We start from the raw sequence: 72,089 nt of genomic DNA, 5'->3' as shown, positions 1-72,089 counted from the left end.
GGAGTGACTAGCAGATGCACTTGGCATAGAAGAACCCTGAATTGATGAAGCACGAGGCGAACTCTAAGCTGGAAGGGCACTAAGTGATGACTGGCCCTGGTGAGAACTGTGAGAACCATGAACCGATGATGCCCCACGATAACCTGGGCGAGCTGGTTGAGCATGCCTGAATGGACAGCCTCTGCCGTGCTGAAACTGACCTCTCAAAGGAGTACCACTGTAACTACCAGATCCTCGAGGCATCTTGGCCTCCCTCTCCTCTCGCTCATGGCGATAAATAGACTCAAGCTCATGGGCAATATCCACAACCTCCTCGAAAGTAGCACCAATCACCCTCTCCCTGGTAACGAGAATACGAAGTTGATAAATAAGGCCATCAACAAACCTCCTAATCCTCTTTCTATCTGTCGGAACCATCCAAATAGTATGACGAGCTACCTCGGAGAACCTCAGCTTATACTGCATTACAGTCATCTCTCCCTGACGCAACCACTCAAACTCCCTACACAGCTCCTCTCTGCGGAACTACGGCACATACTTCTCTGGAAAGAGAACGGAGAACTGCTGCCAGGTAAGGGGTGCTACACCAACAGGACTACGCCTCTCAAAAGCCTCCCACCAAGTAAAGGCAGCTCCAGAAAACTGATAGTTAGTGAAAGCAACCCTACTGGTCTCCAGAATACCCATCATACGAAGCATCCTCTGACACTTGTCCAAAAAGCCCCAGGCATCCTCGCCCTCTGCACCACTGAAGGTCGGAGGCTGCAGTCTGCCAAACCTCTCCAACCTATGCTGCTCATCCTCCGGCATGGTAGGAACTACATAGTCCTGAGAAGTTGCAATCGGCTGGGCTGGATGTGCCCCTAATGTCTGAAGTCCCTGCACGACCTGCTTAGGTGTGCGAGCGGCGGGAGTCTAATTGCCTCCCCGGGTCTGAGAAGTAGCTACGACTGTAATGGCTGAAACCGCCTGAGCTAGGCTAGTGCAAACAGATAAGATCTGAGCCAAGGCCTCCTGAAGACCCGGAATCACAATGGGCACAACTGGTGCTATTGGAGTGTCTATAGCTGGGACCTGATCCTGAACTGGGGCAGCTGGTGGATCTGCGGGTGATGCCCTAGCTGCTCTACCCCTACCACGACCACGGCTGCGTCCTCGGCCTCTGGTGGCCATGGCTGGTAGTACCGGTGGTCGTCCATCCTGACCGGTAGCGCGTGTCCTCACCATCTGTGAGAGAATAGAACAACAGAAGTTTAGTACTCGAATCAACAAATTCGCACGACAAGAATTTCAAGAATATGAAGTTTTTCCTAAAGGTTCTGCAGCCTCTCGAGGACAAATATAGACGTCTCCGTAGTGATACGCGAGACTCTACTAAACCTGCTCATGATTCGTGAGACCTATGTAACTTAGGCTCTGATACCAACTTGTCACGACCCTATACCCGGACCCGGTCGTGATGGCGCCTCTCGTGAAGACAAGGCCAGCCGACACTTCCCATTTCCAATTATTAACAATTAAACATTTAGAAACAGTCCGAACATGAATAAATAAACCAAAATTTAAGCAGTTAATAGCATAAATTGCGGAATACAGCCCAACGCATCCCGATACCGGGGTGTCACTAGTCATGAACATCTATAAAACCTAATACAAGTCTGAAAAGTCTACAAACTATTACAAATGTCTAATAAGAGATAGAAATGATAAAGAGGGAGAAACACGGGACTGCATACGTCAAGCAACTACCTCGTGGACTCTGATATCTGTCGGGAGCTCTCAACTCGTACTGGCAGGATCTGCAACGCCTGAATCTGCACATGGGGTGCATGGAGTAAAATGAGTACTCCAACTCAGTGAGTAACGAATGTAAATAAAGACTGAAAGCAAGAAACTACGTAAAGCACAAAGCATTCTATAATGAAGCAGTAAAACCATTTAAAAATCAGTGAATCAGTAAAAGATAGGCAAAATCCTTTATATCAAATGTAATTTCATGAAAAGCCTTTTTCAATAATTAAGCAGGAAATGGACAGTTAATTAAGAAAATAAACACATAAAGGTTCGCCCTCGGGCACAGTATCAATAAAACCGCCCCCCATGCAATATCTCAGAACAGTACCAGCCCCTCGGACAATCACATAGAACAATACCAGCCTCTCGGGCTTAATCTCACATCACAATGGGTACCCGCGCTCACTGAGGGTATACAGAATCCTAGAGGGGCCTTTTACGTCCCAAGCGCAATATCAAGCCACCTCGTAGCATCATCACTAGGCCCTCTGCCTCATATCAATAAAGCTACCTCGTGGCGTACATATCTCAGGCCCCCGACCTCATAATCAGTATCAAATGTTTCCTTACAACATAGGCTCTCGGCCTTACTCAGTTAAAATCCCCACAAGCCACTCGGGCAATAGCAAAATATGATTTTTCAGCCCAAAAATATCAATTAAAAGATCATTTATGTATTAAAAACTGAGTAAACATGGCTGAGCATGAAAACAGTGGACAATAACATGACTGAGTTCAAGTTTAAAGTCAAAACAGTGAGGAAATACCAGTAAAAATCCTCGAAGGGTTCAAATAGTTGGTACGAGGCCCAAATATGGCATTCATCCCAAATAATGATGATAGCAAATAGATTTCAATCAAATACGCGATTAAATCATTAGTAAGGACGGACCAAGTCACAATCCCCAATAGTGCATGACCCCACGCTCATCATCAAGCGTGTGCCTTACCTCACTATAGCACTACGATGTGCAATCCGGGGTTTCAAACCCTCAAAACATCATTTACAATCATTACTCACCTCGAATCAGTCAAATCTCTAGCTCGTGACGCCTTTGCCCCTCAAATCGGCCTCCATTCACAGAATCTATCCAAAATCAGAACGAGGACGTCAAAATATGCCAAGGGAATGAAGTCCAAGCGAAAATAATCAAAATACGACACAAATCCCAAAATTACCAAAACCCGACCCCCGAGCCCACGTCTCAGAATTCGATAATTTTTACATTAATAGATCCCTTATTTCCCCACGAGTCCATACATATCAAATGTTCTGAAATCCGACCTCAAATGGTCCTTCAAATCCTCAAGCAAAGGTCTAAGCTCCCAAGCCCTAGTTTCCCCAATTTTCAACCTTAATTCCCAAAATTTCTAGCTTTAATCCGTGAAATAATAGCATAGGAACAAGTTTTAGGTCCAAATTCCTTACCTCAATAAAGTTCACTTGAAATCCCTCTCTCAAATCACTCAAAAAGCTCCAAAGCCGAAGTCACAAATGGTGAAATAGCTCAAATTCGCGAAGGCCACAATTGATACCTTCTGCCCAGACCTTTTTGCATCTACGGTCCAATACCCGCTTCTGCGGTACCGCATATGCAGTTCTTCCTCCGCTTCTGTAGAAATCACTTAACGGACCAAAATCGCACCTGCGCTCAACATTCTGCACCTGCGGCTCCGCAGGTGCGGTCCCACTACCGCATCTGCGGTTCCTGGCAACTCCTCAATAATCTGTTTCTGTGGCTCCCCTTCTGCATGTGCGGCGTCTCACCTGCGGTCCCCAAATCCACAGGTGCAGAAATACCAGAAGCAGCAAAAGTTAAGTAGCTGCAAACATTCCTCAAACTCCCCATCAACCATCCGAAATCACCCCGAGGCCCCCGGGACCTCAACCAAAAGTGCAAACATATCCTAATACCTTATTCAAACTTATTCCATTCTTCAAAGCACCTCAAACAACATCAAATCTACCAAAACACATCGGATTCAAACCAAACTTTCCAAAATTTTCTGAATTTCGCTTTTGATCAAAAACCCAACCAAACCACGTCCAAATGACCTGAAATTTTGCACATATGTCCCAAATGACACCACTGAACTACTGCAACTCTCGAAATTCCATTTCGACCCCTATATCAAAATCTCGCCTACCAATCGGAAATCGCCAAAATATCAACTTCGCCAATTCAATCCTAAATCTACTCCGAACCTCCGAAACTCACTCCGATCACACTCCTAAGTCCCAAATCACCTCCCGAAGCTAACCGAACCACCGGAACTCACATTCGAGCCCTCTAACACATAAGTCAACATCCAGTTGACCTTTCCAACTTAAACTTCCTCAAAAGAGACTAAGTGTCCCAAACCTTACCAAAATTATTTCGGATTCGATCCGGCTAATCCGATACCACAAACACAGATAATAAAGCATAAAGAAGCAAAAATGGGGGAAACAGAGCGGTAACTCATGAGACGACTGGTCGGGTCGTCACAGATTTCAATTCCTAAATCCTTAACCTAGACACAACCCCTAATTCTAGAGCTTCGGCCGCATAACCTAAAGCAAGAACACCAAGCTTCAGCTGCTGGGAACCAGAACTCCACAATCGTCCGCACCAACAAGACCAGCCACCTCTTTGCGTTTTCCAATCTCTATCACTTGAGAGAAAAATACCACCACGTACAGAGGATAACATGAATAGCAGTTGAGTACAATAGTATATATAAAGAGCAAGACAAGCGTTCCATCTCAAGGCATTGATGTTTATATATGACTAAATAGGAATTATGTTTTAACACAATTAGGAGGAATGGAAATCAGTGGCTAAAGACATTGCTGGACGAAGTGAAAAATTCTTGGTCGGCTTCATTAATGCTCTTATAGTCCGGTAAACAATTCTGCTTCTTCTTCTGATTTTCCATTTGAAACCATAGAATCCGATGGAGTTTGATTGATGTTGTTTTGGTTTCGAGCTTTTCGGTGTCAATTCTAGTTTCCGTCCGCGGTCCATTATATTTTTGAGTTCAAAGCAGTGAAACAATAAATTGCTATAAATGTCCAATTCTTCAATCTTTTACTCTTTATTATTCTGACTTAACGTTAATTGTTGGTTTGGTAATTTGATTTTGTGATCTGTTTAGTTATTATGTATGGTTTTGAATGTGTTTGCTTATATGTTTACTTGATCTATTTAGTTATTATGTATGGTTTTGAATGTGTTTGCTTATATGTTTGTTTGAAACCATGGAATCCGTTTTCTCTTGCTCTCTACGAATTGATGGCACTTGTTGCTTTTGTCTACGCTAATGGAAACAAAAATTATGAAAAATAGTCTTTTCAGTTGATTCTGCTAAAGCAAGAAATAACCGACCTCTCAATATTAGATTCTACTAAACATAAACAAGAAGAGGACCAAAATATACTTTATTTATTTCATCTCTGTATACTAGTTTGATTTGAGAGCATGATATTTGAATATAAACTATTAATTAATCTTGTGATTCTGAAGTAATAGTATGTATTAAAAATAAAATTGGACCTAAAAGTTATGGAATGAGATAAAACATAAGTTGTTAGTGTTCTGAGTTTCTCATTTTACGTAGATCTATTTACTGATTTATCAGTAGGAGCATTCTTAGGTCGATCATATTTGGGTAGGCAAACTTGTAGGCACGTAAATGAATCATCGTGACTATGGGTACGGTTCACGTGATGTAGTTGTGATACATAATTTCCAAATCTGGGGGTACATTTATATGACCCGGCCACAACAACTAATAATGTTAATAAATTAAACAAGTTGTAGATCGTGGTTACGGTTCCCATGACGTGATTCGCAATGTGTACCAAAATGACAAGTGTACGACAATCGTAACTTGTTCCAGAATAATTCCATAAATAATTACAAGCGGTTAAAAGCTAAAAATACACAATAGGTTTAAAATATGTAATTAATCATATAATTAGGCCAATAATAATAATTGAGAGACCGTGCTAAAACCACGGAACCCGGGAATGCCTAACACCTTCTCCTGGGTTAATAGAATTCCTTACCCGGATTTCTGTGTTCGCAGACCATAAATAAGAGTCAAATTTTCTCGATTCGGGATTTAAAACCGGTGACTTGGGACACCATAAATTATCCCAAGTGGCGACTCTGAACAATAAATAAATAATCTCGTCTCTATTGTCACTTTAATTAGAAAAATTCCCTTATATCTCTTTCGGGTGTAAAAAGGAGGTGTGACAGCGCGCACCGCCACCACTATGCCAATTCAACCATGGCCGACCAATCTAACTTCCTCCAATTCATCCTTAACTTGCCTTCAAGATAATATTTGCTCCATTCCTTACACCACCAACCTAAATCCGCACTCATCTTGAGTGACCCTATTCCATGAGACCACATTGTCTCCAAACCCTTGAACCGCTTCATACCCTCCTTGCACGCACATTCGCATCTTCAACTGATGCACCCCTTATGAAAATCCTTCTATGAATCCGAAGTCTTTTTCCCTTTTTCCTCGTGATGCTACACTGCAAGTCGAAAGCATCATAGATCATTCCGAGCCTCTTATCATAATCTGCTATAAAAGCTCGATTCTTAACCATACTGCGGGCTTGAATCCTTAGGCATCGTATTTTTAAATCCTTTGAATTCACTAGGACCGTTGTTGAGAGCCACCCGCTCTGACTTGGTCCCGAATATAATCAACTCCATGAATCTTCTAGCACATGAACACCCTCTCGATGAAACACATGGCCGAATCACTTTCCTTGAAACTTGCATCTACACAAGACATAGACTTGTACCTTTTTCCCCAAGTCTGAACATGAGTCAGTAAGGCCAACTGTAGCACACCTTTAACAATTCCTTTGCTCAAATTACCTCTTATGTTCTTTTCCCTTAGCTGAACTAACCCATCCATATGGTAATAACCTGAAATCTCACAAATAACGACCATGCAATCAACCGTAGGAGGTGGGACTCTCCCGCTTAGCTTGAAGCCACTATTACACAACTTTGGAACCCACCAAGATTCTTTATGTCTTATTGACATGACCTTGCACAATTAAACTACTAAATTCCTTGAAATGCTTCCGTTAGCACTTCATGAACACTCTAAATCTCCATCAATAACCACATATTTGACCTTTTATTGGATGGCCAGTAAAATCCTTCGCAGAAGCTTCGCCAACCACACGATCGCTAACCTGCTCACAGGGAATAACCCACCTATGGAAATTACCTACTACAACATCAATAACCCATCCTAAGCCCGTGCTCATTCACCAGTTACACAAGTCCATTCACTCTTCGTGGACATTAATTAAATGTGCGACAATATCCTTCCATCCCAAGTCATGTTGCATCCTCCTTCATATCAAGCAACTCCCTTCTATCATATCCAACCACCTGTCGCATAATAGCCAATATTTCAAATTAAATCAGTAGACCCAATCATTGCCCATTAACATTCCCAAATCATTCCGAACTTTCCTTAAGGGTGCGTAGTCATCCTACCACAAAACCCATATGCAACTCTGCCACTCTCCCACTTTGGCGAAACTCACTCCTTTAATCAGCTACTCGACCCTTGCTTCTTATACCTGGCCTTCTAGAAATTTAACCACCGCCTGACACTCCCCACATGTCCTTCCTCATCCTTTGCTGATTAGTTGTTGCTCTAATTCTGTCTCTATCTCTAAAACATTTGAACCAACAAATTGTCACTAACTTTAACTTTTTGAAGATGGTCTTTCTCGAGCCGTCAACATTAAAAATACCGATTCAATCCTGCACCACTGCACCTTGCTATCTCTGATAGTCGCCTCTCCCATACCATTTTACAATACCCTACCCCAAAGGCGAATTGAAGAGAACCATACACCGATGAACTTATCATATTCAATCACGGACGACGATACTGCGACACATATGAAAATCCCATCACACTTGAAATCACCAAGTCTTGTTATTCTATCACTCCAAATTTGGACATTCCTAGGCCAACCATTTTTCCTTCCGCCAAAATGAGATATCGAATCTCTGAATCGTGCACTGAGTAGACCTCCATTCAAGTCATTCACTGTCCCAATGCATAGGAAAGTATCCTACCATCACGTCTATACCGTGCGATAACCAATCACGAGCAATCATAGAAATCTGCGTATAGCCTCAAAGCTCGCAGGAGTGCAGCTACCGAGCTGAAATGATAGAATATCCTTCCGCAAAGTGACGACAATAGCTCAACCAACTGTGACGAGAGAAACATCACGCACCACATCTGTAGTACCATTAAAATTCTACAATTCTTGATTTATAATAAGCACTTTGCGTCGCATAAGATTGAATAGGAAGGAAATAAAGGCATAAGCCTCAAAAGAATCAAATCGCACGATGAGGAATCAAGAAGGGAACTACTCCTAACAGCCATGTAGCCTCTCGAAGATAAGTACAGACGTCTCTGTATCGATCTGCAAGACTCTACTAGACTCGCTTATGACTCGTGAGACCTAAGGGATCCTAGTACTCTGATACCTTGTTGTCACGACCCAAAATTCACTAAGGGCCGTGATGACGCCGGATACCGCTGTCAGGCAAGAGAATCATATATACTTAATTAAATTCTCATTTAACTAATTGTGAAAAATATGATTTTCCTTCAATTTGGTTAGTAAAAGATAATCTTTACAAAATAAATAAAATAATGTTTAGAAGTTAATACATAATACCCCATAATCATCCCAAAACCCGATGTCACAAGTTCATGAGCAATATCTTGGAAATAATGTAATACAACAACTGTCCGGAATACAATTGGACAGAAAAGAAAATATAGTACAATACTCTAAAAGAGACTCTGCTGGCTGCGGATCATCTTGAGAGGTGCAGCTCGCCTAAGTCCCAGTATCAACCATGCCGCTGCACCAAACTAGGCCACTAGACTTACATTTTCCTGTGCAATAAAAATGCACAACAAGTGTAGTATGAGTACTAAAACAATGTGTACCCAGTAAGAATCCCGTCTAACCTCGAAGAAGTAGATATGAGAGGTCAACTTCGACACTTACTAGTGGTCCAATACTAATATATTAATAATGCGAATAATCATGGATTTATTAAAACGACAGTAAATTCAAGTAGGTCAAGAATCAAGTAAACATTCCTTTTTATATTAAGAAGTCTCCAAATTCGTAATCTATTATTTATCAATTTATCTCAGACCAGGGAGGCAAATCAGTTTATAAATCTCAAGAAAGCATTACAAGCATCCACAAAACATGCCAAGGTCGTACGGCCCGATCCAACATGTATTTAAACTGTGTACTGCCAGAGGGTCGAATGGCGCAAACCATAGATGCATCTATTTAATTTATTGAGGCGTTCAGCCAGTTCCAAAATTAAACACACACAAACAGTATCAAAAAGTCATCAGGGAACAATTATCTAGGAAAATGGAAATTTTTCTTTTACCCGTTAAGAAAATGAGGTTAAACCTTTTAAAAATTCAGTTACTAATTCGATATGATTTAAGCAATTTAGATTGTCAATAAGATTACAAATATTTCAGGTATAGCATGCTTTTGGGTCCTAGACTACCCGGACTTAAACACAATAGTAGCTACGCACGGACTCTCGTCACCTCGTGCGTATGTAGCCCCCCACAAATCGAAGCACAAATCCAATTAATTCACCTATGAGGACAATTCCCTCTTACAAGGTTAGAAAGGAGACTCACCTTGCTTTGAAGTTCCATCACCGACATTCCACGCCCTTCCGAAAACTCAAATTGATGCACGACGCTCCAAAACTAGCCAATAATTATGTAAACCCATTAATATATGTTCAATTACTCATTATAATCTAATTTATAACAATTCCTACCCCAATCGAAAAGTTGACAAAATCGCCCTTGGGCCCACGTGCCCGGATTCTGAAAATTTTTGAAGATAAAGTTTACCCATAACCTCACAGACTCAAATATGTAATTTACTCTTAATTTCATACCCAAAATCATGGTCAAAATCCAAAAATACCAATTTACTAGGTTTTCCCTCAAACCCCAAGTTTTCCACAAATTTCCATACTTTAATCCGTAATAATATCATGTATTTAACTCACAAGGGGTGGAAGTAACTTACCTCGTGCTTGGTGACAAAATCCCCCTCTTCAAAGGGTCCAAAATCGCCCAACCAAGAAGAAAAATGAAGGATAATTGCCAAATCCCGATTTTTAAAGAACTCACTACCTCCAGCATTTTCGCATCTGCGGTCACTTGACCGCTTCTGCGATCCCGCAGGTGCGTCCCCCACTACCACTTCTGCGATCACCTTCCGCTTCTGCGGTCAGCTCCCTTGCTTCTGCGCTTGCGCAGATGCGGCCAATACCCTGCATCTGCAGTCCTTCCCTTGGATGCCCAATTCCGCTCCTGTGACTCCCAGGCCGCTTTTGCGGCTCCACACCTGTGACCACAACCTCACAGATGCGGTTACACTAGATATCAGTTGCCTCAGTTTTTCTTCAAGTTCAAAGTTCGATCCGTTAACCACCCGGGGCCCCCAGAACCCCGTCCAATCACACCACCCAGTCTTATAACACCTTACGAACTTGCTCGAGGCCTCAAATCACACCAAATAATGCTAGAATCACGAATCACACCCCATTTCAAACTTGATGAACTTTAGAACTTCGTACTTCTTCATTCGATGCAGAAACCTATCAAATCACATCCGATTGACCTCAAATTTTGCACACAAGTCATATTCGACATTATAGAACTACTCCAACTTCTGGAATTGAAATCCTACCCCGATATCAAAAAGTCCACTTCCGGTCAAACTTCTCAAAAACCTTCAAGTTTCCAACTTTAGCCAAATAACCCCACAAACATTTGAATTCACTTCCCGATCGCGCTCTTAACACTAGAATTACCATACAGATCTATTCCCAGACTCGGAATCCCAAACAGACATCAATAACACTGAAATGCACTACAACCCAAACTTATGAAATTCTTTCAAAACTACTAACTTCCACAATAGGTGCCCAAACATTCCCGGGTCTTCCAAAATCCGATCCGGACATACGCCCAAGTCCGAAATCATCATACGAACCTGCTGGAACCTTCGAATCCCAATTCCATAGTCGTTTACTCAAAAATCCAATCTTAGTCAATTCTTTCAACTTAAAGCTTCCGAAATGAGAATTCTCTTTCCAAATCAACTCCGAACTTCCCGAAATTCGGTTCCGAACATTCTTACAAGTCATAATACCTGAAGTGAAGCTACTCAGTGCCTCAAACCGTTGAACGACGCGCTAGAGCTCAAAACGACCGGTCGGGTCATTATAATTATCCAGCCTAGTATGCCCACATATCCATCTCAACATCCTCATCTCTGCCACTTTCATCTTATAGGTATGAGAATTCTTGGTTACCCAACATTCATCCCCATACAGCATGGCTGGTCTAACCACCGCTCTATAAAACTTGCCTTTAAGTTTCAATGGCACTTTTTTGTCACACATGACTCTAGATGCTAACCTCAATTTCATCTACCCTACTCTTATACGGTGTGTGACATCCTCGTCACTCTCCTCATCCCCCTGGATAATTTACCCAAGGTACTTGAAACTTCATCTCTTGGGGATGACTTGTAAGTCAAGCCTCACGTCCATGTCCGCTTCCCTTGATGCATCGCTGAACTTACACTCCAGATATTCTGTCTTAATCTTACTCAACTTGAAACCTTTAGACTCTAGTTTCTGTCTCCAAACCTCCAGCCTCTCATTAACGCCGCCTCGCGTTTCATCAATCAAAATTATATCATTAGCGAACAACATACACAATGGCACCTCCCTTTGAATATGTTGTGTTAGTGCATCCATCGTCAGCACAAATAGGAATGGGATGAGCACAGACCTTTGGTGCAACCCTATAACAATCGAAAAGTGCTCCGAGTCAACTTTCACAGTCCTAACCCGAGTCTTAGCTCCCTCGATATGTCTTTTATCACCCTAATGTAGGCTACCGATACACCTTTCACCTCCCGGCATCTCCAAAGAACCTCCCTAGGAACCTTGTCATACGCTTTCTCAAGGTCAATAAACACCATATGCAAATCCTTCTTCCTATCCAGGTACTGTTTCACCAACCTCCTGATAAGTTAGATAACTTTCATAGTAGAACGACCCGGCATGTGTTACATCCCGTACCTTAACGTTAGGATTCGTCGAAGTAATAACATATGATTTGGAAGGGATTAAGGTTATACATGAAGATATGGATGTAAGACCCTGTAAGTTTGAAGAATTTCGGAACTACTATATATTGGCTTGATATGTATTTTCTTTGAAGAAAATCTATTTATCTTTTTAATTGTTCATTGTGAACTTATGTATTATAAAGTACCCATATTAGATGCAGTCATTAAGATTTATTTAAAGGCAGATTATTTGTTTGCTTGAACCATGCGCGTATGCATTGCAACAGAGAATAATTGCAATGGCTTCTCTTAGTTCTTTCACAACCTTGGAGATCCTATTTTATTAACTTTTTGGTGTTTCATGTAGATTATATACATTTATTTGTTTATTTTTCTTGAGGATGTAGAAGCATGTTAAAATAGCCTCTCTAGATGGAACAAGACCCTTTTTTTGTCATAGACCATTCATTAGATTATAAAGGATTTGTAATAAGACCCCATAAGTTAACAACCTTGATACCGTTAGATATATTTTGATATGGTATTTATATTGAGGGGAACATTTTTGTAAAAAGTTTTTAAAAATATATATATAGTTATTAATATTACTACTTTCGAATATATTTTAAATTATACACATAATATGAGGAAGTTTATGAGATTTTTTTTATTGTAAAGATAGATATTATTTTCTTACAAGAAAAGAAAGTTATCTTTTTACCATTTTAAGAGTTAAGCATACGAGAATTTTTACTCTTTAGATGAGATTAGAAAAATTATAAGTTGAGAAAATATATGTATTTTTACATAGATGTTTTAATAAAATAATAATGTATGAATTTATTTTACATGGTACCACATGACCGTAATAGTACGATGTATAAAGTGTATTAAAAATAAATAGAATTTTAAGTAATTTAAAATAATTCTTAATTATACGAGTAATTGGTTAATTACCAGACAACGGAACATTACCTAATTACCTAATAAGTGGATAAATATTAAACGTTCCCCACCCGCCCCACGTGGCAGCAAACCACTAAACCAAACAAATGACCCATACTCCCTTTTAATTAGATGGCCAACGAAGTATTGCATGTAAGTCCTAATAATTGTCTACTTCTTTAGTTCTTCTGAAAACCTTAAAGGCTTTTAGGCTCATCTTCATCAATCTTCTATTATTTAATTTTAGCTCACATTGGATTTGAACATGAATTTACTGTTCAAGTTAAATACAACCTGCTATCTAGCAAGTTCATGTTTGATTCAAAGGCTTAACAAATTGATAAAACCCTCCACGTGACTCAACATGAGCAAAGCACTAACTATGAGCAGTTGATTTTAATGGACAAGGAAAATTTGAGTGAAGACTGAAGATCACTATACCAAGATAGCCTTGCTCTCAACACAGTCTAAAAAATTAACTTCCATTTGACAGCCATAATCAGACACATTAAAGTTGATCCATGTCATATCTATGTTTCTTGTCAGTACCTCTTTCTTGGATTATAAATCTCAGTGTTTCTTAAAAAAGATGGTGTATCTTGCTTAAATTTCGAAATTTACCCCTCAAAAAAACACTGAAGGTGTGGCTAATTATAGACGGATTGTCAAGAGAATCGGCTCAGGTATGTTAAGGTCATCCCTTCTTTCTTTTTGGCATGATCCAAATTATACAGAAGAAACAAGCAAACGCACGATTTTCATAAATTACTCTATTCATAGAAATACTAGGGGTGTCTATATTCTTGATTCCCCATATGTCATATTGTTATATCTTCTATTCATGGGTCCAAGAAAAATATGTATTTGATAATGTTTATCCGAAAACCATATGGATTTTATGGCATTCAGAGAAAACTTTATTAACGCATTTCTTATGCATTTCATTAATCTATACATGTACATTGACCCATGACCAGATGACGTTATATACGCGTATATATGTATATTATATTTATATGGGTACGGGAAAAAGGTTACGGCGTTATATACGCACCACCACCTGATCAGCTGGTATTCGTTGATGATTTGCCCACAGGGGCCGAGATAATATGATGGGATGCCCTCAGAGGCGTGATAATGTTATGGCGCTATATACACGTATATATATGTATATGGGATATGGGAAAGGTTATGGCGTTATATACGCACCACCACCTGATCAGCTAGTATACGTTGATGATTTGCCCACAGTGGCCGAGGTGTGATGGGATGCCCCCAGAGGCATGATGATGTTATGATTACATGTACCCATGCACGACATGACATTCATACGCATATGCATAACACTATAAGTATTTCATGATTTACAGAGTCATCCAGACTTACAGGTTGAGTCATTTACTCTATATTTCTTCCATGTCTTTAATTAATGTTGACTTATTGTTATGCTTCAGTTCTGCCTTACATACTCAATACATTGTTCGTACTGACATCATTTTGTTGGGGACACTGCATTCATGCCTGTAGGTATAGACAATCAGTTTGACGAGCCCTTATAGTAAACGACGTTAGCATTCAGCAAAGGATCGGTAAGACTCCACCTCATTCGGAGTGCAGCCAAGTCTATGAGTCATTGTGTCAGAGTTTTGCTACAGACTTATGGGTAAGCCGGTACCCTGTCTCATTTGATATCGAATAATTTTAGTGGCTTTGTAGACAGAGGTTCAGTTTGTACAGTATGTTAGAGGCCTTGACGACCTATAAGTATTCATGTTTTAAGAACGATAGTTTATTGATACAGTGTTGCCCACTTACAGTTGTACATTTTGAGTCGTGGCCATGTTGGCCCATGATAGTTATAAAAGGAATGAATGAGTTACAGAGTGGTTCGCTCGGGCCGCTACGGCACCGGGTGCCAGTCATGCCTCCCTATGTTCGGGGCGTGACAAAGTGGTATCAGAGCGGGTCGTGTCCTAGGGAGTCTACAAAGCGTGCCTAGTAGAGTCTCACTTATGGGTGTGTTGTGCGCCACATTTATAGTTGAGAAGTTATAGGGAATTTAGAAAATGTTACCCTTCTTTTGTTTCCAGATCGTGCCATGGAGCTAAGTCGTAATAATTCAATATAAAGTTTCCACCGAATTTTGTATGCACTAGAGGTGCTATCACAATAGAGCTTTAAGGCGTAGATGTAATTTCTACTTATGTGGAAGGAGAGTTAAGGAAGAAACAGAAGATACGATGCAAGATTGAAAGGTAAGTAAGATAAATGTGAAGAAGATACGAGATACCCAAGTACAAAAAGTTGTGAATAGTCGAGACTTCAAAAATAATTTGGGTTTTAAGTTTAATTTACAGAGGAGATCCTAGTGAAAATTTTGTAAATCTCTAAGAGTTAACATTTGAGGACGAATGTTCTAAAGAGGGGAAGGATGTTACATCCCGAACCTTAAAGTTAGGATTCATCGAAATAATAACATATGAGTTGGAAGGGATTAAGGTTATACATAAAGATATGGATGTAAGACCCTGTAAGTTTGAAAATTTTCGGAACTACTATATATTGGCTTGATATGTACTTTCTTTGAAGAAAATCCATTTATCTCTTTAATTGTTCATTGTGCACTTATGTATTATAAAGTACACATATTGGATGCAGTCACTAAGATTTAGGGGCAGATTATTTGTTTGCTTGAACCATGCGCGTATGCATTGCAGCAGAGAATAATTGCAATGGCTTCTCTTAGTTCTTTCACTGCCTTGGAGATCCTATTTTATTAACTTTTTGGTGTTTTATGTAGATGATATACATTTAGTTGTTTATGTTTCTTGAGGATGTAGAAGCATGTTGTAATAGCCTCTCCAGATGGAACAAAACCCCTTTTTAGTCATAGACTATTCATTAGATTATAGAGGATTTGTAATAAGACCCCGTAAGTTAACAACCTTGATATCGTTAGATATATTTTGATATGATATTTATATCGAGTGGAACATTTTTGTAAAAAGTTTGAAAAAATATATAGTTTTATATAGTTATTAATATTACTGCTTTCGAATATATTTTAAATTATACACATAATATGAGAAAGTTAATGAGATTTTCTTTATTGTAAAGATAGAAATTATTTTCTTACAAGAAAAGAAGGTTATCTTTTTACCATTTTAAGAGTTAAGCATACGAGAATTTTTACTCTTTATATGAGATTAGAAAACTTATAAGTTGAGAAAATATATGTATTTTTACATAGATGTTTTAATGAAATAATAGTGTATGAATTTATTTTATATGGTTCCACATGACCATAATAGTATGGTGTATAAAGTATATTAAAAATAAGTAGAATTTTAAGTAATTTGAAATAATTTTTAATTATACGGGTAATTGGTTCATTACCAGGTAACGAAACATTACCTAATTACCTAATAAGTGGATAAATATTAAACTTTCTCCACCCCACGTGGCAGCAAGCCACTAAACCAAACAAATGACCCATACTTCCTTTTAATTAGATGGCCAACGAAGTATTGCATGTAAGTCCTAATAATTGTCTACTTCTTTAGTTCTTCTGAAAACCTTAAAGGCTTTTAGGCTCAGCTTCATCAATCTTCTATTATTTAATTTTAGCTCACATTGGATTTGAACATGAATTTACTGTTCAAGTTAAATACAACCTGCTATCTAGCAAGTTCATGTTTGATTCAAAGGCTTAACAAGTTGATAAAACCCTCCACGTGACTCAACATGAGCAAAGCACTAATTACGAGCAGTTGATTTTAATGGACAAGGAAACTTTGAGTGAAGACTGAAGATCACTATACCAAGACAACCCTGCTCTCAACACAGTCTAAAAAATTAATTTCCATTTGACAGCCATAATCAGACACATTAAAGTTGATCCATGTCATATCTATGTTTCTTGTCAGTACCTCTTTCTTGGATTATAAATCTCAGTGTTTCCTCAAAAAGATGGTGTATCTTGCTTAAATTTCGAAATTTACCCCTCAAAAACAACATTGAAGGTGTGGCTAATTTTAGAAGGATTATCGAGAGAATCGGCTCAGGTATGTTAAGGTCATCCCTTCTTTATTTTTGGCATGATCCAAATTATACAGAAGAAACAAGAAAACACATGATTTTCATAAATCACTCTATTCATAGAAATACTAGGGGTGTCTATATTCTTGATTCCCCATGTGTCATATTGTTATATCTTCTGTTCATGAGTCCAAGAAAAATACGTATTTGATAATGTTTATCCGAAAGGCATATTGATTTTATGGCATTCCGAGAAAATTTTATTAAGGCATTTCTTATGTATTTCATGCATTTATATATGTACATTAACCTATGACCAGATGACGTTATATACGCGTATATATGTATATTGTCATGACCCTAAACCCAGACACGGTCGTGATGACGCCTCTCGTGAAGACAAGGCCAGCCAACTATTCCCAATTCGATGTTAAACAACAATAAAACAGTCTAAAACATGATTTAATAATACTAAGTAGCAGATAATATCATAAATGTGCGGAAGGACAACCCAACACAATCCTAAACCAGGGTGTCACTAGTCATGAACATCTATAAAACCTAATACAAGTCTGAAAAAGTCTACAACTATTACAAATGTTTGATAAGAGATAAAAATGGTAAAGAGGGAGAAACACGGGACTACGGACGTCAAGCAGCTACCTCGTGGACTCCGATATCTGCCGGGAGCTCTCAACTCACACTAGCAGGATCCGCAACGCCTGAATCTACAAACAGAGGTGCAGGGAATAAAGTGAGTACTCCAACTCAGTGAGTAACAAATGTAAATAAAGACTGAAAACAAGAAATCACGTAAGGCACAAAGCATTCTATAATGAAGCAGTAAAATAATTAAAATAGTAAACCAGTGAAAGATAGGTAAAATTCTTTAACTCAAACGTAGTTTCATGAAAAGCCTTTTTCAATAATTAAGCAGGTAATTGACAGTCAATTATGAAAAGTGAACACATAAAGGCTCGCCCCTCGGGCATAGTATCAACAAATCCACCTCTCGGGCAATATCTCAGAACAGTACCAGCCCCTCGGGCAATCACATAAAACAATACCAGCCCCTCGGGCTCAATTTCACGTCTCAATGGGTACCCGCGCTCACTGGGATCTACAGACTCCTGGAGGGGCCCTTTACGGCCCAAGCGCAATATCAAGCCACTTCGTGGCATCATCACTAGGTCCTCGGCCTCATAATCAGTATCAAATATTTCCTCACAACATAGGCCCTCGGCCTTACTCAGTCAAAATTCTCACAAGCCACTCGGGCAATAGTAAAATATGTTTCTCAGCCCAAAATGTCATTTAAAAGATCATGTAAGTGTTAAAACAGAGTAAACATGGCTGAGTACGAAAAACAATGAAATATAACATGACTAAGTTCAAGTATAAAGTCAAAACAGTGAGGAATTACCAGTAAAGAAATCCCCGAAGGGTTCAAATAGTTGGCACGAAGCTCAAATATGGCATTCAGCCCAAATAATGATGATAGCAAATAGATTTCAGTCAAATACGCGGTAAAATCATCAATCGGGACGGACCAAGTCACAATCCCCAATAGTGCATGACCCCACGCTCGTCATCAAACGTGTGCCTCACCTCAATATAGCACTACGATGTGCAAATCTGGGGTTTCCAACCCTCAGAACATCATTTACAATCATTACTCACCTCGAACCGGTCAAATCTCTAGCTCACGATGCCTTTGCCCCTCAAATCAGCCTCCACTCGCGTCGAATCTATCCAAAATCAGAACGAGGACGTCAAAATATGCTAAGGAAACGAAACCCAAGCAAAAATAATCAAAATATAACACAAATCCCGAAATTACCAAAACTTGAACCCTGGACCCACACATCGGAATTCGATAATTTTTACATCAATAGATTCCTTATCTCCCCACGAGTTCATACATATCAAAAGTTCTGAAATCCGACCTCAAATGGTTTTTCAAATCCCTAAGCAAAGGTCTAAGTTCCCAAGCCCTAGTTTCCCCAATTTTCACCCTTAATTTCCATGATTTCTAGCTCTAATCCGTGTAATAATAGAATAGGAACGAGTTTTAGGTCCAAATTCCTTACCTCAATGAAGTTCCCTAGAAATCCCTCTTTCAAATCGTCCAAAAAGCTCTAAGGCCGAAGTCAAAAAATGGTGAAATAGCTCAAATTTCGCGAAGACCACAATTTATACTTTCTGCAGAGTCATTTCCGCATCTACGGCCAAATTACCGCTTCTGCGGTACTCTGCATATGCGGCCAACTATCCGCTTCTACGGTTCCTCACTTAACGGCTAAAACCGTTTCTACGATTAACCTTCCGCACCTGCGGCTTTGCAGGTGTGGTCCCACAACTGCATCTGCGGTCCCTGACAATCCCTCGTGATTCTGCTTTTGCGGCCACTCTTCTGCTTATGCGGCGCCGGACTTGCGGTCCCCAATCCGCAGGTGCGAAAATACCAGAAGCAGCAAATTCAGCAGCTGCAACAAAGTCCAAACTTCTCCGTCAACCATCCGAAATCACCCCGAGGCCCCCGGGACCTCAACCAAAAGCACAAACATATCCTAATACCTTATTCAAACTTGTTCCAATCATCAAAATACTCAAACAACATCAAATCACCCAAAACACATCAGATTCAAGCCAAACTTTCTGAAATCTTCCGAATTCCACTTTTGATAAAAAACCCAACCAAACCACGTTTGAATGACCTGGAATTTTGCACACACATCCCAAATGACAAAACAGAACTACTACAACTCTTGGAATTCCATTTTGACCCTATATCAAAATCTCTCATATCAACCGGAAATCGCCAAAATAACAACTTCGTCAATTCAAGCCTAAATCTACTCCGAACCTTTAAAACACATTTCGATCACACTCCTAAGTCACAAATCACCTCCCGAAACTAACCGAACCATCGGAACTCACATCCGAGTCCTCTAACATAGAAGTTAACATCCGGTTAACTTTTCCAACTTGAACTCACTCTAAAGAGACTAAGTGTCTCAAACCTTACCAAATCCTTTCCAAACTCGATCCGACCAATCCGATACCACATAATACGGATAAACAAAGCATAAAAAAGCAAAAATAGGAAAAACGTAGTGGTAATTCATGAGACGACTGGCCGGGTCATCACATGTATTATATTTATATGGGATACGGAAAAAAGGTTACGACGTTATATATGCACCACCACCTGATCAGCTGGTATATGTTGATGATTTGCCCACAGTGGCCGAGATGATATGATGGGATGCCCTCAGAGGCGTGATGATGTTATGGCATTATATACGCGTATATATGTATGTATGTATATATGTATATCGGATATGGGAAAGGTTATGACATTATATACGCACCACCACCTGATCAACTGGTATACATTGATGATTTGCCCACAGTGGCCGAGATGATGTGATGGGATGCCCCCATAGGCATGATGATGTTATGATTACATGTACCCATACACGACATGACATTCATACGCATATGCATAACTCTATAAGTATTTCATGATTTACAGAGTCATCCATACTTACAGGTTGAGTCATTTACTCTATATTTCTTCCATGTCTTTAATTATTGTTGACTTATTGTTATGTTTCAGTTCTGCCTTACATACTCAGTACATTATTCGTACTGATGTCATTTTGTTGGGGATGTTGTATTCATATCTGCAAGTATAGACAATTGGTTTGACGAGCCCTTATAGTAGATGAGGTTAGCATTCAACGAAGGATCGGTAAGACTCCACCTCATTCGGAGTGCAGCCGAGTCTATGAGTCATTGTGTTAGAATTTTGCTACAAACTTATGGGTAGGCCCGTAGCCTGTCCTATTTGATGTCGAATAATCTTAGAGGCTTTGTAGATAGAGGTTCAGTTTGTACAGTATGTTAGAGGCCTTGACGACCCATATGTATTCATGTTTTAAGAATGATAGTTTATTGATACAATGTTGCCCACTTACAGTTGTACATTATGAGTCATGGCCTTGTAGGCCTATGATAGTTATAAAAAGAATGAATGAGTTACATAGTGGTTTGCTCGGGCCGCTACGACACCGGGTGCTAGCCACGCCTCCTTAGGTTCGGGGCGTGACAACATGAACCCGAATTGGTTGTCGGATATAGACACTGCCCTCCTCACCCTCCCTTCCACCACCCTCTCCCAAACTTTCATGGTATGACTTAGTAACTTGATGCCCCTTTAGTTATTACACTTCTGAATATCACCCTTGTTCTTGTATAGCGGTATCATCGTACTCCACCTCCATTCATCTAGCATCCTCTTTGACCTAAAGATAACATTAAATAGCACTGTCAACCATTTCAAGCCTGCTCTACCCACATACCTCCACAATTTCACTAGAACTTCGTCCGGCCCGATCACTCGGCCCCTATTCATCTTGCGCATAGCTCCCACGACCTCCTCAGCCTTAGTACGCCTACAATATCTAAAGTCTTGGTGACTCCCAGAATGCCCCAATTCCCCTAGCACAATGCCTTTGTCCCCTTAATCCTTCCACCGCTTGATTTGGGCATCCTCCATCAATACGCTACCTTCCTCGATCTTGATGCACCTCACTTGATACAGGTCACGAGCCTTCATCTCTCTCGCCTGGCCATCCAAAATAACTTCTTCTTCCCTCCTTTGTCCCCCAGTTCCTCGTATAGACGAGAAAATTCTATAATCTTAGCCTTCGTGACCACTAACTTCGCCTCCTTCCTATGAATGTTAAAACTAAATACTTTTAATTACGTAAGGTTACTATTTTTGTTATGTTAAAGGGTAAAACATATATGGATGGAGAAGGGGTTGGAGGAAAGCTGACCTTTGTGATGGTAAAAATTTATTAGTAATCGGGTGTTTATACTAAGTTATGGGAAATATATATCTTGCATAAATATATTTTAACACTTAATCATGATTAAGTAATATGCGTTTTTATTTTGATTTGTTGATTCGTAAAGTTGCTTATTTAATAAGATGTAAACACTACCTAATATTTTCCTTCTTTTTAAAAAGATATAGTGTTTTCAATCAAACACTAGAAAGGTGGTTTATGTGGTAGGGCTCATATTGAGACTGTTTTACAGCGTGTTTGGATGGTTGTTATGTATCGTTTCATAATGTATCGTATAATATTGTATCGTATTGTACTGTATCGTTTTGATGTATATCATGTTTGAATAAATTGTATTATTTTCCGTTGTTTCATGGTATCATACACTAACAATATGGAGAATAAACTTGCAATATATAAAGAAAAAGTAAGGTACGAAGTAGAATTATTATATAAAATGTAGGGTAAAAAATAAAATATGATTGTTTAATAATATGAAAGGGTAAGAGGAGAGAAACAATAAGGAAACAATGCGACCACACCAAATCGATGGTTCTATAAACTGACACTTTTTATCGTTACGTAACGACGAATTTAACAATACAATACAATAAAATTTAAGAAACAACAAGCAAATATTGTATTTAAAGTAACAATATGATAAAATACAACACATAATAAACCGTCAAACAAGCTGTTAGTGCACTTCCAAACTGTTTTTTTTTTTTAATTTTTTTTGGTAATACTCTTGGACGATTTTTTTTTTTGGCCCCTTTTCTCAGACTCAGACTAGCAAGTAGCACAACTCATTATTATGTGTTTAAAGTTTAAACCCTGCACTTCCCAGCATCTTAAACCTCGTATTGGAACCCAATTGAACATCCGACCGTCTCTGTAAGCAAAGCATGGAGAAGCTGAAATCAGCAGTTCCAGAGGCCCTTAAGCAGGAAATATGGAAGAGCACACCCACTGAGCTTCCATCAACATGCTCTTCCCTCCTTGATTTCTTCCATCACTTGCCACAATTTCACCAAGTTCTTTCCTCCTCCTTTTCCTATTTCTCTCCTCTTGTGCTTTTCATTTTATAAAATATTGGACTAACCCAAACTTGTTTGGGAGTGAGGTGCAGTAGTAGTAGTAGTAGTTTTTTGTTGTGTCTCTTTGTTTTGTTTCCTTGAATTTCGATAAGAATTTTCTTTCTCCTGGTGCTACTGTGCATTCCATAATTTCGACAAAGAGTGCCTGTTTTTGTTCTTGGTAATGCTCCAATGCTAATGCTTGAACATTTACATTTTAAATTTTTGGCTTTCTTGTTAATTCCAGATGGTTAAGGACTTGACGGACCCTGCTATGGCTCTATGTTGCAAGGACCAAAGTGCTGCTTTGGAAGCAAAGCTTAAGGGAAATGAATGCTTCTCCAAAGGAGATTATCCTAATGCATTGCTATCCTATTCCCAGGTCAGGACCATTTTGGTTTTCTCCAAATTATATTTAATTCATTTAGAAAGCACAAACTTTTCCCAGAATTGTTATCAACTTGATTCTATGATTTCATAACCAGACACGATCTTATAGTATTAATATCTATCCTCCAGGAGTTTTTGGCATTTATGGAACTCATAAGTGAAAATATAGTAATGGCACCCAAGGGTATGGTCTAGTGAGCAGTGAAGTGGGTTGAAACCCTAAGGTCTCAGTTCAAATACTAGCGGAGACAAAAAATACTAGGTGATATTTTTCCATCTATCGAAGCCTTGGTGGATACAGTTATATCTGTTACTTGTGGGAGGCAGTAGGTATCCCTTAAAATTAGTTGAGGTGCACGCAAGACCCAATATCACAGTTATAAAAAAAAGAAAGAAAAATGAAAGCTTACAAACTAAATAAAGTGACAGATAAAAGAAAGATGGAAGATTTATATTGGTCTCAAACTAACTAGGAAGATGTATGATAAAGCCTGCATCTAATCTATAAGACACATTATCTGTTTTGCTCTATTCAAAATTATAGAAAACATGGATGTTCCTTCTAGCAGGGTAGGACATTGAACAGTATTTACATTCTGTTCAAATCACAATGGCACCATATATTAACATTAGCCCGTTTCACAATTTCTGAACACTGTGATATTTGAGTTTTGTATGTGAAGTTTTAACCCTTGACTTCTGTGATTACCTGTTATTGCTCTCATGTCGGCTTTCTGATTGCAGTACCTAGTGTATTTAGTTTTGTATCCTTGCTTCGGTTTTCTAATTGGTATGCTTGTTATTGTTGCCCTTTCTTTTACCTATCCTTAGCCGAGGGTCTTCCGGAAACAGCCTCTCTGCCTTCTTGAAGGTAGGGGTGAGGTTTGCGTATATATTATCCTCCCCAGACCCCACTTGTGGGATTACATTGGGTTTGTACTGTGTTTGTTGTTGTATGTGAAGTTTTAAATGTGTGTATCGGAAAGGTATACATGAGAGACTTTACATTAAATTTATGTTCTATCCAATGCGTTGTTCATGTGAACAATGCAAAGTGGAAGAAGCAGAAAGTGGAGCAGGAGTTCTTAGAGGTGGGGGGAAATTTTCATCATCCTTTGAAATTATGGTGATGGAGTATCTCTCTTCTTTTATTTTGGGGGCTTGTCTGTGGGGAACGAAACCATGCACAAGAATGTCAAGTTGACCTTTATCCACAAATCATTGAAGACCTACATTCCTTCTACTTATAAAGAAAAAGGGGACCTACATTCCTTCTACACTGACTTTGTTGCTTCATTCTCTTTTTTATTTTCCAATTAAGTATCAATCTTCTTGATGAGTATTTGAACATGCCTAATAAGCGATTGTTGTTATCGCTTTTGCGGTCGAGACAGGCATTGCGTCATGCTCCAGTAGATATTGATGATATGGAGAAAAATCCGGTAGCAGTACTGTATGTAAACCGCGCCTCAGCTTTGCAGGTGAATCTTGAATTTTATTTATTTGCTCGCTGTTTAATGCTAGTTAATTTTTATTATATTATTTTCTTACTCTTTTCTTTTTTTGTTTACTCCCTCCGGTTCACAATAAGTGACCAGTTTCCTTTTAGCACGCCCATTAAGAAAATGCTAAATCCTATACAAAAATACTTAGTATGACTTAACTACCCTTATTAAATATTGGTCACATAGTTATAATGAGGAGTGAGAAAACTTTTTAGGGATATGCACATAAGGGTAAAAGAGTAAAAACAAATTGAATTTTTTCTTGATTACGTAACTGGACACTTATTTTGAACCAAAATGAAAAAGAAAACTGGTCACTTATTGTGAACCGGAGGGAGTAGCAAACTATCCTCTTTTGAGTTCATCGGCACAAGATATTTATCATTAAGAGAACAAAATCAATTTGGAATTTGTTCATAGTAGTTTGATGAATTCTAGAGATGCAAGTTCTCTTGAAAAGCTGTCTTAGGACTTGGTGACTGAAATTCATTTAAATTTGTCCTAAGCTGGATCATGTTGTGTTCATACTATTTTTCCGCTCCGTTTTCCTTGTACCTTGTCGTTGTTATTGGTTATTGATATTACTTTTGCCATCTATTTTTCTGGTTCTTAGGTTGCTGGTAGTATCTTTCTGGCCTCTGTTGTTACTGTTCTATTGTCTTTTTTCGTCTTCTTGAGCCGAATGTCAATCGGAAACAACCTCTCTACCCCACCAGGGTAGGGGTAAGGTCTGCATACACACTACCCTCCCTAGAACCACTTGTGGGATTATATTAGGTTGTTGTTGTGGTTTAGTAATGTTTTGACAACATCTTATAAGCAAGATATATATGATTTCCCTAAGTCATATATGTGACAATTTTGTCATGGTGATGAAAGTGTTGGGTTTATTCATCTTTAGATAGACATGCCTACAGAGAAATTAGATTGTGACAATTTTGTCATGGTGAAGAAAGTGTTGGGTTTATTCATCTTTAGATAGACATGCCTACAGAGAAATTAGATTCTATAAAAGTGAATAGAATATACGCGGTAAGGGGCACATAGCAAAAATGTGTTAGAAGATGACTTTGTCTATTGTGCATGACCTTAATGGTTGAAGGCAAGATTAATGCCTAAGAGAATGTGCCTAATGTAGTGCATGCTATCATCTTAGTAGATTGAACTTTTGAAGTTCCTAAAATAGATGTAGGAGAGGAATATTCCAAGGACAGAGTGGAGACTGGAATATATAGAAAGAGCCACCAATATGGCAATGTCTACTCTTTTATTATTATTGATCATAGTAGCTATAGGAAAAATGTTTGTTTCTCAAGAACTCTTACTTCTTACTGTTTCTTATTTGTATTCCCCTGTTATAAAGTCAACGATGAAGAATGTTTCTTGTAACAACTCATTAGTTCTTGTTAGCAAGACCGTCCTGCCATGCTAAACTTAGATCAATTTACTTCTGGTTGTTCATTTGAGGATGAAAACCTTTTCTCTTTTCTTTCCTTTGTGGTTTTGGTGTCAGTCGTTCTTTAATATACTTTGTTACCTAAAGTTGTCCTTCTTCAAGCTCTCATTCCCACAGTTGTAGTTTGCTAATTCTTTTGAGGACGAAGAATCGAAATTAGCTGCTTATTATTTCCTTATTTCTAATTACCTAGGCAAGAGATGTCATCGGTTGCTTTTACCTGGACATACTCTTGTGTTTAAACTAATCCTTGCTGAAGGAGCCACTTCATGTTAGGAATTTTCAATTTGACAGTTCCAAACAATCAGATTCTTAACCTGTTTTTCAGGATCAATTATAAAGTCACCATTTATTCGGAATCATTATATTTCTCTTTTCATTAGAAATTGATACTTTCTACTCCTTTATTTACCAAACTGCATGCTTATTGTCTTCAGAAAATGGGTTTACTTCTGGAGTGTTTACGAGATTGCAGCAGGGCCCTTAGAGTATCTCCACACTATGCCAAGGTGAATGCTTGTGTACTCACTTTCCCCCTTTTTTCTTTTATAAAGTACTTAAACTTTGCCCTTTCGACTACAGTATATTGTCTTTATCTTCTATTTCTTACTTGAGTGAAGAAGAATACAACCTCTCTCTTTGGTCGCAGCGAGCAGATGATTATTTACATCGATAAAGTTTTGAATGTCAGTGTTGTTTCTTGAATAGGAAAAAGATTGAGTAATGTAATAAAAAACTGATTTAATTTTTGCTCTTCTTGCTCTGTTTCTTTTTCTTCCAATATATAATTGGCTTCTTAAAGCTAATCTTAGAATATAAGGCCAGTGTGTGCTTGATATTACATTTGCATAACATACATTAGTCCTCTGTCAAGCATCATACTCCATTCTCTTCCATATAATCTTCATGCTATTTATAGTATTTACTCTTGACAGAAGCATATCAATGGCTACATCAGTTAAAAACCCATTTTTTCTGGATCAAAAGCTAATATCATTTAGTGTCTTCAGTTTCTTTACAAAGGTAAGGGTAAGGTCTGCGTACATCCTACCCTCCCCAGACCTCACTTGTGGGATTCTCACTGGGTTTGTTGGCATTGTTGTCTTCAGTTTTCTTGGTCAAGTGTTCTCTGTTTTAAGTATCAACCAAGTGAAAGTTTTGACCTTAAATTGTACTTTACTTTAGGCATGGTTCCGGAGAGGTAAAGCGAATATTTCCTTGGGGAAGTTTGAGGATGCGATTCGAGATCTGAACATCTCATTAAAGGCAGAAATCTCTTCAAGTGGAAAAAGACAGATTGAAGCAGAACTAAACATTGCACTAGACAAAAACAAGGGAATGGGGAGCTCAGGGAAGAAACGCAACCAAAATTTGTCAGAAGTTCCTGGTTAGACTTTGTTGGTACAAATTAATGACATTAAATATTTTTCTTTCTTAAAAGAACAGCAGTTAATCCTTGAAATCCTCCTAAATAGTGCATAATTGCAATTTCACTGCCTATGATATATAACATGTTTCTTCTGAAATTTGAATGAGAAAATATTAACATGCTTGCACCTTCCATAGCTCACTCCACATTCAACGCTACATATATTAAGCTGATCTCATTAATAGAATTATTTGATGTGCTTAAAAATTTGATTGTGATGCTGCTCAACAGAGATCTGTTCTATGGAGCTCGGTGTTACAGTTCAGGACAGCAATCTTAATCCTGTTTTCTTATTCTACACCAGTATTACATGTTATTTTTTCACTTGATTGTTTAAATCAGCAAGTTATGCTTGTTCTGCAGTAAATTTGATCTTCAATTGCCTGGTACTCAGCATGTATTGCTAAGCTCAATGTGCATCACTAACGTTCAACTTGTAAGAATCTGGTGGATCCATCTCGACCATTTTTATGCCTACTATATAATATTCTATCTTTTGAACAATGAAGTATACTGTTGCCATCTTTTTTTGGCACCTTTAAAAAATTTATTTTGTTTCTTGGTAAAGTTTATGCACATTCTAGCACTGAGTATTCAAGCTCCAATGATGATTGAGGTCCATACAATTGATCTTCATTCTCTCCATCATGTATATGTTTGTGGATGAAGTTGTGTTTATCAAAATTAAGTAACTCATGATTGTCTTTGCCATTGGTGACGTGCCGCTCTTCTCCTTTGATTTCTTATAATGTAGGTCTTATGTGACAGATGAGCCAGACCAAGTAAAACTTCGGTGTTTGTTTAAGAAAACCAAGGGGAGAGGAATGTTTTGTGTGGATGACGTTTCTGAAGCCTCTTTAGTTCATAAAGAAGATCCTTATGCTGCGGTATAAGCTAAATCCTTCCCATTTCACAATGTCAACTACTCTTCTTTCTCATTTTATTTGATGATTTTAATTTGGTCAAACATGTCTGTCTTCTATTATAATATTCTTGGCATCTAGATAATCATTTGCATCCTGCTCCCCCTTTATCTTTAGTGGTAGTCTGAACAAAACTGGCACTCTGAGAATTATACGATTTGTCACATACCAGTAATAGACATAAAATTAATGAAGCACTAACCATTTTCTCCAGGATTATTTGGTTCTTACCATGCTGAGTTTAATGCAGATTGTCTTGAAGAAATGTCGGGAGACTCACTGCCATTTTTGCTTCAATGAACTGCCGGCAGATGCCATTTCATGTTTGTCATGTTCTATACCATTATACTGCAGTGACCAATGTCAATTACAAGCTGGCGGGCAAAAGTTTGATAGGAGTTTTACAAGTTTTAAGGTTCTTGAGGGATTACCAGATGATCTGCAGAACTATATTTCAGATGTTGTGGCAGGCAACAACTCAACTCTAGAGACTGGGCATATAGCTGAGCACAGGCATGAATGTCTAGGTTTTCATTGGCCTCTCATATTACCATCAGAAGTAGTTTTGGCTGGTAGAATCCTTGTGAAAGTCATCGAGCAAAAGAAACATGCAAATGTTGTTTCTAACCTTATCGGGATCCTGGTAAATGCTCCTGAAAATGTTGGTTTATGTTTAGTCAACAATGGCATGCTGAAAATGTTGGTTTATGTTTAGTCAACAATGGCATGCCAATTGGAAGAGTTGGTGGAAAGAGTTGGTGTGGATGCTAGGAGGAAGCTTCCTCCTTTGATGTCACCCATGACATCAAGAGGAGGTAGTTTGATGTCACCAATGACATTAAGAGGAGGTCTTTACCTCTATAAATAGATGCACTCCTTCACTTGTAGAAATCATCCCAAAATAATACAATACATTGTAGTGAGTAGAGAGTTAAGAGAGAAATTCTCTTAAGTGTAATTGGGAAATCTCCCCTTCCTTTGTTAATATTAAAAGGACAATTGTTCTCTGGTGGACGTAGGATTAATTTTTATCCGAACCACGTTAAATCTTGTGTTCTTTCTTTTTTCGTTTCCGCTAACAATTGGTATCAGAGCGACAGGATTCTTTAACGATCCAAGGAGGAAGAACAAGCAAATATGAGTTCCATGAAGTTTGAAATTGATAGATTCAATGGACGCAACAACTTCAATATCTGGAAGATCCAGATGATGGCGTTACTGCGGAGGGAAGGTTCAATCCATGCTCTTGACGGAAAGTATCCTACGGATATATCAGCTCCCGACAAGGAGAAGATTGAAGGGGATGCATTGAGTGCAATCCAACTATCCCTTGCACCTAACGTGCTTTGTGAAGTGAGTACGGGTACCGAAGAGACGACCAAACAGTTGTGGGAAAAGCTAGAAGGGCTATACCAAGACCGATCAGTGACAACAAGAATGTTGTTACAACGGCGTCTTCACACATTTAAGATGGGGTCAGGTACTTCGTTACAAGATCATTTAGATGCGTTTAATAAACTTGTCATGGACTTACAGATTGCAGGAATTAAAAGGGAGGAGGAGACACTTGCATGTGCTTTGCTATTTTCATTGACTTCAGGATATCGTGATATTGAGAATTCAATGATGTATAGCAAGGAGCTTATCAAACTTGAGCAAGTGCGGTAGGCACTTAACTCTAGTGATGTGCGGAGGCACATTAAAGGAGATAGAGATGACCAGGCAAGTGGCCTCTTTGTAAGAGGCCGGACTAGCCAACAGGGAAAGAGCAAATCAAAGCACAGATCAAAGTCTCATGTGAACAAGAAGAATACAGAGTGTTGGGGTTGTGGCAAGAAGGGGCACTTTGAACGAGATTGCCCAATGTCAAAGTCCAAGGAAAAGGCGAGTGCATCTACAGTTGAACAGGTACATAATTTTGATAATGATTATGTACTAACAACATCGTGTAATAATAATAGTAGTTATGAAAACAAATGGGTGTTAGACTCTGCTTGTACTCTGCATATGACGTTCTGAAAAGACTGGTTTAGCAGCTACGAGAAAAGTGGAGGAACCGTAGTAATGGGCAATAATGCAACTTGTGCAATAGTTGGCATTGGCTCAGTTCGGGTTCGCTGCCATGATGGAATCGTGAGGACTATTACACAAGTCCGTCATGTTCATGATCTGAAGAAGAATTTGATCTCCTTGGGTACTCTGGATGAACAAGGCTACAGGTACATGAGCGAAGCAGGAACTATGAAGGTGACTAAAGGTTCTTTAGTCATGCTGAAAGGCAAGCTGGAGAACGGCCTTTACACATTGGCCGGAAGCACCATTGTTGGCTCTGCAAATGCATCTACAGTGCAGTTATCTAATGATGACAAGGCAAGACTATGGCACATGAGACTGGGTCATATGAGCGCACGTGGACTGGAGATGTTGAGCAATCGTAAACTTTTGGAAGGTGAGAAGATCAGCACGCTTGACTTCTGTGAGCACTGCGTTCTAGGGAAGCAGAAGAAGGTCAGCTTCAGCACTGGCAAACACAAGACAAGAGGAGTGCTAGACTACATCCATTCAGATTTATGGGGTCCTTCTAAACTTCCATCGAAGGGCGGAAAGAGGTATCTTCTCATTTTTATTGATGATTTCTCACGAAAGGTTTGGGTGTATTTTTTGAAGGCAAAAAGTGATGCTTTTGAAGCATTTAAAGAGTGGAAGATTTTGGTTGAAAATCAAATGGAGCGGAAAATCAAGTATCTTCGCACAGACAATGGCTTGGAGTTTTGCAATGAAGAGTTTAATGAATTCTGCAAGGTTCATGGGATCTCAAGACATAGGACTGTCAGGCATACCCCACAACAGAATGGAGTTGCCGAGAGAATGAACAAGAACTCTTCTTGAAAAGGCTCGTTGTATGCTCCTACAAGCCAAAATGTCCAAAGTATTTTGGGCTGAAGCAGTTCACACTGTTGCTCATATTGTCAATCGATCTCCAGCATCGGCAATTGACTTTAAGACTCCGAATGAGGTATGGTCAGGTGAACCCTCTAATTATTCATACTTACGAGTATTTGGGTGTCCAACTTATTATCACGTTAATGAAGGAAAGCTTGAACCAAGGGCTAAGAAGGCCATATTCGTAGGGTATGTGGATGGAGTAAAAGGGTACAAACTTTGGTGTTTGTTTTTACTCAAATTTATAGTTAGTAGAGATGTCACCTTCGATGAATCCTCTATACTTGATCCCCGTAAAGTTTCCGTGGAGTTTTCAGGAAACAAGAACAACGAGCAGGTGGAGCTTCCGGTGGAGCTTGCCAAGGAAAAGGATCAAGAGACTCAGGTTAAAGATGAGTCAGAAGATGTAGGCCTTGAAGAACTTGCTGTCAATGAACCATACACAATTGCGAAGGGGAGGGAGAAGAGGCAGACACGAGAACCGGAACGCCTTATAAATCAAGCAAACTTGATTGCATATGCGTTCGTAGCTGCACAAGAAGAGATTAAAGATCTGGAGCCCTCCTCGTATATTGAAGCAACTTCTTGCAAGGATGCTGCACAATGGCGGTTAGCCATGACTGAAGAGATGGAGTCTCTTCACAAGAATCAGACATGAGTCTTAGTGAAAAGACAAAAGGGGAAGAGGACAGTTGGATGCAAGTGGGTCTACCGAAAGAAAGATGGAATTCCTGAAGTGGAAGATGCTAGGTTCAAGGCGAGATTGGTTGCAAAAGGTTTCAGCCAAAAGGAGGGAATTGACTACAATGAGATTTTCTCTCCGGTCGTGAAGCATAGCTCAATTCGCGTGCTACTAACATTGGTTGCACAATTTGACTTGGAGCTTCAACAACTTGATGTCAAAACTGCTTTCTTACACGGTGATCTAGAAGAGACAATCTATATGGATCAACCTGAAGGTTTCCTAGCTGAGGGAAAAGAAGATCACGTATGCCAACTAAAGAAGTCTTTGTATGGTTTGAAGCAATCCCCTGGACAGTGGTACAAGAGGTTTGATGCATTCATGACTACACATGAATTCTCAAGGAGTGCATTTGATAGCTGTGTGTATCACAAGAAGATGTCTGGTAACTCAATGATTTATTTACTGTTGTATGTTGATGATATGCTTATTGCTGCTAACAACATTACAAAGATAAATGCTTTGAAGAAACTGTTGAGTAAAGAATTTGACATGAAGGATTTAGGAGCTGCAAAAAAAATCCTTGGTATGGAGATTTCAAGAGAAGACGATGTTGTACATCTTTCTCAGAAGAGGTATATTGAAAGGGTTCTCGAGAGATTCAATATGCAAACGTGCAAGCCTGTAAGTACACCATTAGCTCCTCATTTTAAACTTTCAGAGTCACAAATGCCTCAGTCCGAGGATGAGGTGGAGCATATGTCAAAGATTCCTTATGCCAGTGCAGTTGGTAGTATTATGTATGCTATGGTATGCACACGTCCAGATATTGCTCAATCTGTAAGTGTGGTAAGTAGATACATGTCCAACCCAGGAAAGAGGCATTGAGAAGCTGTCAAGTGGATATTGAGATATCTCAAAGGAGCTTCTGGTGTTGGTCTTACTTTTCGAAAAAGTGGTACAGGTATTTCAATTCTCGGTTATGTGGATTCTGACTATGCAGGAGATCTTGACAGAAGAAGGTCCACAACTGGATACATCTTTACCCTCGTTGGCAGTACCGTCAGTTGGAAGTCGACTCTGCAGTCGATTGTCGCTTTGTCTACGACAGAAGCAGAATATATGGCAGCAGCGGAGGCGGTAAAGGAAGCTATCTGGTTGAAAAGTTTAGTAGCGGAATTGAGTTTGGTTCAGCTGGAATCAACTCTTAGATGTGATAGTCAGAGTGCTATTCATCTAATGAAAAATCAGAGATTTCATGAGCGCACTAAACACATTGATGTCAGATTTCATTTTATTCGAGATGTTATTGATGAGGGAATTATCAAGGTCGTGAAGGTTATCACAGACGATAATGCTGCAGACATGTTGACCAAGATAGTCCCGCTCGCTAAGTTTGCACACTGCAAGGACTTGGCGGGGGTGTGCATCAACTGATGCAACTCCGAAGAGAACAGTTGCTAGGTGGAGGTGGTATGTTCAACAATGGTTTGATTCTTCTTGTTTCTTACAACGGGGTTGCCCAGTAAGCTTAGAAGTTTTGGCCAGAGTTGTTCACACGCTCGAAACGCAAACCAAGGTGGAGATTGAAAATGTTGGTTTATGTTTAGTCAACAATGGCATGCTGAAAATGTTGGTTTATGTTTAGTCAACAATGGCATGCCAATTGGAAGAGTTGGTGGAAAGAGTTGGTGTGGATGCTAGGAGGAAGCTTCCTCCTTTGATGTCACCCATGACATCAAGAGGAGGTAGTTTAATGTCACCAATGATATCAAGAGGAGGTCTTTACCTCTATAAATAGATGCACTCCTTCACTTGTAGAAATCATCCCAAAATAATACAATACATTGTAGTGAGTAGAGAGTTAAAAGAGAAATTCTCTTAAGTGTAATTGAGAAATCTCCCCTTCCTTTGTTAATATTAAAAGGACAATTGTTCTCTGGTGGACGTAGGATTATTTTTGATCCGAACCACGTTAAATCTTGTGTTCTTTCTTTTTTCGTTTCCGCTAACAGCTCCAATGCTCAAGCTTTGTTTTTCTTGCTAGTGTGTTGTGTTTCCGAGAAAAATCTAATTTGATAGCTGATGACTGGATTTTGTAGGATCTTTCTCACAATTATCCACAGCTCCCTCCAGAAAGCAAATTAGAGATGCATATCTACTCAGTCATTCTAGTGCACTGTCTTCAGCATTTTTATACAACTGAACTTCCCATTAGTGGGATAATGATTTCAAAGGCAAGATTTCATCTACAGAATTCCGTATATTTTGAATGAAGAATTTTCATGCAGGCTTTATGTTGAACGCGTAATGATATTAGACTTCTCGTCTCTGTAAACTAGCAAGTATTTAATCTTGCTCAAGATTCCAGAGAGGAAAAAGAAATAGGAGGAAACGAAAAGAGTGTGACTGTGTTTAAATAGGCAGTTATACCCAAAATACAGGCTTGTTATGTTATAAACGTACTTTTGTGGATTTGTAAAGCTATTTCTCCGTCCATATTCATTGTTTTGATGTATATTCTTAATGAGTTAAGACTGTAAAGAGCTCAATATTTTGGAACAGATCAATATAGAGAATATACATCTTATTTCTGTTCTGTTTCGGAGCACTTTTTTTACTCAGCTTGTCCTCAATTTTTTTTCTCTGGTGATTTTGTGGGTTGATGAACCTCTTTCATCGAAACAAGCATGTTCTTTGGAAACGAGAGATACAATAACATCTTTTGTAAGATTGACATAGGATTTCCTACATCTTTCTTTACTGTTTGAACTTCGGATGCAGAATTATAACTCATGCTGGGTGCCTTCCATGGAAAATTCTCTCTAGGCTTAGATTTTGAAAGGTTCTCACTGCCAGTTTTTCCCTTGCAGCTAGTTATCCTTCTTTCTCAAATCCAAGTAAACTCCATGGCAGTTGTTCGTGTGCAAGCTCCTGAGGTGAGAGGGCCGGTATACGAGCCTGGGAATGCTTTAACCAGTAGTTTAGAACAAGTATGTACTTCTCTATCACACATCTCTGATCTCTATTACATTAGTTACCTAAACTTTTTAGCTTAAAGTGGGACTCACAGGTCATTGCAGACTACATAATATATCATTGACCAATTCGATGTCATATTTCAGAAATTTGAGTTTGATTAAAGCTTCAATCTCTAATTTTTCAATAAAATTTTCAATTAAATCTTCAATCTCTGGTTATAATGTTTCTGCCTACAGGTTAAAGTGGGTCAAGCTGTTTATGTAGCTGGTAGTTTGTTTAACCACTCTTGCCGGCCAAACATCCACGCGTATTTTCTTTCACGCACCCTATATGTACAAGCCACAGAATACATCTTAGCTGGCTCTGAGCTGGAGCTATCTTATGGCCCCCAGGTACCCATGTTTAATTACAGCTTCTGTCTTGATTTTTCAGATTTAGGATTTTGGAGTCTAACATTAACACCTTTATCTTGCGTTTGGAGGTTTTGTTATCATATCTTTAGATGTTCCTATTTCTATGAATGCAAAATAGAACTAGTCAGTAATGGTCCACATGTCCAAATTCCTGGGTCGTCGCTCTCATTGTGCTTTGGTAACTGAAGAAGAAAGAATTCTAAGCACTAGGTTAAGATTTAAGATTGATCAAGAGACAAAGTATCATATACGTCAAGATCTTCCTGCAACCTCTTCTAAAAAGAAATATAAGGAAGGAGGGAGGGAGGGAGGGAGGGGAGGTGTTCTAGCTCATGCAACTATGGCTTCTGGCCTTTTTATTTGTTTACGATCTTTTGATTGTATAATAATTTGTCAACTTGGGACTGGCTGCTTTGCAGGTGGGGCAGTGGGACTGCAAATACCGTCAACAGCTCTTAGGAGATCGCTACTCATTCACTTGTCAGTGTACTGGTTGCTCAGAGTTGAATGTTTCTGACCTTGTCATCAATGCTTATCGGTGCACTAAACCAAATTGCTTGGGAGTGATCCTGGATAGTACTATTGCTAGATATGAGAAACAAAAACTGAAGCTCCTCCTTGATGCCCCTGCAGTTTACAGTTCCAGTCTGCATAAGCAGGTACTTTAATGATGCAGTAACAGTGTTTTACTAGTATCAGGGGGAAATTAGGGATGGTATTGTCTTGATCTTAGATAACCTAATGAGTAAATAAAGAGTTACCAGACTAGACTTCTCCTGGAGAGCACACTGGCGTATTATTCAAGCCTGTAACATCTCCAATTTTCTTCCCATCATTAGTCGTAGGGACTCAACCATATAATGTGGTTTAGCTCTTGGCCAAGAAATGGATAGTTCTTTCTTTTTTTCCCATAAGTAGGACAGCATTTTCTTATGTGTGAAGTTTAATGAAACTATCTGCAATTCTGTGTCACAATTTTCCAGTGCTTATGTTCTGTTATTACTGGTGTGCACACTTGTAAGAAACAGCATTTATTCAACTTGCCTAACTTGAGCATTTTTAATATTGAAGATTGAGAAGCTCAAAGGTGCTAATATTAATGAAGTGGCTCGCTGTATTTTTCAATCTGATTATAAGTTGGAACCTCAAAATTGCCTGGTTTGTGGTTCATATAGAGATCTGGAAGCTTCATGTGCTGCAACCAGTCAAGTTGACAGTTGTTGCAAGAGGTACTGTATGCGTTCTCATTTATCATGTCGGATACATTAACTTCAAAGATAATAGTTAAACATTGGGAAAAACATATCAACAAAGTCGTCGGGATAGAGCACAAGTTTATTTATTTGTGTTTTCTCTAACATTTGCTACGCACTCTCCAAGATAGGCAAAATTTATTGGCCTGTGGATGTAATGCCAGCAGTATTAGCATATTGAAATGAACGTCTTGCCCTTTGGTTTTATTTTTGAATAGCTTTGACGCTTACCTGACAAACAGATTGCAAGATGCAATAGCTTCAAATGAAGTCCCAAACAATATTCTTCAAGATGCTTTGAGGTGTACAGATCTTCTCAGAACGATATTGCATCCTTTTAACAAGAGAATTGCAGAGGTAAATACAGGGTCCACTCTATTTTGTCCTCTCTTTCCATGAGCAGAGTAAAAAAGTTTGCTCTGTGTTGTTCAATATATTGCCTGATGATTCCTTTAAACTAATATCTTGATCCTATTCTAAAATTTTCAGGTGGAGGACAATCTTTCTCAGGCATTCTGTTTGGTGGGAGAACTACAAGCTGCACTTGATCACTGTAAAGCATCTATTCAGGTTAGCTTTCTGCAGTATGGATCAAAATCGCTCCTTTTTGCTGTGCATCTGAGATTGATCATCTGCAAATATATTATTTGCTGTCGTGTTATTATGATCTATTCCAACTTTACACTGGTGATCTTGATAAACATTACGTGTATTTGGTAATTCTTGGCGAAGATAAATTATTCACGATCATTCCATTGAAATTCGAGTACTTCCTTTTATCAGTACTGATAGACTGTTGAGTAGATTACTGCTTAATGCTTTCTTTTGTGGATTGCACGATAACATTATAATCAAAGTTCTCTTATTCTCAGAATTGAGTAGACTTCCATTTTTGGTTATCAATATTACCAGAGTTTCATATCTTAAATAGCAATCTGATGGACGTTTTATGAGTTGTCACCAGATCTTGGAAAACCTCTATGATCCCAACCACATTGCGATTGGAAATGAATTGATCAAGCTTGCCTCCCTTCAGATATCAGTGGGTGACTCTGCTGCTTCCGATAGCATGAGTAAAATTACTACAATATTTTCGCGATATTATGGATCACATGCAGATGACATATATCCATTTCTGCGACATCTTAAAGCTAGCCAAGATGTTGATAAGAGGGTCGCATTTCATCCCGTTGAAAGCTCAAAGAACTAAGCTGTAGAGTAAAAATTTGCTCGTGCTTACACGCTCTTTCTATCTCCTTCACCAAGTAAAGCCCACTTCTTAGATCAATCTAATACTTCATTCTCCGACGGATTTAAGCTGGCCGTGGCACATTTCTTAATTAAATGATTCATGTAATGTAGTTATTTCCTGTTTGTTGATCTTGATGAATGACTTTCTGGACTGTCCTGAACATATTTCTTCTGTAGGAAGATGGGAATGTGTATTTGATTATCCTAAATATGATAAATGCCAAGCTCCAAGGCTTTGGTCTAGTTGCAAGACCTCGACGTGTGATGTGTGGGATAGGGGAACATTGCGGGATTGAATCCTGCCATAGACAAAAACCTGATATTTAAGTGAGGATAGAGGAACAAGATTACTATCCACTGAGTTTTAAATGGTAAGCCATTGGTCCTCAGAGATTTCTCAGTTACCAAAAAAGAAGGATAAATGCCAAATCAGTTCCATAGAGAGTCCTGGAAACTGGGGCAAAAATCATTAGGAATTGATTTTCCGATTCTATGATGATAGAGGCATAAAAAACGTGGCGTAATGCCCACCATGTGCCCTAAGCAGCTAGCATAGGCACGATAGTTGCTAGGTCCCGCAACTCCCTATTCATAGTGGCACTGCATTTATGAGATGGCCTCGGCAAACTACTCAGGGCGGTAATATTTGAGATACAAAACATATATGGAGTCCTTTGGTAGGATGTATTAGAGAAAAATAAAAAAACATTAGCTTTGATATTATCAGTCACTTGTTTGGTAGTGTTTTTCAATCTATATATAATTAATATATGTATTAATTATACATCATATTCAATATTATTCTTATACATACCAAATCATGGCATTAGCAATATCATGATTTTTAATACATGGATAAGCATATATAAAGACAACTGCCGTTTCCAAAACTTCGCAGGGTAATTTTGAAAACACATGCAACACATTATTTTTAATACACCAAACCAAACAGCTCAGCATTACTAAGACATTATATTCATTACTCCATCCAGTCCACAATAAGTGACCAATTTGCTTTTTTATTTTGGTCCAAAATAAGTGTCTATTTATATAATCAAGAAAGAATTCAATTTGTTTTTACAATATTACCCTTATGTACATATCCCTAAAAAGTTTTCTTACTCACATTAAATATTTAATTAAGGGTAGCTTAGTCATACTAGGTATTTTTGTATAGAATTTAGTATTTTCTTAATGGGCGTGCCAAAAGCAAATTGGTCACTTATTGTGAACCGAAGAGAGTATTATTCTTATACACCCTACGAAACAATCCCATACTGTAGAAGTCATTACACTCAGTACAGTGTTGAGCTGTTGCAAGCTCACTTGTTAGTTGTTACAATACGGAGCTTTGCCATAGTATCTAAAGTTTTAGTTTGACTCGACTCTTTATCGTTTGCTTCCTTTCTTCAACTGTAAGGGACTCCAAGTTGCTTTCATGATAAATTAATTATATGAGAATAATATAAGAATTATTAATTTAATTTGATAAATTGAATTCGTATGCCACTGCATTATATAGACTATTAGTTTAAACCGGAATTTAAGTTCCAAATGTGGTTAATTAAATCTAAAACATAAACTGAACTCTCAAAGCAAAAAATAATTAGTAACAAGTACAAAAGAGTTGTACTATTAATATTATTTGATTTCGAATTCTTAAATTCAAAACTTTAGTTACATTTCACCTCAATTAGACTAAGTGATTACAAATTTAATTAGATCAAATAATGTACAAAATTAATGGATGACTTTGTTTTTATTAAATTAATTAAATATTAATTATTACTTGACTGGGTTTGACCAAGACCGAACTAAGCAAATTATGGGAGATTTGCAGAAATAGGGTCATTTCAGGCTGTTATTTAACTTTTATCCCCGTTTTAAGTAAAATTTGCAAGAAAATGTCAGCGAGGCATAACTTGTTCAAAACTTTAAAAACAAGTACAATAGTTGAATACCAGCTCTCAAAAGGCAAATTGGGTGCAATATCTTGGCTAAATACAGGGAGCCGAGACTAACTTCGCTGAAGTGATTAAGTAAAGCCTATTCAATTATCATAAAATACAGGAAAAGATATTCAAGCCAGTGCAGTGCCTGAAATCTTGAGCAAAGCTAGAAGCAGCCCAAGCAACCAGTTAAATATATAAATAAGCAAAGAGCTAAGATGCCTTAATATTTGCAAAATTTTCAGTCAGAAACAGAAAACTCCTCTGTGCAAAGATTACAAATTAAATGTGGTCAATCACCCTACAAAAGAAACTACATTTCTAACAGTGAATATACAAAGTACAGAGAGATAAATGTAACAATAATGTAATCCCCCTACTTGTGAAGTATTTGTTGTTTTCTCATCGGAACTTAGCTTCATTTTATTTGCTTCCCTTGAATGCCGAAAGAGAAAAGAACGATCTTGATGCTGAAACACAAAACACCAAAACATTAAGAATATAAAGGACATATACCTCACTAAAAGTTCAATTTTCAAAAAGGCATAAGACAGAACGGAACTTAAAACACAAAAGGAAAGAAACCTTTTGTTGTACTTGCTGGAGCTGAGAGCCGGCTTGCCTGCAATTTCTGAGCAGCAATTTTGCCTATGCTTGTTTGAGCTGCAAGTATGGATGTCCAGTCTATGTAAGGTTTATCGATAAAAGAATTATGAGACAGAGCTGAGTGCAAGCAATAAACAACATAGACAATTAAAAGAGTCAACTTGAATAGAAAATAAAAAATGTTTGCTGCGAAGCACAAAGAAATACCGGATAGCTCATAGGCTTCAGAAGACGACTTTGGTTGTCCAGAATGCTTAGCATGAAGCGTGGCTTTCTTCAGTAGATTGTCCGAACTACTTTTGGTAAGAAGTTTAGAATCCTCTGGATCATCCTCACCTTCAGAGAAGAAAGATGGGCTTGAAACACCAGTTGAATTCGAATCAGTCTTACTCTTACGAGCAAAGTTTAGAAGCCGCTTTAATCCCTTTGGCACATCCTTCTGATATACCATGGTAGGAGGATTCTCAGCATTACCCCAGTCAATTACATCTTCACTGCTTTCTTCAAGCAACATTTGAGACAGAGAATGACGAACTCGTGGACTTGAGATTCTTACAGTTGCAACATCAGCCAGAGATTCACCAAAACCATCATTACATGGAACAGCTTGATCCTCCTGCTCCTCTATTTCCACCCAGGCGCTAGGGGAAATGTTCGATTCCTCTTCAACCTCTCTTGTCAGTGTAGACTCTTCCATCCTTCCAAAATCATCTTCGTTATCTGGCGTAACCTTATTGCAGCTCTCTCTATCTTCATATTTTTTAGGGCTGATTAACTGAATTGCGGAGACTTCAGCTTCATGGATTTTTAACTCCTCAAGACACCTGTCCTGCAGTTGATTAAGAGGACCAGAAGAAACAGAGGCCATCTCATTCTCCTCAACTTGAACGAAGTCCGTAGATTCCCTCAAAGATTTTTCAGGCTGGGGTGAAACTTTGGCCTTTATGACTGGACTATGACCAGATCCAGTACCCGAGCCCTTACGAAGAAAAGGCTTTGCCTCCTTTGATTCCACAGGCACCACACTGCTTTTCTTGGTTAACTTGCTGAGTCTAGGTTTAGCAGAGGACGCAGAATCTCCAGAGGTAGGCTGAACTTTGGTTTTCGCGGGTTTGCTAGCTTTTGTCAGAGCCTGCGGTTTCTTGTCATTCCCATTTGGAACATTCTTTCTGATATTATTCTGGGGTGCTTTCACAGGTTTTGCTTGGGGCTGTAATTTCTCAACCTTTTGGCTTGTCTGAGGAACTGCTGTTTTTGGCTGTGATCTTCTACGGGTAGGTGTAGTACCTGCAGAATTTGTTATAGGAAGAGTCTTAGGAGTTTTAGCAGTTGATGTCCCTGTAACTCTTGGTGACGGCATAGATGGCCATGACTTCCGCGTTGCTGGCAGTTGCGATGCTTTTGATGAAGCTTTCTTTACAACAGCGGGTGTGAGAGTTTCACCTTTGGTATTTGCAGATTCAGGGTAGTTCTTGACTGTTCTCTGAGTTCTCTTAATATTTGGTTTTTTACTAACATTACTGGCATTTCCTGAAACAATTGCTGCTTTTCTTTCATCAAGAACTTGTTGCAGTGCTTTAAATTGTTTATCCTTCTCTGCTCTATTCCTAGCAGTTTCACCACGAAGTTTCTCATCCCTTTTTTCTTTGTAATGATCATAGAAACCACCTCGACGCTCAGTGGGACGGCTTTGGTGTTTGTTATCAGTAGCTGCTGAGCTCCGATATTTGGTAGGCTTGGTTTCCATCATTTTCGTGAGCAATTGGTTTAACTCTGCTTCTTTTTGTCGAGTCCATTCAACTGATGCATTTAATTTTTCACCTATTTCTTCACCTTGGTTAGGGAGAGATTCCTCTCTCATAGCCTTTGGACTATATGCTTTTTCTTCAGGTAAGTTTTGTTCGATATCAGCAGCAGTAGCGTCAGCGTCAAGGCTATTAGGAGGAGAGTATGAATCGGGTTTCATTTCCAAAGTACTCTCAGGTTCTTGATCTTCCGTTTTATTGATAGCCATGGAAACTGGATCATCAGACGCCACATCAGCAGAGCCTTTAGAACTTTCACACACCCCTGAACTCCATCTTCTCAATACCGCTTTATTAGCACCAATTGAGGCGCTTAATAGTGACTTTGTCCTCTGATAATCAACAGTTCCGCCTTTCTGTTTGTTTTCAAAGAGACTGATTGCGTCTTGCACACTAATTCTGCACACATCCTTCTCAGCCTTTTTCGAGGTTTGCTCAGAGTCTTCCTCATCACTACCGCTGGCAGCTGGATGATGAGAGATTGACCTTTCTCTGGCAGGAAAGTAATTTAGACTCTTAATCGTTAAAGCAGTGGATCTTCGTGATCCAGAGCGCCCAATTTGGACTCTTCGCATTGGAGATGCAGACCTTCTCGGAGATGCAGATCTTATAAGAGTCCGACTTCTTTCCGCTGACGGTTGTTCCTCCTCACTTGTACAGGAAGATTCCTCGCTCCCTGATGAGTTTTGCCTCTCCATCTGTGCAGCTTTTGCAGGGGAAGCACTATATGTCACTGGTGTTTCCGTCTTTGATGGTCCGGATGTTTGAGAATTGCCCTCTACTGAACCAACTTTGTCATTTCTGACATCAGTTCTTGAAAGAAACAAATCTTTACCCGGAATCTCGTGGCTCAGCACAATAAACTTCTGTAGACAGTTCCTGAAACAGACAACATAAAATGCAGTCATTAACCTGTTGCACACATCTTCCAGATGAAAGTGGTAGAAAAGAGTATCACTAACTTAACCACAATTTTAAAAGAAATAAATCTGAAACAGAAGTTTTAGCTTCCAAAATCTCAGACGAAGAAAGTGACCCATCCCTTAAAATTAGACAAATAAAACAAAATAAAAACAAAAAAGAACAAATTTTTTTATTAGATTTTCTTTGCCCTCACTATTAAGGCTATTTCGTTCAGATTTGGAAACAGTCTCTACTAATCGAAATGAGTGATCATTAGATCACTAACTGAAAACAATTAAGTAGGAGTAAGGTGGTGCTTGAATTGGAAAATAAATTTGTTTTTGGAACAACTAGCATTTATTTTGGTTTCTGGGGAACGATGTGCATGTGGAAATTTATATGCGGAAAATATCACTAAAGCCTTAATACACTTTTATTGGTGAAATATAATATCTCAGAGCCAAACGAACACTTCTATTTTCAACAAAGAATATTCAGCTGGAGAAATTGTTAAAAGAAAAACAGGGTACAAATTAAAGAAAAAACACTTTTGGCTTTGGCTAAAAAAGTCATTTACACTGATATTTGGAAACTAAAGAACAAGTATTGTTTGGTTTCAGGAACAAAATAAGTACAGAGAATTGATTAATTCAATAACTGTCTGATCAAAATACTGAAAATCAGCTGATCTACTCCAAACTTGATAGACCCTTAGATTTTGCTAGTTGACAGATGAATCAAGGGTGGAAAAGTTTTCCTCTTGAAACAAGCGTGGAAACCTTTTTGATAAGGTAAACCCAACCCCCGAAATCCTCCTGCCAGGAGTCAATGTGGCCTTTTCCACTTAGCACCCTTGATAACTCGAAAATCCAAACTCTAGGTCAGAAGTGGAGGCTATTTCCATTGGAGCAACGGGCAACCACACTTGTCGAAAGGCTTTCCTCCCGTTTATGATAACTCAAAATACAAAAAGCAATCACGGTTAAAAGAAAAAGAAACAGCACGTTGACAGAGCATAGAAACAGCTGAAAAATGATTAAAGGGATTAGATCCTCCCCGCCACTAGTTCTCCCATGGCTTACCTCAATTCAACAGCTCCAAAATAGTAAGAGAACTTTTCTATGTTAATAATATCCTCAAAGGAGCATGTGGTGCCAGCAGCTTGGTCGATAGCAGCAGCTAGTTCTCCTTTTAAAGCAGTCAGCCTCAACTCGATCGCCCTCAGCAATTCATTCCTGTATACCATTAGATTATTTGGAGATGATAGATTAATTTCTGAATTTAGAAATTGTAAGATGCATAGGGACATACTTGGAAGCATCTGATGAAGAAGAGTTATCATCTGCCTGGTGTGGTATCAAAGATCATGTTATCTTTAAACATGTACATGCAATAACTTGCGGAAAAGACAAGAACTAAAAAATAATCCAGGAATATTTACTTGCTGCAATGATGACACTGCACCACTTGAGTAATCGCATTCTGCTAAAAGTAAGAAAAACCATATTAGTTGCTATTTTCTTTCTTTCTTTTTTTTCAGATTGAGGATTCTACAAAGGCAGAGAATAGTAAGACTAACCTGCTTCGTCGCTCCCAGTATGATCCTGAGGACCCTAAAAGAATAACAAGCTCAGTATTCTGCTTGTTACAGTTTCTATAGATTAATTGAAGGGTCAGAATAATTATAAAGAACAAGAAAAGCACCATTGAATACAAAGAAACATGAAACTTCCGAGCTTCTTCAAGCTGAGATATTTCATTTACCATGGCCTTGGCCATATCGATTGTAGGTGATGAGCTGATAATACGAAGAAACCTGGAAATACAGGGATTGGAATATGGAAATACGGAAGCTTAGAAAAATCTTTCAAAAACAGTTTGAAGTAAATGACAACTGAGTGACTGATCAAAAAAAGTAAATGATGATTGAGTGAACCTGATCAATGTGGATTTTGTAAACCATTTAGCGTCATTAAGATTCCCTAGGGGTCTAAATCTGAAATTGGTATCTGATCCCTTTGAGTGCAAAGATTTGATTTTGGGAGAATGAAGCACCAATTGCTCCAGAAGACCGGAGGTTAGTGTTTCTAACTTGTTGCCATAGCAGATATGCGACTCGTACCTGCGCCCAAAATATAGTAAAAAAAAGGAAGAATTAGTATCACGAGAACCGTGATCCACAGAAGAATTCATGGCAAGTGCACCAACTGTTGGGATTTAAATAACCAAAGAAAACCTCAACTGGTCTATTCTCTTGCTACACTGGGAAAAACTAAATTTCCGGTCTCCCCATTTTCAGAAAGGGAGAAACAAAAAGTTAATGAGTCCTCATGCGGCGATCAACACAAATATTGTTCACTTAATGAAAATTATGAAATTGACTGCACCTAGAATATAGCCAGTTGAATTAAAAACAAAAGGACTTACCTGTTCTGGCTTGGGAAAATCTGAAATTCAACATAGTCCATCAAGACATCAGCATCTATTCCATCCTCCATTTTTCGTCTCCTAAAAGCCTAAGCCTGGTCAAAGGAAGCTAGCCAATTAGCTCAATGTAAGATTGTCAAGATTACTCTCAACCCTTTTAGGTAACTGAGACGTGCATTGACTTCAACAAAGAACTCATTTTGATCAAAGAAGACTGAAACAAACACAAAATTACACCAAATATAGAAGTGAAGTAACTATTAAATCAAATACATCACTTGGGAACACATTATAGCATAAGGGAACCAAAATCAAGCAAGCTGACCTTAAAAACAGAACCAACCAAACATTGCCAAAATTAAAATTTTACCTGACCCAACAACTTGAGTATAACTAAATCTCAACTGTCTATAGGTCAGTAAGCTGGAACAAGACTAAAACAATGAAGAACTGACATAACTGCATTCAAAATCAGATCTAACCTTCAAACAGAATTTTGTCTTTTAATTCAATCTAATAGTCACTGATTCAAGAACTCAATGTGCAGCAAAAAGAATGTTCAAAATATATACTTGGGTTTCAGCAAAGTGTAAAATGCAGGTTGAAAAAGAGGAGACTTACAGGAAATGGAGCACAGCCCTCAAAGTTGGAGAAAAGAAAAAGAGCTTGTTGGTGAAGATCTCAAATGGGGTTGGTCCAAATCAAGAACATAACAAAGTTACAGTCTTTTCCCTTTAATAAAAGTTGTGGTCACAGCCCCAGCTGGAGTAAAGAAGACAACTTTGAGTGCAAGGAAGAAGATGAATAAAAAGGGGGTAAATACTTAGAGACTCTGTGTGACTGTGTGTTGGGTTTGAGAAAGAAGCAAATGTTTGTTCAGTTTGAAGGGTGGGGGGGGGGGGGTAGGTGGGTGGAGAGTGGAGAGTGGAGAGTGGAGAGTGGGAGAGTGGGAGAGTGGGGGATGAAAGCGGTGATTGCGTTTGAGAAAAGCTTATTACTACTACTGCAAACATCGATTGTCTTTATTATTGCACCGAACGCTTGTGGCGCGTGATGTCACGTTTCAGTCCTCTTTCCTTTTTCTTTTTTTCATCTATGAATTCAAACTTAGTTTGGTTATTATTAAATTTTATTCAAGTGGTCCTCTGCTCTTGTACCAATTTAAATTTTTTCTTTTTCAGTGAATTTTCATATGCTATTCTTGTTTTCTTTATTCTTCTTCTTCTTCTTTTTGTAATTCTTTTTTTTTTTTAAATATCTGTTGAAAAGGAGATAAGCAGACGCCTAAGTGCATATACTTCCTTTCTACATTCTTATTTGTAAGGGATTAGTATTAATTTTTTTAGGTAATTTGAGAAATGGGAATAAAGATTCCATATGGGGTACGTCAGTGATTTTTATTGAATATATCAAAGTCAGGAGATGAAGTGCATATACTGCCTACAGCGAAATGAAATGATTATACAATAACGTTTGAACTGGAAATTTGCCGAGGAAAAGTCCTCTTTTTGTTTTGCAAATAAAGTCAAACTAACCGACGAATTCTGTTTAGGACAGTATTCATGTTCCACGCAGCAAATGCTACTGTTTTGAAATCTAAACCGTAGCCTCATATTTTCATATATAATTTTCTAACCGATGTTCAGTACTCGTATTAGTACCAATTAAAGGGGAAAACGGTTTCTACTATAAAAAAAATTCATCTCAAAGAACTCGAATCCAAACTTCTGATTAAAGATGACGAATCGTTCGATCCTACCACAATTCTAAATGGTATGACTGTCTATTCTTTAAGCATAGTCATGTCAAACTATTCAAAATTCAACAAAGGACTTCAATGCGATAGAGATTAAAGGGAGCTATAGAGAGACAGGTGCATGGGAATGGCGGGCCTATAGCTTGACTTAGAAGAAAGAATAACAAACCCACACCACAAGGCAAATACACAGCCACCACTACTACTTTTGTGAGCCTAGAAATTTTAGCAAATCTTGAAGCAACGGTGATTCGTAAAAATAAAGATGCCTAACTTCCCATTTGCGAATCCACCATCCATGTGGTTTATGGTGACAAATTTCAGACCCCAGACAACAGATTCGATCCCCCTACAAAAAATAACAATAAATCATGTGCTGTCCCACAGCACCCCACTATATCTCCTCCCTTCTTGTCTCTATTCATTCGGATTACCCAATTTGTTGCCTTATTTAAAATTTGATGTACCTTCCTTTTATGCATCCCCTCCTATTAATTCAATTCGAAATTTTGTCTTAGTAAATGTTGGTTCCCAAGATGACGACTCCACCTCACAGTCACAGACATCCATTCCCTTTGCATTTTGCCCGCTCTATCCATCTAATATCGTCTTCCTAATTTGTGGTACGTAGTGATCTCCGTTTCTCCATGATTAGGGTCATGCACTTCGCGTGTTTGCTGATTGGTACGCATATGATTGTTGATTGTGAGAATTCGAAACTAGACTGCTCGTAAATCACGTGTTTAACTTGTTAAAACTGTAGAGATAAAAAAAACAGGCAGCAAGGTTAACAGATTTTACCCATACCAACCCGAGCCGAAACGATATAGACATTTGGCAGAATGGATGAAAAAGAAATTACAGCCATGGCCCGAGCGAATGATAATGAGGTGCTAATATTAACGTCACAAGGTGGTGAAGAACATAGTCACCTGGAGGGACAACATGTGGTCTAGGCAATGGTGGGTGCCTCAAGTAGTTTTTTTTCACGTTGTACAACGGAAAAAAGAAAACCTTTTTTCTTCTTTTTGTTTTTTAGAAGAAAAAAGAAATACCTTGACCATGCCGTTTCTGGGTACAGATTTACTAAAATGAAGTACCTTACTAAATGTTGGTTGCCTTGGGGTTGACATTAAGTAATTATAAATCTTGATTGCTCAACCAAAATAGCAGCAGCAACCAAAGTTTTTTAAGCACAACTTATGAACTCATTGTCCACAGTTGTCAACTTGGCTCATAAAGAGAAGTGAAATAATCATTCACTCAAGGAAGCCATAAGCAACGGCAGTTAAACATTGCAATATGCTCTCAACCATTTAAAGCATCAGCATGGCTGAATCAAATGAGACTTCTTACTGGTTAACTCGCTCTGCCTACGAATCAGTAGACAGCCCTAAATTAAAAAAGTACTAGTAGTTCGCTACAAATCATCTGCAGAATCTCTCATCTAAAAAGGGCAATCACCCAAGCACATCAACAGACAATACAGTCCAAAGAAAATAGATGACACAACTCAAACATTCCTCCACGGGGAGTAACAAGACTAACAAACACCACCCTAATGATACAAATGTTACCTGACACATTCCTCCCATCAGGAACAATCTTAGACCTACCAAGGAGAATTAGTCAACCTTCAGTTAGACCATACATGGACTAGTCCAAGCCTGTTTCCGGTATAAATCTCATTGCGCTCTTCGTCATAGAAAAGGGCAGTAATATCTTCTAGGGCTTCTGCAACCGTGCTCCTAATTCTGGAAGCTTGGACCCGCTTTTGTGAGTTGCAGCATCTACCACCGGGCCCACTGCAACTGGCACTACAATCATCAGCAGTGAGGCCATTGGTTGCTTTGATTTTAGCAAGGCATTTTCCGGTCAGAATATTGCTGACATTAATAGATCCCGCTGCCAAACCAGAATACCCATGCTCAGAAATTCATAAAAGTCATATGAAACGGAAAAAAATAAATAAATAATAAATCCCACTAGTCCAGCCATCCAGGTTATATATGTGCTACCTAGCTCTATGCTTACTAATGTGTGTGAGGCACTCTGTAATACAGGAATACATATGTGGCAGATTGATCAAATTTATCATGATATGCAGCCATCCAAACACTTATCGACTCCTTGCCATTTTAATTCGCCTACTTTATGAACAGTGGGTCCCAAAATTTTGACCTCTTCTGTTAAAATGGCTATTTTTTTTTTCATCCAACAATCACAACTTATATAAACTAATACTATAATAAGTTATTTCAAATAATGTGTTTCCAAACAACCTCTTTATCTTTTCACATTTCAGACAATTATTTAGACTCTTCTATACCAAACAATAACAATTTGTCAATTCCAAGCTAGTTCGAGTCAGCCATATGAATCCTCACAAATCATATCAATCAAGTTAGACCCGTACCAATCCAATATTTGAAGATGATAACAACAAATAAAACCGACTTAAATAAGAACAATAATAATGTAAATGATAATGATGATGATGATGATAACAAGAAAAAACAACAGTAGCAGCAGCAATGATAATGATAAGTCAATATCCATTTTTCAGAGTTTACTCTTAAACAGCATGAAAGTCAAGCCAGGTCACTTAAAATGGAATTAAAGAAGTATTGTTGTTTTCAGTCATCAAGTAAGACTTGAGAAATTCCTGCAATCTAACATACCATTTCCTTCAGATAAGGGATCATCAGAATCAGCTTTGCAGTATGAAATAATAAGGTCCTGATCACTAGTTATGTAAATGTTGTTAGTGTTGCAATCAGGATGCCATAAAAGGTGATCCTCAAATGAAGTAACAAGCTCCCCGCGGAAGTTCCAAACAGCTACTGTTCTGTTTCTGAATGTCAAGAACAACTGGTTCTCATAAAGAAATATGAATGCTGAGGGGGTCATGAACTCAGTCCTGCTAACTTCTGTCAACTCAGAATTGCGTACCTACATCCAGTAGACATTAGAAATGATGACGAAGGAAGACAGGTGTGTTGTTGAACATAGGTAGCTACTCACATCCAGAATCTGAAGATTCTCGTTCTCTTGCTTGACAAGAAGCTTTTCATTAAACTGTTCAATGAAATCCACCTTCTTATTTCGATGAAGAAGATGGTTGAAAGATTTAAGAACAGTACCGTCCTCAATGGACAGAATCTTCAGAGGTACGTGGCCACTAGCTTTGGTAAATATCAACAACATGATTCCTGGACTGCTTAAAAGAAAAGAGGGGAAAGAATTAAAAAAAAATATAGGACAGAAATCCAGGTCTTCCAAGTCAAACCACAGCAAAATTATGGAGAATACACTCCTAGAACATCCTTACTTCACTTAGTCATAGATTCGAATATGAGATCTTGAAATATTATGTTATTCCCACAAATAAACAAAACCATAAAAGCACTATAACAAAAACAAACAAAAGCTCTTATGGAGCATCTGGACACACAGAAGAAAACAAAAAGACGAAGAAATAGAAACGGAGCAATACACAAGATTGACGATATAATAAACTTAAAATGGGTAGCAACTCAAGCAAACATGAAATGGGCACAAGTAAAATTGCCCATTTTAAACCATTCCCCCAAAAAAGCTAAACTTTGATTACTAGCTAAAGCATTTATATGGTAGTCTAACAGGGATCATGTATAATTACGATAGCTTATTGACTTGGAATGAAACCTGGAGGAGCAAGACTAAAATGCAGACAAGTTTCCACGCAATTACTCATGCAACAAATCCAGCAACCAGCGTTCTGTAGAGATAATGCAAAATAATGAGTTTACCTGATTTTAATTTCTTGAACATTTTTGTCTGAGATTGAGTATAACATTGAATAATTCTTCAGGTCAAAGACCTTGTATATGCTGATGAAAGTGAAAAGAGTTCCATAAGTACAACAGCAACTTCACAAGATTAAAAAAAACATCTGACCTTCTGTTGGGCCTCTTTGAAAATAAAAACAGGACATTATAACAGAACAATCACCTATCCTGGGCGGAGTAGGTAAGCACTTTTCCATTGACATCATCGAACTCCACAAAACCAGGCCATTTTAATGACTCTGACTCAAATAGCGCAAAGCCAGCATCTGGTTTACCCCTCCGAATGTATCTAATTTCATCAATTATATAAGATTAGAACTTGATAAAAAGAACATATGAAAGAGAGCAACCAAGCCGTAATAGTTATCACATACTCAATCCTTGTGGTTCTGCATTTCAAGGAACTGAAATTATCTGATGCGTAGACTGAAACAGTGATGAGTGAGTCATTGTTCTTATTGTAAAACAAACTTCGTATAACTTCATCTGGACTGACGTTCAGAAAGCATATTCTCTCGTTAGTCTCTGCATTCGTAAAGATATGTATCAATTTACTTAAGGTCAAGGCACCTACACACAGGTGCCAGATAGAAGGAGCAGGGATAAGAATATGTAGGGAAACAATATCAAGAAAATATGCTTTACCTCGACTAAATGCTGCACATACACCAGATTGTGCAAGGGCAAAGACAATGTCACGTGCAGCAACTATCTCAATTATCTTTGATCTTTTCCTAAGAAAAGGAAGCACCATTGCACAATGTCCCTTAGGGTCATGGGTGTCATATTCCTCCTGAGACCACATGTAATTACAGAGAAGTGTCAGAAGAACCGATTAACAAGAAAATATATGTGATGAAAATAGCATCTTCAACTAACTGAATATTATTTTTTGATGAAATACTGAATCACATCCAAGAAACAAGCCATAAGTACGTGCTAAATCATTTCAAACAAATACACGTATCTAAAGATCTAGCAATGAAATTCTTCTTTCTAATAAAGCCAACCATCAAAACGCCACAATCTGTAAACATTGTTCTTGTTTCCTCGGCTTTGTAGCTCATGTATGCTTCTAGAAACACAAAAGACAGAACTCCCGCTAAATGATTAACCGTGCTGTCCATCCCAGCTTGCCAGAATTTCCACTAACCTTGGTCAATTCGTTAATGGAAATATTTAATTCCTAGAATCTAGAAGGTTAACAAAAAAATCAACTAATCATAAATTAGTCGGACATCAATTATCTGGACAATCAACTTTGTCCATGAAATCAGCAAAAAGCTTCTCATCATAGAACAAGAGGTTTGTGAATAAACGTGCAAAAGACATCTAATGCTCAGATATAAATCATCAGCTCTCTAATACCACCTGCTCTCATAATGCATCCTCTCAAGTCTCAACAAAGCAATAAGAAGTCTATTTCATACTATACTTTTCATTTTAAACTGGACGCTCACTTGTTCAATTAAAATGTTAAACTAATTTCAAGTCAAACAACTTAAGATGTACCATCAAATCGTAGACATTGGATATCACAACTATAATGGAACAAAATTTATTTTTGTGCATAATAACATCTAACAATTATCATTATTTTGCCTATAAAATGGGAAATTTAAGTTATAATTATAAGATGTCATGGTATTCGAGTTAGTATTCTGACTGTGCTAATGAAGGGGCATTTCCTACATATCTTCTTCCTTTCCGTATTTCACCAAACGAAGGTAAACAACTTTTACTCTACTTCTATATTCACTCTGACAACTCCAGTGACAAAACTGTTAACAAACATACACTTAACCAACCACATCTTTGCATCAATTCCCCAATACAATTACAAGTCCACTTGCCAAAATCCTCATTTCTTCACATTAAACCACTCAAATAGAAACAAACTGTTAATTTGCCTATTAGGACCCCAAACGAGTATCAGCCATTGAAGGATCAAGCACAAAGTAATCAAATTTTAGGTCATAAACTCAAGAACTGACTATTAGTATCACCAGTTCCTCTCAACCAACATATAACCAATAATTCTGTAATAAATCAAATCTCCGAGAATAACACAAAAGCTGAGCAATAAATTAAATTCAAAACCAAAAATTGAGCAAAAAGATCAATCAAACCTGTAAGCGAATGTTCCGAAAGCGCTCCTGAGCATCGCTCATACTAAAAGAACGGTCGCGTTTCGAAGAAATCTCCCTCCGCTGTAGCTTCTTGACGCTATTCACAAACCCATCTACCCCTCCACGTGGCCGCTTCTTCGCCACCACCCTCCTCCCACAACATGGACGAGGACTCGCACATATTCTCCGCCCATCCATTTCCCTAAATCAAACACACAAAAGATCCACAAAATCTAAAACCTAATACAAGTAATTGCACATTATGTACACAACATAATAGCTTCAATTCACTATCTTTGTAGGTCTAAAGAGGAAAACAGAGATTTGGGTTTTGATTAAAACCCTAAATCTCAATGACCCAGATGGAAAAATTAGGGCTTTTTACAAAGAGGCTCACTCCAGAACAGTTTTGAATATGAACTTTTGCATAAGGAGTATGTCTTTTGGTATAAAAACTTACACTCAACAAAGTTAAATCTTCACTGGGATTACAAGAATGAGTGGAAAAAGTGTTCGGATTTGGGAAAGAATGGGTGAGGGGCCGGACATGAAAGAGTGAGAAAGCAATGTGTTGGATTTTAAAGCAGCTTTGACGTCCGTCTTACATTTCAAAATAACATCTTGACGGTACATTCATTTTCTATTAATCATGAGTACCAGTCCCATATTACTTTCTTAAATAGTGTACATGTACATTGACTAATTTGCCAAAATATCTGGTTACATTCAACCAACAGCACAAGTATCGAATACCGGAATAACCAAAATGTTAAGCAATAAAGAATCTATCTAATTACTTTTACTGAATTCAAAATTTAGTATGAGCAAACATAACAAAAAGGAATTAATTTTAATTCGAATTACTGCAATTAGTAAAATGATTACTCACATTTCGAGTGGATCTGTGGCATAAGAGAGTTCTCCGAGGTATGGTGACATGTGTTGTGCCGTCATTCCGATTGAACTTATTTCGATGTTGTTTTGAATCAACTGATATATCATCAATACTAAATTCAAACCTTGCTACGAAAGTGAAATACAAAAATAAAATTAATTTGAATTTAAATAGTTACTGTTGGAATGGATCTGCGGCAAAGAAGATCTCTTGAGGTACGACCATCTGTGTTGTATCGTCATTTTGGACTTACAGCGAATTTTTGCGCTATCTTGAATCAACTATTAAATTAACGCTGAATTCAAAATTGATAGAAAAAACATAATAGAAAAGGAATTAATTGAAATCAAATTACTTTAACTAGAAATAAACTTACTATTAAAGTGTGTTTGCTGCAAAGAGGAGTCCCCGGATTTCCAATTGATTCGGTGTTAGCTTGAATCAACTTATTGATCATCAACATAGAGGCACAATTCACTATCTAGATGAGTTGCGAGATAAGCCAACCAACACGCATCAGTTTGACATTCTTTAGATATTCTTTTGTTGAAAATCACGAAGACGATTTCCAAATCAAATTAAACAAGAGGGGAGTTGTCGTCGGTATTGAAAACATCATTAATTTCTCGATTAAACGAGTATTTGGCTAAGCTTATAAGTTTATTAAAGCAACTACACATTTTGATTTATCAACGCACTGAATGAATACTCAAAGTGCTTATAAGCCAAAATTAGCGAAAAGTTATAAGTTGGTCACCCTAATTTATGGTTTTTGGCTTATAAGTACTTTGTTTTGACCAAGATTTTTAGTATTTTATTCTTTAAGAAAAAAATTAATTCTCAAGATACTTTCCAAAAATAAAATTCCTAACTTCCTCTTCACTCCATATCTATTATTCCTTCTTACAAATGAACTTTTAATTTAATATTTTTTGTAAATAAATTGAGGGTAGTTTAGTTATTTAACAAATAAGTAACTTATCAGCACTTTTTTGCCAAACATATCAGTTGCTTATTACTCATTTCAACACTTTTTCCAAAGACATAAATGCTTTATTATAAAATTAATTTCAATACTAATTTTAAATTTTAAAATTTATCAGCTATTTCCAACAGTGCTATCTTAAATAGTGTGTGGAACAATCCATATGCACATTGACTAATTTGTCAAAATGTCTTGTTACACTCAATCGGCAACACAAATATCAGATAAATCTCCCCACGGGAATAACCAAAATGTTCAGTAAATCAACCTATGCTATTGCAAGTTCTATTTTTTTTATACTATGCCATTGCTAAGAGACATGGGTTAGAGAGAAAGGCTCCACCTTCTCTCTAAAGGTTCCCTCTTTAAACTCCTTAGCTCTTCCCTTCCTCACTTTCTTTCCCTCATCTTCTCCAGATGAATACTAACGAACTAAACGACTTGAACCAAAAAGACTTGACCCTCAATGCCCTGACTGGAGAAATGTCCAGCCAAGCTTTAACAAATGAGCAAGTAGTCCTAGGGGTAACGCCAGACCCTTCCCTCACTACACCCCCACCAATGGACATGGAAATATGTAGAGGGAAACACACGGATGAACCAGCAACTGGAACAAATGACATATCAAACCCTACAAAGAGGATGACCTTCCTGGACACCTTGATATCGGGTAACATCACAAATAATGAACCAAAGGGCAGCCAAGTCACAGTACAACAAAACATGGACTCCTATGAACAAGAAGATGAAACTAATAACTACCCTAACCTAGAGTTCTTCATTCCCATCACCTCATCGGATAAGGAGCGCATATACAAAAACTAGACCAACGCTCTTATTATCAAAATGTTTGGCAGGAGAGTTGGTTACCAATTTCTCCAAAAAAGCTTCACGCGATATGGAAACCAACTGAAACCCTATCTCTGGTGAACCTAGGATGCGACTACTACCTAATAAAATTTTCTAAAGAGGAGAATTATAACAAGGCCCTCCATGAAGGACCATGGTTCATAGGGAATCAATTTCTCACAGTAAGAAAATGGGAGCCCAGATTCGTAGCTTTCAAAGCTGCGTTAACATACTCAGCCATATGGGCAAGACTCTCGGAACTACCCACTGAATTCTATGACTATGATATACTCCAAAAAATTGGAGAAAAGCTAGGACAACTAATACGCATTGATGCATGCACCAAATCCGCGCTAAGAGGTAAGTATGCTCAACTATGCGTAATGGTACCCATAGAAAAACCTCTCAAAACCTATATTGTGATCGGCAAACATATACAACAGATTACCTACGAGGGTTTCAATCTCCTATGCACAAATTGCGGCAGGCTTGGACATAACTTGAGTAGTTGCCCTTACCAAAATCCAAAGATGGTGGAACAACAGGAAACAAATTCATCCAAGACACTGCTTAAGCCACACACGGTGGAGACTATCACACAGAAGATTGACCAATGGACAATTGTTACTCACCAAAAGAAAAACAAAAAGTATCAAAACAATTCACATAACCTAAACCCTAGAAAAGACCTAGAGTACCCTAAAGGATTGACTACCAAAAAGCCTAGCCAAAGTACACAACAATGGCAAAAAACCGATGTTGGAAATGCCCAGAAGCTATCACCAAACATTGAGGAAAGCCAAAATCCGCTGGACAATACTCAGCCTTTAGGTAAGTCTTCTGTTATCTCACCCCGTCCCTCTATAGACCAAAGCCAACAAAAGGATAATACTTTTCTGAAAGACCCAAGACATCAACATCACAAAGACAATCCCTTCTCTTGCCTTTACACAAAGGACCTTGCTATAACCAACCTAGAAACCATTAACTCCCCCCTTAACTCATATACACCCTTGGGCAATAACTCTTACCAAACAAAAGCACATGACAACCCCTTAGTTGTAGCAATAGTACCAGCGAAGGACAACAACAAAAAGCAATCTATGGATATAGACTCTAATATACCTACAAATAGCCAATCCCCCTCATTAATGCAAAACCTTAGTAGCCCACAAATAAACACCTCCAACTCGCCTCTGCAAGCCCTCAGCCCCCTACAGCAAAAACATAGTACAAATCAACTTCATTCCTTGTCAACCTCAAGTCATAACCCCATTAATGAACAAGACATCTTGACTCCTAGGATGGACAAAACTTTTGCAGCACATAATGGCCCTACTACCTTAGTAACGGATACAAATAGTTACTTACCCACTAGTAACGATTCCAACACTCCAAAAGACTCAATCCAAAGTAAAAACAAAACACAAGATGCCAAGGCTACCATACAACCACAACAGGAGGTACCCAAGGCCACGAAGAAATGTTTGGACGAGGCCACAACTCTCAAACCAACTCCAAACCCCTCTGATCTTCACTACAAGGCCCATACAACCAGACCATGCTCCCCAATCTTGGTTGGAATGGGGTCTCATGGGCCATGTTTTGAACAAAGCCTATAACTAGAGGAGAGGGATCTTATAGTCCAAATAGGGGATCCATCCTACCTAGCACAGATTGTAACGGAAGGGATGTAACTAGGCCTAAACAATGCTATGATTCGCCCATGGATGAGTCCCCAACAGCCCCACCCCATGCAAATGAACCTAGGTCCACACCCATCTCCATGGAGCTCCTATGCATGGCTCCAACAGCCCACGTACAGCATGCCCAACCCCAACTTCCCCATGTACCCTGTCCCATGCAAATCCTCAAACCCTATCTCCTACCTTCCAAATTACTCTAGCCCAGCCAAACTCTCAACCCGGCAGCAGCACCCCCTTAGCCCCGCTGCCCAGAACAGTACCACCCTCACCCCTTCAAAGCTCGAGCCAAGCACAGATGGCTACTCCAACACTACAAAATCCGAGCCAAATTGTGATGGAAGAGGAGGAAGAAGAGGAAGAAATCCCAACGGAAAGAATAGTGGAGCACGGAGTGGTAAGATACCTAAAAACAATGGCCTTCCAAGCAAGAAAAAGAAAAAGGTTCATCTTAAGTTGCCCAGTGGATTTGAGGAAATGCTCCATCTCCATCAGGAAAGTGAATCCCCCAAGCCTTTACCGGCATGTAGTGGTGTTAGTTCCAACAATGTTTACTCACTACTAGACGCAACGGGAGAGCAAAAGGAGCAGTCATAGTCCCACCAGTAGCCATGAAAGGGGAGTATTAAGCAGAAACATAAGTATGAATATGATCATTTGGAACTGTCGAGGCGCAAATAGCGCAAAATTTAGACGAGCTTTTAGAGCTATGCTAGATTATCATCGACCTAGCATAGTGGCCTTGCTGGAAACTAAAATGGAGGACCACCATGTCTTGGTCTAGGATTTCAGATACTCTAGTCTCATCCAAATGCCTGCTAATGGAAATTCGGGGGGGGGGGGTTGTACTCATGTGGAACAACGGAGACACAATGGTCGACGAAATTGGTGGAACGGATCAAGAGATACACGCCATGGTAAAGGTACGAAATTCAACAAAAAATTGGTTATGTTCTATTATCTATGCTAGTAACCTCTTGGAAGAAAGATCAATTCTATGGCATAACTTAAAAATAGTAGCAAGTAACTATAAAGGTCCATGGCTAGTCGCGGGAGACTTTAATGAAGTCACTCGTGCCTCGGAAAAACTTGGAGGCTTACCCATAAATTACAATAGAGTATCAAAGTTCTTAGATTGTATGAACCAATGTGGCCTTGTGGATTTAGGATTTAAGGGGCCAAGGTTTACTTGGACTAACAAGAGCAAAAATTGTAAAAACGTAATTATGGAACGGCTTGATAGATGCGTTGCGAACATGGAATGGTTAGAACTATTCCAAGAAGCTAATGTCAAACATCTAACTAGAAGCCACTTGGACCATTGACCAATCAAACTAGATTTTTTTAAAAGTTTCCCTACTAATAGCAATATCTTTAGAATAGAAACTATGTGGCTTTCCCACCCCACCTTTAGAGCCCTGGTAGATAACTCTTGGTCTGACCAACCAAATATCACTAAAGCCATAGATAACTTCTGTTCAAAAGCTATTGAATGGAACAAGAATACTTTTGGTAACATTTTCAAACGGAAGAGCAAAATACTAGCTAGATTAAATGGCATCCAGACCTCACAAAACTACCCCCATAGCCAATTCCTCATAAACCTAGAAAACGAACTCTTACACGAGTACAATATTGTACTCAGGCAAGAGAAGGATTTCTGGAAGCTCAAATCCAGGGTTCAATGGATCTAGGATGGCGATGCCAACACAAATTTTTTTCATATCACCACCATGCAAAGAAGAAGAAAAAATAGAATTATTTGCTTAAAAGACGAAGCAGGGAATTGGCTCCAAGATCAAAAACCCACCAAAGACCTTATTATTGACTATTACAAAAACCTCTATACTACGGGTCACAACCAATCTCTGCTTAATAATATACATCTCTCTTACAATTCTAAAATTAGTGACCAAGACCATCCATACCTTAGTAGTATTCCCTCTATAGAAGAAATAAAAAGGGCATTAGATTCTTTTCAACCCTATAAAGCTCTGGGGCCGGATGGGCTTCACCCTTTCTTCTACTAAAAATACTGGAAGGAGGCAAGTAATCATCTCATTAACTTTTGCCAAGACTCCTTCATATCAAAAAAATGCTTAAAAGCATGAATAACACCTTAGTCTGTCTAATACCTAAATGTCAAAATGCTGAAACTATCAGGCAGTTTAGACCCATAAGCCTTTGTAACACGGCCTATAAGGACGTCACTAAGATTATTGCTAATCGCATTAAAACACCCGTGCCCACTCTCATCCACCCTACACAAACTAGCTTTATTAAAGGTAGAAGGGCTGCGGATAATGCCCTAATCATAAATGAGGTCCTAGACCACTTCAGGAAAACTAAAGGGAAAAAGTCAAAAATGATAATTAAAATAGACCTGGAAAAAGCCTTCGATAAAATTGAATGGTCGTTTGTTAGATTTTCCCTAAACTCTCTAAACTTCCCTCCTGACCTCGTTGATCTTATAATGTCCTGCATCTCTACCACCACCACAGCTATACTTATCAATGGATCAAGAACTGATTTTTTGAACCATCTAGGGGTATTCGACAGGGGGACCCCCTATCCCCATATATTTTTATCATTTGCATGGAAATGCTGTCTAGGTTAATCGATCACGAACTAGACTATTGTAGATGGACTCCAGTCAAAATAACTTCCAAAAGCCCGGAGCTTTCCCACCTTTTCTTTGCCGATGATCTTATCCTCCTAGCTGAAGCCAACCAAAAGAGATATAACTTTATCATAGACACTATCAACAAATTCTGCAATGCTTCTGGGCAATCTATCAATTTTGGAAAATCAAAAATTATGTTCTCCAGGAATACCCCTACGAGTCAAAAAGATCACATTAGCAGTTGTTTCTCAATGAGATATACTAATAACTTCGATAAGTACCTAGGCTTCCCTATGCCCAATACCAATCCTACAAAAAAAGACTTCCAATTTATCCTAGACAGGCTGAATAATAGACTAACAGGCTGGAAAACTAAGTTCCTTAATATGGCAGGTAGGACAACCCTCATAAAAGCCACCCTAGCCGCAATCCCGAACCACGTCATGCAGATTTATGATCTCCCCAAAGCAACCCTCAACAAGATAGATTCTATTCAAAGGAACTTCCTGTGGGGCAGCACGGAGGAAAAAAATGCCATCTTGTAAAATGGAGCATAGTCACGATGCCTAAAAAATAAGGGGGTCTAGGTATTCCTAACACCCATTGGAAAAACTCCTCTTTCAATGCAACGTTAGGCGTTAGCTTGGAGATATAGAAAAGAGAAATATGACCTATGGGCAAAAACTATATATAGTAAATATAACCATAGGAAAAACAAGAATATAGGTTCCCACACTTGGAGAGTAATTAGGAAGGGTGCTGAAATTTGCAACGTCAACACCAAATGGCTAGTAGGTGATGGAACAGTCATTAACTTGTGGCACGATAAATGGATAAATCAATTAAGAGCACTTAGAGATTCCATCCAGGGCCCCATCCCAGCTGGAGAGGTTGACCAAAATCTCTCATGCGTTATTAAAAACGGAATGTTCGACCTTAGAAACTTATCATTTGAACTTCCCCCGGACATAGTATCTAAGATAAACTGCACTTACATAAAACAAACCAGACCCACTACAGACTCATACACTTGGAACTCTAAGGGTCACAACTATTTCTCAGTTAAAGCTGCATATGAAGCTGTCTCAGAATCCATAGGCAATGGGAAAAACTTAGCCTGGCTCTGGAAAATCAACTCCCTAAACAAATTAAAATATTTTCTGTGGATAATCTTTTGGGATAGGTTACCCACTAAGGACATGCTAAAAAAAAGAGGGATTTGCCACGAAGACACTTGTAACATTTGCAACAGGGAAACTGAGGACATAGAACATATCTTCTTCCGTTGCAATTACTCTAGACAAATATGGGATCAAATCAATACAAAACATCCTTTCTCTCAGAATCCCGTAGGAAAAGATACCCTACATAATTGACTCAAAAATCAACTCTTGTCCAGGGTTTTTTAACAATTACCTACGCTGGGTAGACTTTCTCCCATTCCTCCTATGGCATATATGGAACTTCAAAAATGGGATCCTCTTTCGAGGAATTAAAACCCCTATCACCAAAAGTCAACCCATCAGTAAAGCCATGGAATCCTCTACATGGAAAAAAATAGTTTCTTAAAACCACCCAAGAAAACTATCCTTGTAAAATAGGAACCGCCCAACCCCAGCTTTTATAAACTGAATATCGATGGCTCTTATGTGGGAAATCCAAGAGTGGGAGGAATAGGAGGGGTGTTTAGAGACGAAAAGGGTCGATGGATTTTAGGGTTCAATATGGTATTCGACCATGCTACTAACATATATATGGAAATCCTAGCCCTCCTCCATGGAGTCAAACTAGCACTAACAGAAAAACTCTTTCCACTAGTAATAGAGACGGACTGCTTGGAACTATTAAACCTCCTAAAATCTAATAACTATCTCTACCAAAATTTGATTGATGACTGCAGGTACCTATTACGGAAGGCAAATGATCCACAGCTGAAGCACGTTTTTAGAGAGGCTAATGGAGTAGCGAACCTGTTAGCTAAAAATGGTTGCAGCCTGGACACTTTTTGTACTTTACAAACTTATGTCGTTCCGCCTGTTTTTGTTATTCATGTACTAAAAAGAGACAGTCTAGGCACTATGTTACCTAGACTGAGCTCTAATTGTAATAACTCTTAGTTGTTGTTGTATAAATAAATCGTTTATTACCAAAAAAAATGTTCAGTAATGAAATTTCTTTTACTGAATTCAAAACTTAGTACAAGCAAGCAGAATAAAAAAGGAATTAATTTTAATTCGAATTACTTCAATTAGTAAAATAATTACTCACTTTTAGAGTGAATTTGTGACATACAGGAGTTTCTCGAGGTATGGCGACATGTATTGTGCAGTCATTTCAGATTCCAAACTGATTCTGATGTTATCTTGAATCAACTGATAGATCATTAACACTAAATTCAAACTTTGCTACGGAAGTGGAATAGAAAAAAGGAATTAATTTGAATTTAAATTATTTAAAATTAGTCAAACATTTACTGTTGGAGTGGATCTGTAGTAAAGAAGATCTCTTGAGGTACGACCGCCTGCGCGTGTCATCATTTTGGACTTACGTCGAATTTATGCGCTATCTTAAATCAACTATTAGACCATCAACACTAAATTCAAATCTTGATAAAATAAATATAATAGGAAAGGAATTAAATTGAATTCAAATTTCTTTAACTGGGAAAAAAATGCACTCTTAAAGAGGATTTGCTGCAAAGACGAGTCTCTATAGGTATGGTTACCAGTATTGTGTTGTCATTTTGGATTTCCAATTGATTTCGGTGCTAGCTTGAATCAATTTATAGATCATAAACACACCATCACAATTTATTCTCTTGATGAGTTGAGAGATAAGCCAACCAACACGCACCAGTCTCACATCCTTCTATTATTCTTTTGTTGGAAATCACGAAGAAGATTTCCAAATTGACCTAAGCAAGAGGGGAGTTATTGTCCGTATTAAAAATATCATTAAATTCTCGATTAAGAGAGGGTTTGGAGCTTATAAGTTTGCCAAATCAGCTTATATTTGATTTATCAATGCGTTCGATAAACATTCTAAGCACTTATAAGCAAAAAAAAAGAAGCCAAAAGACATAAGTTAGGATATTTGACCAAGGTTTTTAATATTTTATAATTAATAAAAATTTTAATTTTTAAAATACTTCCAAAAAATAACTCATAACTTTCTCTTTACTCTTGTGTATTATTCCTCCCTTTCTTTACAAATAAACTTTTAAATTTTTTTTTAAACAATTAAGGGTATTTTAGTTATTTTAACAAATAAGTAGCTTATCATTATTTTTTTACCAAACACATTAACTGCTTATTACAAATCATTTCACTTCTATCCAGAGACGTAATTTCTTATTTATAAAACAATTTTAACACTAAAATAATACTTTTCAATATTTAAAACTTATCAATTATTTATAATCAGCTAACTAACAGCTTGTTTGGATGGTTGATACATGTCATTTCATAATGTATCGTATTGTACTGTACTGTACTGTATTATATTGTATTGTATTGTATATGGCGTAACGACCTGACTGGTCATTTTGAGCTCTAGCGCATCGTCTAGCGGTTTGAGGCCATGAGCAACTTCATTTCAGGTATTATGACTTGTACGCATGGTCGAAATTAGATTTCGGGGAGATCAGAGTTAATTTGGAAAGAAAATCCTCACTTCGGAAGCCTTACAACTTGTTTGGATGGTTGTTCCCAATTGTATCATATTGTATTATTATCCCAAAACAATGTTTGTTTTGATTGTTTTATTAAAATTGGTTGTATTGTATTGTTAAATCCATTGTCCCGGAACAATGAAAAGTCCTTTTTTTTAAACAACTGATTTGATGTGGTGGGATTGTTTCCTATTTTTCTTTCCAATTATGCCCTAACTTATTACTCCACAATTCTATTTTACCCTTTACCTTTTTTTTCTATTTTAACTCCAAATCTCCAACCTATAACCTACTTTATTTTTTTCCAGAATTTCTACCGCCAATGTTAAAGGTGTTTTACTGTCTTATGTTTTATTTTTCCTCCTAATTTGCTTTTAACTCAATTCTGATTAGTTGTGCACCTTTGTTTTGCATTCTTCTGTCGCTCTTTTGTTTTGCTTTCTTAAGGTGTTTTGCCTTCTTCTATTTTATTTTTTAAAATTATTTTTATGCGTAATTTTTGATAAATTTAACATTTAAACAGTTGAGGGTATTTTAGTAAACTTATCAGTTACAGTACAGTACGATACAGTCAAACCAAACAACAAAATATTATTTAACAATAATAAACAATACAATCTATCCAAACATTGTATTCATAAAATGATACGATACAATACATTATAAAACGATGGGGAACAATGATCCACATAGAGTGTTAAGTTGGAAGAACTGACTAAGATTTGGATTTTTGAGTACACAACTGCGGAATCGGGATTTGAAGGTTCCAACATATTCGTATGATGATTTTGGACTTGGGCATATGTCCGGATCGGGTTTTGGACGACCCGGGAGCGTTTCGGTGCCTATTGTGAAAGTTAGCATTTTGGAAGAATTTCATAAATCTAGGTTGACGTGCATTTCAATGTTATCGATGTCCATTTGAGATTCAGAGTTTGAGAATAGTTCCGTACGGTGATTCTAGTATTGGGAGCGCGTCCGAAAGTGGATTAGGAGGTCCGTAGGTCATTTTAGGGTCATTTGGAGGAAATTAGAAATTTGAATGTTTTTAAGGAATTTGACCTAAGTGGACTTTTTGATATCGGGGTCGGATTCCGATTCCGGAAGTGGGAGTAGGTCCATAACGTAAAATATGACTTGTTTGCAAAATTTGAGGTCAATCGGACGTGATTTGATAGGTTTCGACATCGAATGTAGGAGTTTGAGTTCTAAAGTTCATTAAGTTCGAATCGGGGTGTGATACGTGATTTTGATGTTGTTTGATGTGATTTGAGGCCTCAAGCAGATTTGTGTTATGTTGTGGGACTGGTTTGTGTGATTGGACGGGGTCTCGGAGGCCCCGGGTGTGTTTTGGGATGGTACCAGATCATTTCGGGCTGTTTTGGATTGCTCTTGCTGGTATCTGGTTTCCTTCATCGCGAACGTGAAGGGTGCCCTGCGTTCGCGAAGAAGAAAGTTCGAGGCTTCTAAGTTTTGGTCTTCGCGAACGCGACGTGGGGGTCGCGGACGCGAAGGTATTGCCTGAGGGATCTACGCGAACACTAAGGGTCAATCGCGAACGCATAGAAAGAAAAGAGGAGCTGGGCCTAAGGCCATTTGGCCTACGCGAACGCGTAGAAGGGAATGCGAACGCGAAGTGTCAGAGCAGTCAGCCTTCGGGAACGCGATCAGTGTGTCGCGAATGCGAAGAGGCATTTCTGGGCGTGAGGTTTCTGAGCTTCACGAACGCGAGGGTTGTTCCGCGTTCGCGATGAAGGGTCGTCTGGGTAGTGTTCTTTTAAAATCGGGGGTTTGGCTCATTTTCACTCCATTTCGTCCATGGGAGGCGATTTTGGAGCAATTTTGGAGTGTCATTTTCAGCATCTTCTATGGGGTAAGTGATTTCTTCACTTTGTGAATTAAATGCATGGTCTATATGTGGATTTAGACATGAAAATTTGTAAAAATTGCGGGATTTGGAAGAAAACCTAAACATTGATATTTTTAGATTTTGGCCACGAATTTGGGCATAGAATTGGGAATAAATTATATATTTGAGTTCTGTCACGACCCCAAATACCCCCAATTGTAATGGCGCCTATCACAATGCTAGGCAAGCGAATTCAACTCTTACCATATCAAATTCGTTTTACAATTTCATTTTTTTCTAGAACTGATTAAACCTCAAATCATATATATACATATATAATCAGTACGAAAAGACACTAACACAGCCTGAATGTGGTTGTGACGACCCGATCAGTCGTCTCATGGGTTACCTCTTCGTTTTTCCTATTTCTGCTTCTTTGTGCTTTGTATCCGTGTTTTGTGGTATCGGATTAGTCGGATCGAATCCGGAATGATTTTGGTAAGGTTTGAGACACTTAGTCTCTTTTAAGGAAGCTTAAGTTGGAAAAGTCAACCTGATGTTGACTTATGTGCTAGAGGGCTCGGATGTGAGTTCCGGTGGTTCGGTTAGCTTCGGGAGGTCATTTGTGACTTAGGAGCGTGATCGGAATGAATTTTGAAGGATCGTAGTAGATTTAGGCTTGAATTGGCAAAGTTGATATTTTGGCGATTTTCTGTTGGGAGGCAAAATTTTGATATAGGGGTCGGAATTGAATTCCAAGAGTTGCAATAGTTCCGTACGGTCATTTGGGATGTGTGTACAAAATTTTAGGTTATTCGGACGTGGTTTGGTTGGGTTTTTGATCAAAAGCGGAATTTAAAAGATTTTAGAAAAGTTTGGCTTGAATCCGATGTGTTTTGGGTGATTTGATGTTATTTGAGGTGTTTTGATGATTAGAATAAGTTTGAATAAGGTATTAGTATGTGTTTGTGCCTTTGATTGAGGTCCCAGGGGCCTCGGGTGAGTTTCGGGTGGTCAACCGGATCATTTTGAAGTTAAGAAAGTTGCAGAAATTGCAGGTTCAACAGTTGGAGGTATTTACTCTTCGCATTCGCGAGTGGACCCTCGCGTTTGCAAAGAGTCAGCTGAGGGAGGTGGAAATTTAGCCTTCGCGTTCGCGAGACAGGTTACGCGTTCGCGAAGGGCTACGAGATTGTGCATCGCGTTCGCGGGCATGTAGTCGCCTTCGCATAGAAGGAATTGAGAGTGTGAGCTTCAGTGGAATTAACCCATCACGTTCGCGATGGATGGAACACATTCGTGAAGGTTCGTCTAGGTAAAGAATCGCATTCGCGAGGGTCTTGTCGCGTTCACGTAAGAGGATTTTGGTCAAAGTTATTTTTGTGTTTCGCGAACGCGAGGCTTTGACCGCATTTGCGAAGAAGGATTTTCAGGTCTGGGCAGTAGTTTAAAAGGTTGTCTTGTCCGCGAATGTGGGGTTTATTTCCTCCATAGTTGGTCGTTTTTGGAGCTTTTTGAAGGAGATTGAAGAGGGATTCAAGGGGAATCACTTGGAGGTAAGATTCTTGGACTTAAAACTCGATTATTATGTGAATTCCACCTAGAAAATCATGGAAATTAAGCCAAAAATTGAAGAACTAGGGCTTGGAAATTTAGACCTTTAATTGAGGATTTGAAGGATCATTTGTGGTCGGATTTAAGAACTTTTGATATGTATGAACTCATGGGGAGATAAGGATTTCGTTGATGTAAAAATTATTGAATTCCGAGATGTGGGCTCGAAGGTAGGGTTTTGATAATTTCGGGATTTGTGCCCTTAATTGATTGTTTTCGCTTGGGCTTCGTTCCCTTAGCATATTTTGACGTTCTCGTTCTGATTTTGGTAGATTCGACGCGCGTGGAGACCGATTCGAGAGGAAAAGGCATCGCGAGTTAGATATTTGATCGGTTCGAGTGAGTAATGATTGTAAATGTTGCTCTGAGGGTTTGGAACCCCGGATTGCACATCGTAGTGCTATATTGAAGTTACGCACACGCCTGACTGAAAGGGCCTTGGAGGATGGCCTCTACCATATGAATCTCTACCTCCAGACGAGGTACTGTTGATACCTAATTTTTTCCTATGTATTTTATATACAAAATAGTATATATATGCATACATAAGCATACCCAAGTGTTTTAGTATTTTTCCGATCTTTTGAAGAGTTTTAAAATCAATTTACTATCCATTTTGGCAGTACTAAATCCATAATTATTCCCAAAATCATCAATTTTAGTGAATAATTTATTTTATTCCCATATATATACCAGAATATAGTTAAGATAATTTTTGTATATTTTTACAAATTTATTGGGTATTTAAAAGACTAAATTGCATGCAATTGCAATTATAGCCTATTTTAAGAGTAATAGCATTTTATAATTGTAAAATTGGTTCCAATATTTTTAAATTGATATTTATACATTATTAATTGGCTCAGTACTCTTAATTTGTTTTTAAAATCATTTTTACTATTTTTATAAAATAAAAGGAAAAACTGGCTATTTAACATTTAGCCTATTTCTATTTCAATTACAGCCTCATTTTCTTTCAATTTTAACCCCAATTTGACCCAAATTAAAACCAGTTCAATTCTATACCCTTTGACCCATTTAACTACCCGACCCAAGGCTCCCTTAATTCAGACCGTTGATCAATCTGATCAACGGTCACGATCTCCCCTTTCCATTTTTAATTCCCCAAACCTTACCCTAGTCCCCATTTATGTTTAGCCAGCCGCCTTTGAATGCTCTCCACCCTCAAACTCTCTCGAAGGTTCTTCGTAACCCTAGCTATCTCCGGCCCCTTTTCAACCGCCTTTCACCGGAATACATGGCTTCTCAGGCCATGGATGGTTGGTACTCACCCCCCTCCACCATCAAACCATGGTTGTTCGAAGCTTCGAGGCCCGACTCCGATGGCTCTCTTCAGATCCTTCTCAGATCTGCAATTCTATGGCTTCTCCGGCCATGCTCCGGCATATTCAAGTACTAGAAGCCTTTTCTGACCTCATCCGACTCAAGATCGAACCTTTTTCCAAGCCTTTCTCATTTCTAGGGTTTCTCTGAAGCCCTAGCTATTCGAGGTTTTTCTCTGTGTGTTTTCTTAGATCCATGTTATATCTGTGTTCTACTGTAGTTTTAAAACGTTTTCCCCAATCTTCTCTTTCAAAATTTATTTCTCTCGATTTAGGGTTTCTGAAAAAGTTTCAAAATGTTTTTTGACTCTTCTTCTTCTTTTCTTTGTGTGTATCTGCCTATGTTATGTTCTTATGTTTTCTTTTTATGCCTCGCATGATCCTCTCCTGTGTTCTTATATTTGCTTTATTATGCATATTCTTCTACCATGCTCCGTTCTGTCTTCTACTGGTTTCTATGTCATGCTTTCGCATGTTTATCTTATGTGTTTGTTTAACCTTGTGTCCCTTTACTGTATTTTCTACTAAGCTCTTAGTTCTTATTTGCCTTCTTCTGGACTTTGTTCGAGTTCTTTCTAAACATATTTCATCTACTCTTCTCTTAAGTGCTATGTTACCTGTTTTCTCCTCTGAACCTGTTTAAGTTCCGAGCTTTTCTTAAAATATGTCTTTATGCTTCAAATCAGTTTCTTCACTATGTTTGCCTCGAACTTGTTATTGTATCTGCTTGTTTTCTCATAAGTCTCTGAAAGAGATTCCTGAGCATGTTTCAATTACTTGCCTCCTCCTCTTTGTATCTTACTCGAGTTGGAAACCCTAGGATTTGGGTTTTTGGGCGAGTTCTGATCTGGTGTTCGGACTAGGGTTCTACTTTGGAACTCTGGGCTTTCTCAGACTTGTTTCGAGTCTATGTACTGAACTTGAATTTCTTTGTTTATGACTTTGAACTTTTCTACACTAGATCTTTCTAATTAGCATGACAGTTCTTTCCTGTTTGACATGTCTGTATGCGTTATATATGAAGAATTCTTCCTTCAAAAAAGGTTTGCCAATCTGTGATTGATTTAGAATTCCTTTTTTAATAAGGTTCGATTGATTGTTACTGATTTTCTTTAATTAAACCTTTCTTCACCTTTTCTGGTTGGATTCATTCATACAAAAACTCAATTTCTGATTTTACTAGGTGTTGATTGATTGCCTTTCCTTATTTGCACAAACCGTGTTGATATCAAACTCTTTCCTTAAATAGTTTCTATGTGTTTGCCCTTCTTGTACTACTTTGGAAAAGATTTTAATCCAGTTCTTTCCTTAATTGTTTTCTACCCGTTTGAAATCAGAATCCCTTAACTGAAGGGAGATTCTGTGTGATTGATTGCAAACTATTCCCTTACATTTTCTTATTTGTTTTCTGCACTATAAAAGGGGCACAACCCTTCTGCACTTAGACAACCTGGAACCTTCAGTTCAATACTTCGAATTCAACACTTTGCACATACACCTTTCAATTTCAATACTCTTTCAATACTCTATTCTCTTCTGAGAACTTTTGTACTGATAGCTTGCAATTTGGTTTACAAGACTTCAACTTTCACTTATTTGTTTCCCTGAAACTGGTATGCCTTAATTTCGATTTCAGCAATCTCTATGTGTTTATTTTACAGTTCTACGCTCGTCTACTTTGCTGTCATGTTCTGTATTGAATATGCTACTCTCTCTTTGCATCTGTTGTTTGTTATGAACTCCCTATACCCCCACTCCCTTCTATGTGTTTGAGTTAAGGTTTATGGCCTGACAGCATCCGAATTGCTGCTTAGGTCTGAACCTGATCCTCAAGGGATCCCAACTCTCAAAATATGGCTAATAGGCTAGTCAGGGGTATGCCAACACTCCTGATTGCTGGGCATGACCATTAGCCTGCCATGGCTTCTCCTAAATCCCCTCTATGCAGTTACACTTACTCTTAGATTCTAAGTTCTGCCCCCTCTTATGAGCCTTTCTTTGGGACCTTGAGTTCTCTCTGAACTTGGACATCTGAGGGCTGGCATTTCCACATTGCATTATGCTCTTAATTCTACAATATTTGGGTTGTAAGCACTGTCCGGAGTCCATTTGAGGCTCTTGAGGAACTTTGACACATCCCAAATAAGAGAAGGCTTTGGAAATCTGTTCCTGGAAGTTGGTTTGCCTCATATTGTTGGACTTTGAGTTTGAATTAAGCTCCTTGGTTGTAGCTTAATTTCTTATGTAATTTCACCTTTTTCTTAATTCATTCTGGTCTGTAATATATTGTAATAACTTATGGGGTTCTAGTGAAAAGGGGAGGGTCACTTATGTATGCATATGGGTAGACATCATGATCTTAGGTATTTATTCCTGCAATCACATCATGTTTTACTTCTGCATTTCATATAGAGATCCTGACTATAGGATTCTGTACTTCTATATTTCATATAGAAATTCTGAGTATAGGATTCTGCACTTATGCATTTCATATATAAATTATGCCTATTGGTTTTCCGCACTTCTGCATATATAGAGATCATGTCTATAGGTTTTGTTCACTTCCACGTATCATATAGATAACATGTTTATAGGATTCTGCATTTTACATCTATCATTAGGCAAACAGTCATAGGTTAAATAATAATCAATTGCATTCTAGATACCATGTTTATAGGACGCATGCACTTTCATAATCGTTTTAAAACCAACAACGCCTAGAAATCATGCCTATAAGAGTAACCTTTGAATTTGATTCGCTTATGTCATCTTAAGTTTAAAATCAGTTGCAATGTTGTCTAAAATCTGCGGAACTTTTGTTTTATCTATAATCAGTAAGTTTTCTTTAAAATCAGAGCAAACACTGTTAGATATCATGCCTATAGGTATCACTTAGGCAAACCATTAGGTAATTAATTAACTGTATCGGTCTTTGATAAATTACAACCAGGGAAGGCTAATTCAGACTCCTCATCTGAGAAATATGTGATGAATCAACCTATTTTACGCT

General features: G+C 38.3%; 3 protein-coding genes and 1 long non-coding RNA gene across 10 annotated transcripts; 1 reads left to right on the top strand and 3 right to left on the bottom strand.

The window, feature by feature from the left end:
- The first annotated feature begins 22,645 nt into the window (after positions 1–22,645).
- Positions 22,646–38,393, top strand: LOC142181709 (uncharacterized). Of its 4 annotated transcripts, XM_075255144.1 has the most exons (15): positions 22,646–22,874; positions 23,164–23,298; positions 24,701–24,787; positions 26,705–26,776; positions 27,453–27,654; positions 28,465–28,583; positions 28,870–29,262; positions 34,347–34,481; positions 35,118–35,237; positions 35,463–35,618; positions 36,059–36,298; positions 36,711–36,868; positions 37,135–37,249; positions 37,382–37,462; positions 37,857–38,393. In XM_075255144.1, the coding sequence occupies exons 1-15, from the start codon at positions 22,746–22,748 to the stop codon at positions 38,100–38,102; spliced, it is 2,388 nt and encodes a 795-aa protein (XP_075111245.1). In that variant the 5' UTR covers positions 22,646–22,745; the 3' UTR covers positions 38,103–38,393. The 4 variants fall into 4 exon arrangements, with proteins under 4 accessions (XP_075111245.1, XP_075111246.1, XP_075111247.1 ...); XM_075255145.1 differs by lacking the exon at positions 34,347–34,481; XM_075255146.1 differs by lacking the exon at positions 28,870–29,262 and having other exon boundaries at positions 22,647–22,874.
- A 1,898-nt stretch (positions 38,394–40,291) lies between these two features.
- LOC142181707 (uncharacterized) lies at positions 40,292–46,992 on the bottom strand. 4 transcript variants are annotated; one of them, XM_075255140.1, is made up of 11 exons: positions 46,455–46,992; positions 45,834–45,928; positions 45,343–45,528; positions 45,111–45,222; positions 44,986–45,019; positions 44,848–44,891; positions 44,718–44,752; positions 44,489–44,641; positions 40,906–43,382; positions 40,678–40,755; positions 40,292–40,562 (listed from the first exon to the last, which is right to left on the bottom strand). In XM_075255140.1, the coding sequence occupies exons 2-11, from the start codon at positions 45,902–45,904 to the stop codon at positions 40,516–40,518; spliced, it is 3,237 nt and encodes a 1,078-aa protein (XP_075111241.1). In that variant the 5' UTR covers positions 45,905–45,928; positions 46,455–46,992; the 3' UTR covers positions 40,292–40,515. The 4 variants fall into 4 exon arrangements, with proteins under 4 accessions (XP_075111241.1, XP_075111242.1, XP_075111243.1 ...); XM_075255141.1 differs by having other exon boundaries at positions 44,848–44,888; XM_075255142.1 differs by having other exon boundaries at positions 44,986–45,010.
- A 1,952-nt stretch (positions 46,993–48,944) lies between these two features.
- Positions 48,945–54,220, bottom strand: LOC107781344 (uncharacterized). The gene is made up of 8 exons (XM_016602038.2): positions 53,549–54,220; positions 52,065–52,212; positions 51,794–51,944; positions 51,583–51,708; positions 51,381–51,461; positions 50,614–50,806; positions 50,271–50,541; positions 48,945–49,494 (listed from the first exon to the last, which is right to left on the bottom strand). Exons 1-8 carry the CDS (start codon positions 53,744–53,746, stop codon positions 49,226–49,228), a joined length of 1,437 nt encoding a protein of 478 aa, XP_016457524.1. The 5' UTR covers positions 53,747–54,220; the 3' UTR covers positions 48,945–49,225.
- A 196-nt stretch (positions 54,221–54,416) lies between these two features.
- LOC142181708 (uncharacterized) lies at positions 54,417–54,954 on the bottom strand. The gene is made up of 3 exons (XR_012710622.1): positions 54,820–54,954; positions 54,622–54,724; positions 54,417–54,538 (listed from the first exon to the last, which is right to left on the bottom strand). It is a non-coding gene; the product is annotated as an uncharacterized LOC142181708 (long non-coding RNA).
- Between the last annotated feature and the right edge of the window lie 17,135 nt (positions 54,955–72,089).

The sequence above is a fragment of the Nicotiana tabacum genome, chromosome 6 (assembly GCF_000715075.1).
Source record: "Nicotiana tabacum cultivar K326 chromosome 6, ASM71507v2, whole genome shotgun sequence".
Lineage (NCBI taxonomy): Eukaryota > Viridiplantae > Streptophyta > Magnoliopsida > Solanales > Solanaceae > Nicotiana > Nicotiana tabacum.
Note: the sequence above shows the minus strand (reverse complement) of the source record. Positions and strands in the feature narration are given on the sequence as shown.

Bases quoted from the DNA above. Each gene is read 5' to 3' on its own strand.
- LOC142181709 (XM_075255144.1), top strand. From the start codon at position 22,746: ATGGAGAAGCTGAAATCAGCAGTTCCAGAGGCCCTTAAGCAGGAAATA. The intron at 22,875-23,163 runs GTTCTTTCCTCC...TGTTAATTCCAG, and splicing joins ACTTGCCACAATTTCACCAA to ATGGTTAAGGACTTGACGGA. The intron at 29,263-34,346 runs GTAAATGCTCCT...TGGATTTTGTAG, and splicing joins CTAACCTTATCGGGATCCTG to GATCTTTCTCACAATTATCC.
- LOC142181707 (XM_075255140.1), bottom strand. From the start codon at position 45,904: ATGGAGGATGGAATAGATGCTGATGTCTTGATGGACTATGTTGAATTT. The intron at 43,383-44,488 runs GTAAGCCATGGG...TGTCTGTTTCAG, and splicing joins TTTGGAGCTGTTGAATTGAG to GAACTGTCTACAGAAGTTTA. The intron at 40,756-40,905 runs GTATTTCTTTGT...CCATACTTGCAG, and splicing joins TGAAGCCTATGAGCTATCCG to CTCAAACAAGCATAGGCAAA.
- LOC107781344 (XM_016602038.2), bottom strand. From the start codon at position 53,746: ATGGATGGGCGGAGAATATGTGCGAGTCCTCGTCCATGTTGTGGGAGG. The intron at 52,213-53,548 runs GTTTGATTGATC...ATGTGGTCTCAG, and splicing joins TTCGGAACATTCGCTTACAG to GAGGAATATGACACCCATGA. The intron at 51,709-51,793 runs GTATGTGATAAC...TGATGAAATTAG, and splicing joins TGCAGAACCACAAGGATTGA to ATACATTCGGAGGGGTAAAC.